At 42.5% G+C, this 65,270-nt stretch overlaps 1 protein-coding gene across 1 annotated transcript; it reads left to right on the top strand.

Annotated features, from left to right (window-relative positions):
- Positions 1 to 32,982: 32,982 nt before the first annotated feature.
- On the top strand, positions 32,983 to 53,983 carry LOC308268083 (cytochrome P450 2B4-like; the record flags this gene model as incomplete). Its single annotated transcript, XM_080703130.1, has 9 exons — positions 32,983 to 33,153; positions 39,685 to 39,847; positions 39,979 to 40,128; positions 43,999 to 44,159; positions 44,650 to 44,826; positions 45,289 to 45,430; positions 46,704 to 46,891; positions 47,084 to 47,225; positions 53,802 to 53,983. The coding sequence occupies 9 exons, from the start codon at positions 32,983 to 32,985 to the stop codon at positions 53,981 to 53,983; spliced, it is 1,476 nt and encodes a 491-aa protein (XP_080559256.1).
- Between the last annotated feature and the right edge of the window lie 11,287 nt (positions 53,984 to 65,270).

A 65,270-nucleotide genomic window follows, 5' to 3' on the forward strand; every position in this document is an offset into this window, starting at 1 on the left:
GAAGGAAGATTTATTTGCTCACAGATTTTGGAGATTTGGAGGCTCACTCCATGTGAGGCCAGGTCTGCAGAGCTCAGGGCTCGGCAGCATGAGGAGAAAGAGAGAAAGAAGACAGGTCTCTGCTCTCACATTATGGAGGCCCAACCCAGAAAGAGACCAAGGGGCAGGTAGACCTTATATAATCCCAAAGGCCACACCCCCAGGAACCTCTCCTTAGCGTCCAAGCCCAACTTTCAACATTGCTACTTGGCTTCCTTGAGGCCTAGGAGGACATTCTAAGTCCAAACTGTTCCAATGACATAATGCAATGTGATGATACTAACGTTAATGGGACAGAGAACACTAGTTACTTGCAGCTTTCATAGGGAGGGCAGGTGGCTTGCTCCCAGGGACAGGGTCATAGTGAGCTAGAGCCCAAGGACAATGGACATAGAATATGTATTTTTGTAAGTTTTTTCACCACTATGATGAAAATACCTGACGCAAACAATAATTTTACCTCTGAACACTGTTGCATCAGGGACCTGCAACAATACCTGAGACTTTGGGGGGACGGTTCAAACTCAAACGATAGCACTCTGCCCCTGACCCCAATCGTTCATGCCCATTTTACAAGGCAGAGTTTATTCAGTGCATCTGCAAGAGGTTCTGTAGTCTTAGCAGTTCCAGCCTTGCTCAAAAGTCTAAAATCTCCTCTGAGACTCAAGTGAAATGTATGAGCCCCTGTAAAAAATATAAAGCTGCTGGGCATGGTGGCTCACACTTGTAATCCTAGGACTCGAGAGGCTGAGACAGGAGGGTCTGGGTTCATGGCCAGCCTCAGCTACTTAAGGAGGCCCTTCGCAACTTAGTGAGACCTTGTTTCAAAAATTAAAAATTAAAAAAATGGGGCAGGGGGTGTAGATTGGAGGTAGAATGCCCCTGGGTTCGATCCCCAGCACTGGCTGCCTGGGGCTCCACCTGGCACAAGTTGGCTTGCTCCATGTTAAGACCAAACAGTGGCCCCACCAAGCCAGGTCCAGGTAGAGAGGAGGGCAGGGAGAATGGCGGGCGGGGCGGAGGTGGGCTACAGGGCCACTGAGCTCAGGGTCTCAGCCTGCATGATTGCCTGCCTCAGGGAAAGATGGACTGTACTTTGAGCAGCCAGGTCCATGGGCTGCAGTCTGGGCTGTCCTCACCATCCGGGTACAGGTCCTCTCCTCCCTGGGAAGGAAGAGTCCTGGCCCAGAACCAGGGCCTGCCCCACTGCTCCTGTGGGGGGCTCACCTCTGCTCCTCCCATTTACAGGAGGTGCCTGGGTCTGCCCCTCCAGAACCTGCCCTGCCAAAACTGCTTTCCCACTGGACCCCTCCTGCCCCGACCTCCACTCACACCCTATACCTGACTCCAAATAAACAGCTTCAGCAGCTGCTCTGGCCTGGCCTGGCCATCAGGGGCTGGTGTTGGCCCTGAGAGCTGCGCTGACAGGGAGCCCTTGGGGAACTGGGTTTGCAGAGGTCTGAGGCCCCTGCAGGGACCCTGTGAGTCCCCGTGTTGAGCAGCTTGGGCTCAGTGAGGGTGGGAAGTGGGGCCCAGCACCTGCCTCATGGCCTCTTAAGTTAGACAGAGCCAGGCGTGGCCTCCACAGTCCTCATCCCCATCCCGTCCTCCACGGGGTTTGTCCAAGGCGGGTGGGTCCGTGTGAATGCCAGGTCTACAGACCAGGGGCGAACAATTGTAATCCCAGCATTTGAAGGCGGAGACTAGAGAATTGTGGTATGTGGACAGCCTCAGCTACTTAGTGAGGTCCTTCACTACTCAGTGATACCCCGTTTCAAAAATTAAAAAAAAGGGTTGGGGTGTCACTCAGAGATCAAATGCCCCCAGGTTCCATCCCCAGTCTCTCAAAAATAAAAAAATATTGAAGTGGTCCCATTCAACAATAGCTTGATCTGGGGATTATATGGTATACCAGTAATGTGTTTAATTTTTCATTTAGCACAAACTCAGGAGAGTTTGTAAACCCCGTAAGCAGGACCATTGTCTGTCTCAATAGTGGCTAAAATGCCCATAACCACGGAAGTTTGAATTAAAGTTGAATATACTTCAGCAGCTAAGTTTGAAGCCTGAGGTACTGCCCAAATAAAATTAGAGAAGGTATCAATACATACATGCAAATATGAGAATTTTGAGCCCAGAGGATAATGTGTGACATCCTTTTGCCATAGTTTGTTGGTTGATACCCCACGAGGGTTGGCTCCTGATATGTGTGAGGAACAATGTAGAGGTGCACAGATAGGGCGTTGCTGCCTAATAGCTCGGGCATTTTGTAGTAGACTATGATACTTAACATGCAGCCTGTTGGTGCTTGTATGTAAATGTCGATGCTCACCAGAAGAACTGAAAATACATTTTCCTGTAGGGGATCCATCTATAAAATAAACAGGAGTACCTGGAAGAGGAGGAGATTCTATTATCTTTGTAATTACAAATTATGTCTTTTACAGAAAACCTCAAAATTTTTTATCTAGATAATGATTTTCTATATTCCCATGCAATCAGCAAAAGCAATCTGAAAATCAAGATACTGTGACACAAGATCTTTGAATTGCTGATAGTTAGGGGTAAAAATGACACTATCTGGATTATACCCATATATTTGTTGAGTTCTAATGTGACCTTGAGTGATCAATTTAGCTATTAGGACTAAATAGTATGTAACTACTCTGCTACCCTTATGATGCAGATCGACCCATTCCAGTGGCTTGTCTTCCCGTGCTAAGATATCTGTGAGAGACATGAGAGTAGGAAAAAGAGAAAACTAATAGGCCTAGTGGCATCTACATTGGGTGAGAAAGGCATCTCAAAGAAGGCTCTCAAATAACTGTATTTCTTTAGCAGCAGCAGTAGACAGGATCCTTGGACTATCCAATGCTGAATCTCCTTTTAGGGTTTTAAACAAATGTGTTAATACATGACTGGGAACTTTTAAGGTGGGCCGCAGCCAATTAATATCTCTGAAAATTTTATAAAAGTCGTTAAGAGTATGCAAGGCATCCTTTAAGATGGCCATTTTTGTGGTTGCCCCATCATGTGACTATGTGTCCCAAGAAAGAAGCTGGATCACTCCTCTGAACCCTGCTTTGCTTTATTTTTTGTTGTGTTGTTTCTTTGTTTTTGAGCTATGACCTATGACTAGTTTATGTTGCTGTAGTTGCTGCTAAGTATTTTTATAAAGTAACTGTAACTCTAACTTATTTAGGACAAACAGAAGAATATCATCCATGTAATGAATGATATTTGTCATTTCTTTTGGTAGAAAAATCCACTGTTGATAGCATTGTTGAGGTTCTTTGTTATTAATAGAAGGCACTGAGAAGGCAAAATGCTTTTTGTTTTGGGGATGTATGTATATAGTATAAGGACAATCTTTTACATCTAATGCCACTAAAGGCCAATCTCAAAGTATAGCTGTGGGAAATTATAGAAATTATAGAAATTTTTTTATTTCTCTCCTTATTTTCTCTTTGATTCGGTCCCCATTCGAAAGTGTATTATTCAAACTCCAAGCATTTATGCAATTTCTTTGGCTCTTTCTGTTGCTAATTCCTAATTTCATTCCATTATTTTCTGAAAGGATACAAGAAATTGTATTACTTTTTAAAATTTTTCTGGGACTTATTTTGTGGCCAAGAATATGGTCTATTTTGGAGAAACTTTCATGAGCAGCTGAGAATGTGTATTGAATTTTTTTAGTTAGAATATTCTGTATGTGTATATTTAATTTATTTTGTTTATAGCCTTCTTTAGATCTGAAAAGTTTTTATTGATTGTTTGTCTGTGCTTGTACTTCCCTGTGCTTAACTCTTTCCATCTATAAAATGGGTAAGAACACAATACCTCTCCTAAAGTAAGAACTTAGAAATTTCTATGTATGAAGCCATTTATGCCTCCCTATCAGTGCTTTCTGGGACTGGAATGAGGATTCAGGCTCAGTGCCAGGTGACTCAAGATAGCAGGAGCAAAGTCCTTGTATCAAAAAAGTTCATGGTGGCAGCTTTCCAAGGTGAGGAATGAACAGGGTGAGCTTTGTTGATCTCATACTCTTTCCTATCAGAGGAGTATGAGATAAGGCCGAGTCTTGCAGGTTTAACTCTCAGACTCAGATTAAACATGGCCTTCGGTTCACCCTCAGGCACACAGAGCAACTCAGTCTCCAATATCTCCTGTATCAGAATCTTTGGTAGTGGCAAGTATCTTGTTTGACTTTGCAACCAAAATGCTGGCAGTGGAGGAGAAGAGAGAGAGAGTGAGTGAGTGTGTGTTATGGACACATTCACTGACATATTGGATGATTAATGCTGTGGGTATGGAAGTTTCAAGCTCACAGTGATGATGAGGATAAATCCAACCCTGATGGACATTAATCACGCTGAACTCAAATCTTTGCTCCTGTAACGCAGATACTAGAAAAGAAATATACAGAGAAAGAGGATAATGAGAAAGAGAGAGAGATCAAGAGAGAGGGGGGAGTAGGAGAGAGAAAGACTAAAGGAAGTAAAAAATATCACAGGGGAGAGAGAAACACAGACATAAAAAGGGAGACACATGTCCAGCTCAGAGAGGCACAGGAGCTCATGAGATAGGGCTCTCCACAGCTGTGTTCTAATGTCACAGTCTCACTGCTTTTCTTAACCTCTGCCTCTGAGTCTCACCAATTATGTCTTTTTCATCCTTCCTGTGTCTCTCATGTTGTCTGTTTCTATGGCTGTCACTGAAGAGGGGAAATGAAGGAGAAAGACACTAAACATCTGCAGGCTACACAAAGAGACCAAGACACACATGCATGTGCATACACACACACACCTATAAGCACACAAACACAAGCAGACACATACCACAACACAAATACAAACGCAACACATGACATCTCCACCCAAGGTAAACTCACAGTGACAAGACCAACCCTCCCATAGGAGCTACCACAAAATAAAGAACCTAGATGGAAAAACTACTTTCAAAGCCAAAGCATTAGGCAATGAAGAAAACAATCCCTAAAAGACAGAAAACAAAAGACAAGAGCCCTGCAATGGTCTCAGTTAGTGGCCTCAGGAGGGTTCTACACCTCAATGCAAGAAGAAGAAACCCAGCAGCCCAATGTCCTCCTTTAGTTGGGAGAAAAAAAATGAGTCTTCAGGGACCAAAACAGCTGAAGTTCACAAGACAGAGTGTCTCATGTGTTCACATGACAGGTTCAGAGCTGCACAATTGGGAATTTGCGAGACCTTTAGAGGGTCACTTAGGGCATGCTAAGAGATACTGCCTAGCACATGTGTGTGAGGCAATCACCTGAAGCCTGGGAAAGAACCATCTAAACAGATTGGAGGAAACAGGTAGTCATATAGGGCCAAGAATATTGCCTGCTGCCTTCAGCCAGACTAAACAAAATTTATAATTCATGAGGCACTGGGACTCAGGAATGTCTTGCCTGGTGATGGGGAATAGTTAAGCATAGACTAAACACCTCAAATCTCACTAAACACATCTTAAAAGTAACCCCTGAAAGGATCAATGTTTTCCAAATAACTCATCCATGTCCCAGAACAAAGCTCAATATATTTATCATAAAATTTACCTTGTTAGGTGGGGAATGTTTGTATTTACATAAGTAAATTATCATTCATGTAAAGAAGCAGAAATACATGACCCAGACAAAGAAGAAAAGTTAATTAAAATCAATGTAAATGTTAGATACTATAAGGCCTATTATAACTATTTCATATATTCAAGTATCAAGTAGAGATATGTGATATGATTAAGACTCAAATCAAACTTCTAGAGATGAAAAACAGCAATACATGGGCTGGAAAATATACTAGATAGGATTTATGGCAGATTAAACATTCATGAAGAGATGTTTTGTGAACATGATGTCAAAGCAACAGAAACCACTCAAAGCACCAACAAAATGTGGCATATATATAAAGAAGAATTTGACTCAGTCATAAAGAACACAAAGAGAAAGAGTGAGAGGTGGGAAGAGAAAAGTTTTGAAGATGTAAAGGTTGAAAATATTTCCAAAATTTGGTGAACAGTAGGAGCAAACAGATCCAAACATATTAAGGAACCTTAAGCACAAGAAACAAAAAGCACTAAAACACATCATAATAAAGCTGCTCAAAATTGAGGTAAAAAATCTTAAAAGATACATTATATAAATAGCAATAAATACAAGAATGATAGTAGATTTCTCTTCAGAAATAGGGCAAGGAAGAAAACTATAGGGTGACATTTTAAAAGTACTGAAGTAACCAATCTTTCAAACTAGAATTTCATATTCAGGAAAATATCTTCCAACAGTGAAGATAAAATAAAGATACCTTCAGATAACATAAGTTGAAGAATTATTCACCAGCAGACCTTCACCACAAGAAATATTAATAGAAGTCCTCAGACAGAAAGAAAATGATACCACATGTAAAAATCAATAAAGAGCACTGAAATTGGTAACTGTATGGGTAAATATGTAAATTTTCCTCTACTATTTAAAAATTTTCAAAGATAATTGATTATTTATACCCAATAGGAACAATGTTGTGTGGGGTTTATAACATATGTAGAGATAAAATAGATGACAACAGTAGCCCAAAGGTTCAGAATATTCCATATTAAGGTCATTGTGCTTCATGAGAAGTGGCAGAATATTATTTGAAAGCAGATTGTGATTTTAAGATGTATGAGCACTAAAGCAACCTAAAAAAAAACCAACATAGCAAAGATGTATAGCAATTAAGCCAGCAGATGAAGTAAAATGCAAGAACCAGAAGAATATGTGAGAAAATATTGCCATATCTTTTCTTTTTCCATAACCGTCTTTGAAATTGTGTATGGTTTTGTGCCTATATCACAAATTTTAACAGATTTTGATTGGTGCATTGTAATTATACATCATAATAAGTTTAAGAGTGATGGAAACATACATGCATGCTGCACCTGGGGTGTTTCTCTCCAGATACCAACCAGCTCCCTTCTCCTTCCAGCACATATTATGAGACTGGTACTAATAATTTAGTATATATACAAAGCCTTATTTGGACTTCTTTCTTCATCAAGTCTCTTTCTTTTTCATCTTCCTCTCAAGTCCCCTCCCACTATTCCACTGGTATCTCCTCATTTATCTGAAGGTCTTTTTCTTTTCCAGTTTCTCTCTAGTATGTTCATGTGAGAGAAAGCATACTACCCTTCACTTCTGAAACTTCACTTAGCATAATGTTCTTTAGTTACACCCATTTTCCTGAAAATGACATAATTTTTTTCTTTGTGGCTGAGTAAAATTCCATTGTGTGCATATACCAGTTTCATAGTCTGTTCATGTGTTCATGGACATAGGCTGGTTCCATAACTTGGGTTTTGTGAAGCAGGCTGCTATATGGGTGGATATGTATATATCACTAGCATGAAAACTCAGTGAATTTCTATGTGTAAAACACTTCCTGCCTTCCTACCAGGACATCCTAGGCTGGAAAGGTGACCCAAGCCCAATGCTAAATTAAATCAGAAACTCAGGAGCAAAGTTCTGAAGTGAGGAAAGTTTATGGTGGCACCTCTCCAATGTCAGAAGAGTACAGTTTCCACCCCTAGCAGAGTCCTGTTTCTCAGCCCCTCCTCATGGAGCAAAGGAGTAAGACTCAGATGCCAGAGTCAGGGTCCTGGGTTCACCAAGAAATTTTCATAACAGTGTGTGAATGATGCTGCCTCATTAATTTAAAAGTTTCAGCACAGCAAAAGAAATTATTAACTTGGTACAAAGACAGCTTTCAGGATGGGAGAAATTTATCACCAGCTACTTTTCCAACAAAGGATTAATATATAGACTATAAAAAACTCAAAACTCAGTTATCAAAAACAACCCATTCTATAAATGATGACTTTATCCCTTGACTTTCTGAGACTGGCTAATGTCACTTAGCATAATATTTTCTAGTTCCATCCATTTTACTGCAAATAAATTTTGTTCTTTAATCTGAGTAAAATTACATTATATATATATATATATATATATATATATATATATGTCACATATTCTTTATGACCTTCTTCTGGATGGACACACTCAGGTTAGCTCCATCATTTGACTATTGTGAGTTGTGTTGGTATAAACATGGGGTATGCACAGATCACTAAAGTATTACAACTTTAGTTTTTTTGGAATGATACAAAGGTGTGGTATGCTGGGCCATATTGTAGTTCCATTCCTAATCTTTTGAGAAACATCCATATTGGTCACCATAGTGGTTGTACTAATTTATAATCTGTTTTATCTCATATGCAGAAGCTATGAGAATGGATCACTTTGTAAATATATCACTTTGAATCTTGAATCTCACTATGATGTATAATTAAAATGTACTACTGAAAGTATGAAAATGAAAAATAAAAATAAATGGGTATTAACTAACTGGGTATATGTCCATTGAATTATTTGACCCAACCACTCCACCTGCCAAGTCTCAACTCTCTCTCTCTCTCTCTCTCTCTCTCTCTCTCTCTCTCTCTCTCTCTCTCTCTCTTCTCTCTCTCTCTCTCCTATCTATCTATCTTACATCTTTCTCCTCAAGGTCTCACTAGTCCTGCATCTCTTGCTTCTCCATCATGCCCATCTGTGGATGTCACAGAACAGAGAGTGAAGGGGACACATTGGAGCGAATGACATTGAACATCTGCAAACCTTACAAAGACAGTTGCTTGGAGATGCACAGACACACAAGCACAAACATAACCAGCACACACAGACCATGCACAAGAATACACACCACCAGCACCAGACTCAGTGCAAACACAACTTCACATATGCGGACAGATAAACACATAGAAGCCCCCACATGTTCAATGAGAGACACATAAACACATCCAGACCCAGACCCAGAAACACAAACCAACACCTTCACAGAGAAACATCTCTTCACATATCAAAAGCATAAAAGCACACACACAGCTGGAAACAGATAAAACTAAGTTGCCACATGCCTGTTTACTTATACCCACCAAAATAAATATTCACAAATGCATGCACAATCACGCACACCAATGCAACTTGATATCACTTTCACAGTATTGCTGCCAACATCTAGAGAGAGGGTAAAGAGATAAGCAGTGGGAGGGGAGGGATGAAGAGGTCACCAGGCTGCTAAAGCAGGGAATATGGGTGCCCAGTCCCTCTCTCCTAAGTTTACTGTCACGCACAGTGAAGAGAAGGAGGTGTGATTAATGAAGTTGCCTAAATGGGTGGGAAGTGAACTCAGAATAAAAGGGTCAGCTGGAGGCTACAGCAGGGTAGATCACCATTAGATGAGGACCATGGAGCTCAGCACTCTCCTCTTCCTTGCCCTCCTCACAGGCCTCTTGTTTCTCCTGGTCAGGGGGCACCCAAAAAATCAAAGCTACCTCCCTCCCGGTCCCCATCCTCTGCCCTTCTTGGGAAACCTTCTGCAACTAGACAAAGAAAGCCTACTCAATTCCCTCCTGCGCGCAAGATACTGATTGATGGGCCCCAGGGTGGGCTGCTCTCTGTCTTGAAAATTATGGATTACTTGACAAAAACAGGGAAGCCTCCATCCAGATCAAGGTTTGGGTAGGAAGGTTGGTGAGAAAAGAGTTGAGGCTGAGTCATGATGAACGGTGGCCACATTGTCAGAAGCATCCTTGCTCATTTAGAATTCTGTGGGCATTGTAAATTGGGAGATCAAAGGTGTGTGGGTACAAGCTTCGGGTGTGGAATTTTACTCTGCCACTCTCTGCTATGCCCTTGGGTGCCTGCCTACTGCCTGGAGAAGAGACAAAAGGGTGGCAATACTAATCAAACATATTTTTCTTCTGCCATTAAGGGAGATAAAAGTCTGTCCTGAGCTTGTTCTGGGAAAAAGGAGAGGGAAGGGCAGGAAAAGTGGCAGGCAGGGAGAGCTAATTAATAATAAACATCAGGCACCACAGCAGCAGCTGACACCCCTACCATTATTTTTCAGGTTTTGTGTCTCTGCCTTGATGCATCATTTTATGCTTAATTATCCACCTATTTATTAATAATTAATCATTATCCATGACCCTACTTCTAAATAGAAGAGCTGACTGGAATTTGACAGCAAATTCCAGCTCCTATGTCCCCTTCCTTCTTCCATGGAAACCACACCTCAGGATATTAGGTTTGTTATCCATTACCTTTAAGATATTTTTTTCTGATCAATAGTCTATCAACTGATAACATTGTTTGGGAGTGGAATGGGTATCAAACCCAGGGCCTTATATGGGCTAGGCAAGCACTTTACCACTGAGCTACAAACTCAACCCATATGACATTGTCTGTTAACAACAACAAAAAAAATAAATACAAGGTATATATTGCAATATCACTTTTAAATTATTTTATTAGGTACTATATAAATGATGAATGATTATAATACATGTGTATGCAATTTTTCATAGATAGTGAAGTCAACCATATTTGGTCTTTTGTTATTAGTTAGACACTGTACACTTTGCCTGAGAGATGCAAACTTACTGGGTCAAAAACTCCCAAATAATGGAACATTTTTGCTTATTCAGTGGAGTTACCAAAAAAGCTAAAGAATCTCATGATTAGATAAGATGTTGGAGGACTTCTGGTAAGATGGTGACCGAGAAAAGTGGAGTTTAAGAGTCCCGCTAACAATCAATCTCTATTACCACAAAATCAGCACCTTTTATGGCTAGAAACACCATCAGCAGGGAAATAAAAACTGTAAATACAAGGGATGGAGAAAAAGAAGACTAGAAGGAAAACCAGACACCAGAAATAAAAACCAACCCGCACTGCCACAGTGAAGCTGCGCTGGTGCCATCATCCCTCGCAACACCAGGCTCCAGAGAGGAGGAAGACTCAGAACGGAGCTAAAAACCAGAGAGGAGATACGCCGGCCTCATGGTCGAGGGCGCAGCAGCAGCGCCATACTGCTGGCGGCAGCGAAGAATTCACCAGATAGCTCCAGTTCTGTGCACTCAACAACCCACAAGGCTCCAGAGAGGAGGGGTGGACAGGGAGTTGAGGTGAGCAGCTGCAGAACAACCGGGTGTGATTCAGCAGTTTTTTTCCACACAAGGAGCGTCTAAAGCTCCCAGGGGCCAGGCTCAGCACACCCTCCAGGTACTCAGAGCAGAGCTCAAAAACAGAAAAGAAATACACCAGCCTCATGGCTAAGGGCATGGCAGCAGCCTCATATTGCCAGCGGTGGCGGCAGTGAGTTCACCAAGTCAGTGACAGCTCCAGATCAGGACACTCAACAATGATGAGTCAAAGTGCGGCCCCTAAAGAAGAAATCCCAGTACTGCACCCCCAGAGACTTGCGCTGCTTTGATAATCTCCCTGGGTCTGAGATTTCGCAGTCCAACCCAGTGAAGGAGTAGTGGTGGCACAGATACCACACCCTACTTGCAGCTCCCTGTGGGAAAACACCCAGCCTGGCACCCCCACTGTCTCCTGCAGCCTCGATTGCCTCCCTGGGTCTGAGAACTTGAGATACAACCCAGTAAAGGAGTAGTGGTGAATAAGATTACCACAGACTTGAAATCCAGAGCACCATAAGTGAAGTCGTAGTGACCCAGGGAAGAACCCAGAAAAGGCACAAACTTCTGAAATTGTGGAAAAGAGGAATAACAATGGAGCAATGAATGCCCACAACATCAGAACCTGATAATGAAGAAATTCAAAGATTTCTAGAAGATCAAATCAGGAATATAACTGAAGAAATAATAGAGACCTTCAAAAAGAATTCAGAGAGAGTCTAAAAGAGATAAAGGATACAATCATTGAAGTAAAGGCCTAAATTCAAAGTATAAACAATTGATTAGACCAAATGGAGAATAGAATCTTGCTCCTAGAAGATGATCATTCCAAAAATGAATGCATAGCTTATAATTTAGAAAAAACAATCTGACAGCAGGAATTTGACCTTGAATAAATATGGGCAAATTTTAAGAAAGCTAACCTAAGAATAATTGGAATAGAGGAAGGAAAAGAAGGTGAAACCGAACAGATCAACAATCTCTTCAAGGAAGTAATAGAAAATTTTCCAAACATAGGGCAAGAGGTCGATACACAGGTCCAGGAAACTTATAGATCTCCCTTTAGACAGGATCAGAGAAGAAGTTACCTATGCCACATATTGTCAAAATGAATAATGTGGAAGCCAAGCAGAGAATCTTTTTTTTTTACCGATTTTTTTAATTTATTTTTTTTATTATTATTATTTTTATTTTTTTATTGGTGCACTGTATTCATACATCATAGTGGGATACAAAGTATTGTAGACATACATGCACACATCACCCAGTCAGCCCCCACCCGATCCCCACCCCATTCTCTCCCCATCCGTCCTTCCTATGCTTGCCTTAGTGGTTGACATCTAGTATTATAGCAATTTATCCAAAATTAAAAATGATAATCTCACATAACAGTTTCATTTGTCTGATACCAAGCTTTTGATGACTTAAAGATAACATTTCAATATTTCTTTTTGCTTTCTTTCTTACCAGAGAATATTTTTTCTATTTTTTAGATGAAACTATCATATATTTATATATTTATTTTTCAGAAAAAAATCTATCCTAATATGGAATATGGATTCTAGATACCCAAAACGATCTTGAAAAAGAACAAAGCTAGAAGATATATATTTTCTGATTATAAACCATATAAAGCTACAATAATTGAAACAGTGTGGTACTATTCTAAAGGCAGATATATAAACCATTGGAGTTAAATAAAAGCCTAGAGCTAAATTCTTCCCTATATTGTCAAGTTATTTTTGACAAGGTTTCCACGAACATTTGGTGGTGGAAATAATAATCTTTTAACTAAATATAGTTGAATAATAATAATTACATGGAAAAGAATAAAATTGGACCCTTACCTAATCCCATATACAAATATTAAGTCAAAATAGATAAAAGACCTAAATATAAATCTTAAGACTATAAACTTTTAGAAGAGAATCTGGGTCATAAAACCTCACAACATTGAAATTAGCAGTGATATCTTGGATATGATTTCAATGGCACAGGCAACAGAAGAATATACAAACTCCCTAAAAAATAAAAAAGATATTGTATATCCAAAGACAATGTAAACAGAGTTAACAGTTACTAATAGAATGGGATAAAATATTTCCAAATGCTATATCTGAAGGTATATTAATATTCCAACTAGAAATCCTAAAAATTAACAACAATAAAGGCAAACAATACCCTTTAGAGATAGGTAAAAGACTAACATAAATAATGAATCTCCAAAGATAACCAATCTTAGTTGTCTGTTGGATGGAAAATCTTGTTTCTCTGGTTCTGGTGTGTGTTACCTATTTCTTCTTTGTAGTTAATCTCTTTGAGTATTTTCTCTAGCGCTGGTTTTGAAGACATAAATTCCTTCAGTTTCTGTTTGTCATGGAAGCTTCTTATTTCTCCATCTAATTTGATAGAAAGTTTTGCTGGGTAGAAAATTTTTGGCTGGAAGTTGTTTTCTTTCAGAGTTTGGAATATGTTACTCCAAGCCCTTCTGGCTCTCATGACTTGGTTTGGGAAGTCTGGAGTGATTCTAATTGGTTTGCCTCTGAATGTCACTTGGCCCTTTGTTTTTGTTGCCTTTAAGATTCTCTGCTTGGCTTCCACACTGGTCATTTTGACAATTATGTGGCATGAGGATCCTCTTCTCCGATCCTGTCTAAAGGGAGTTCTATAAGTTTCCTGGACCTGTGTATCAACCTTTTGCTCTATGTTTGGAAAATTTTCTGCTATTACTTCCTTGAAGAGATTGTTGATCCCTTTGGTTTCACTTTCTTTTCCCTCCTCTATTCCAATTATTCTTAGGTTAGCTCTCTTAAAATGGGCCCATATTTCTTCAATGTCAGATTCCTGCTGTCAGATATTTTTTTCTAGATTAGAAACTATGCGTTCATTTTTGGAATGATCATCTTCTAAGAGCGAGATTCTGTTCTCCATGTGGTCTAATCGGTTGTTTGTGCTTTGAATTGAGGCCTTTACTTCATTAATTGCATCCTTTATCTCTTTTTGGCTCTCTCTGAATTCTTTTCGAAGCACCTCTATTATTTCTACAGTTATTTTCCTGATTTGATCTTCTAGAAATCTCTGATTTTCTGTTTTATCGGGTTCTGATGTTGTGGGGTTGTGGGCATTCATTGCTCCAGTGTTATTCCTCTTTCCCATGATTTCGGAAGTTTGTGCCTTCTCTGGGTTCTTCCCTTGGGTCACTATGACTTCACTTAAGGTGCTCTGGATCTTGAGTCTGTAGTATCTCAGACCCCACTACTCCTTTACTGGGTTGTATCACAGAGTCTCCGACCCAGGGAGTCGATAGAGGCTGCTTTAAAGTATGGGGGGTGCCAGGTTGCATGTTCTCCTATGGTGTGATATCTCTGCCACTGCCCCTCCCCCACTGGGTCAAGTCCCAGGGAGTACAGTACTGGGATTTCTCCTCTGTGGCCTGCAATTTGACTCACTGTTCTTGAGTTCGCAGATGTAACTGTACTGGACTTGGTGAATTCGCTGCTGCTGCTGCCGGTGGCAATATGGCGCCGCTGCTATGCCCTTGGCCGTAAGGCTGGCTTATTTCTTCTTGATTTTGAGTTCCACTCTGAATCCCTGCAGCGTATGCTGAGCTCAGCCACTGGGAGCTTTAGATGCTCCCTGCACTGAAAAATCCAACCTGGCTGTTCCGCAGTGGCTCACCTCGGCTTGCTGTAGCCGTCCAGTGAACTTGCCGCTGCCGCTGGCAGTATGGCGCTGCTGCCGCGTCCTAGGGCGTGAGGCCGGTGTATCTCCTCTGTGGCTCTGAGCTCTGTTTTCAGTCCGCTTTCTCTCTGGAGCCTGGTGATTTTTTTGTTTCTCTGGTGATGGTGTTTTCTGGCTATGAAAGGTACTGATTTTGTGGTAATGGAGATTGGTTGTTAGCGGGGCTCTTAAGCCCTGCTTTTCTCAGTCGCCATCTTCCCAGAAGTCTGATACCCCAAGCAGAGAATCTTAAAGGCAACAAAAACAAAAGGCCAAGTGACATTCAGAGGCAAACCAATTAGAATCACTCCAGAATTTCCAAACCAAGTCATGAAAGCCAGAAGGGCATGGAGTAATATATTCCAGACGCTGAAAGAGAACAAGTTTCAGCCAAAAATTTTCTACCCAGCAAAACTATCTATCAAATTAGATGGGGAAATAAGAAGCTTCCATGACAAAGAGACACTGAAAGAATTTATGTCTTCAAAACCAGCGCTAGAGAAAATACTCAAGGAGATTAACTGCAAAGAAGAAATAGGTAATACACACCAGAACCAGAGAAACAAGATTTTCCACCCAGAAGATAACTAAGCAAAGAAGAATGACCAGTATTTCAAACAGAAATAAGATCTTAACATGGTAGGAATTAAAAATTATCTCTCCATAATCACACTTAATGTAAATAGCCTCAACTCCCCAATAAAAAGACATAAAGTGGCAAAATGGATTAAAAACCAGAGTCCATCCATCTGCTGCTTACAAAAAACACACCTGATGAGTAAAGATAGTAACAAACTAAGGTAAAGGACTGGAGCAAGGTAATCCATGCTAACGTGCAGACACCAGCTACACTCTCTCGGCATCTGCATGAAAACCACTCATGCAGCCAATAGGCAAAATCTAAACATGAGAAATAAGCCCCGAGAGAAGGTGTGGTCTCTGGCCAAAAGTACTCCCCACTTTTAGATATTCTCTCATAACTATTATTCTTTTGGTAATGATTCTTTTAACTCTCCACACGAATTGCTCTGGTGGTGTAAGATCAGGACTGTGAGAGAAACTGAGTCCGCAGAAAATAAAGTTTCTGGTAATTTGTCTAAGCCTCTAAACGTCCTCGGCTTTGTTCAAATGGTAATAAAATCTAGTTAGAATTTAGATGCAGTGGCAGCATTCCAGTCAGTAATTACAAATGCAGATCTCCCCTCTATCTCTGGCCTTCAACCTAATCACTAACTTAAACAAAAGGCCCTAGAAGGGGGAGGCAACCTGATGCCTCTATTTACCCCTCTCGTTGTGATCCTGCCCAAATACAGGAAGACAAATGTTGGGTGTAACATCAAAGCAACCTAGTTTATGAGCAACTAATACTGCCCAATACAATAGAGCTGAAGGCTAGGAAGATTCTTGACCTTTACACCCAGCATGAGCCTGCCCGAGACAGGGAGGCGCCATGTGGCTAAGAAATGAATACGTCTGAACAAAGGAAAGATATAATAAATGTGTAAAAGAAAGGAAATATGGTGAGAATAAGAAAGGATTCTTGTATGAAGAAGAGTGAAGAAGAGCTTATCATAAGATTGTCCCAAATGGGAAAGAAAGGAATTAGAAAGATTAAAAGCAGGTTGCAGAAAGATTGTGGTGTGGAAATCGAGTATTAAAAAAGGAATAGGTTTCTAATAAGCCTATCGTTTGAGGAAAAGTGTTCTGCGGCTAAGGAAGTATATCTGACAACTAAATCTAAAAACTACATGGTATTTTTGGTGTTTGTCTGCCAAACTGTGTTGTGAGTTTGCTTAAGCTTTCAGATTTTAGAAGGCAAGACGAGCGAGACCTGGGAGAATTTTATCACATCCACCTGAATCGCCACATCTCCCCATGCCTGCCATATGGACTGAGCCCTAAAGATGGAAAGTTCCAAAAAAGTTAAAGAAGATTCCCTGAGAGGCCTCCAAGCCCTGGGCGTGCCCGTTTCTTCTGGAAGTTGCCCTTTGGAACTGCCTGTCTGCAAGAGCCGGAGATGGCGTAAGAGACCCTGTTTCAGAAATATAAAGTGGGTCTGGGAGTGTAGCCCGGAGGAAGAAGGGCTTCCAGGAACCCCAGTACCACCAAATAAATAAATAAATAAATAAATAAATAAATAAATATAATCAAAAAATAAAAATGTTACATACTGAAAATGGCGACTGAGGGACACAGCACTTCTCAGTAGCTGAAGCAAATAAAGTATAAATACTTAGAAAGCAGTGTCTTAATCAACAAAATAAATACATACCAGGAACCAAAATACATCCAGGTACCTCGGCGGAACCCTGAACTTGAAGAAGAAGAACAAAGATCGGACACCGGACCTGCTGCAGATACAATCGGAACGCTGATCAGAACGCCGATCAGCGGGCTGCTTTTGCAGCTGCCCGAGGAGCTGCCTGCCCGATATTACCGCGGCAAGATAATCCGGGACTAAAAACGGACTTAGGACCGCAACTTAAGCAGCGAGCGGCACCACATCAGAATTCTGTGTGCTCACCAGCGACCAGATCACAACTGCATAGAGATTCCCACGGATTCCTGCACCAAGTCAGGTACCTGAGGGCGCCCTGGTAAGTTGGGGTCCTAGCGTGTGAGCAGCCCAACTCCCCAGCATGGGCCCAAGCCTCAGAACCGAGCACTCTCCTCGCACACCTTGCCTGCGCCACGGTCCCCTGCTAGTAGTCAGTGCCTGTACCACTGCCACCCCTAAATTGGAGCCTGCTTGTGTGTCTAACCCCTGCCACCTTGCCAGAGCCTGCCTTCCAGGCTGCAAAGGCCCTGTGTGACCCGGAAATCTCCTTGGGGCACCCCCAGCTTCTACGTCCAGCGGGAGGCAGAGACCATTGCTGGACACCGCGCACTGGACCCTTGAGCACCTACCCTGCACCCCTGGCCCACCGCTGGGTGTTCCCACCCTCCTGGTAGCCAAATGCTTAGTTCTAAGCGAGAACACAGCTCAATACACCTTGGAAGAGCATACCAGCAGCAATAGACAGCTGCATCCACTCTCACTTGGGTCCAGTATTAGCAGCACATCCAGCCTGCACTCTTGGAATAGGCAGAGCTCTGGCAGTAAGTGTGGGCATCCAGGAACCAGCCTCCATTTGCCCAGGGTACATCTTGGGACCACACCGGCTAGCCCAGCTGGAATTTCCAGAGACACAAGAAAATCCATCGGGCCACAATATCTGCACAGGACCTCAGGGGGAGGTTCCAATTATACTTTGGTCATCTTCCACCCCTGCTGTAGGGAAGCACAGGCTGGAGGCTAGGGTGGTGAGTGCAGAGGTGCTGACCACAGGTTAGAATTTCGCAGAACCTGTGAATTGTACAGAATCAAATAACAGTGAAACCAGACATCCGGACACATAAACCTAAAGCAGCTAAAGGAGAGAAAGGTGTCCAAACACCCAGAGTGACCTAAGAAGATAAAAATAGAGTACAAAGAAAACTAAGAGACATTGGATGGTATTTTGAAAGTTACCAAAGCAATCAGATATGCACATATTATATGGACCTAACCCCATATGCGTAAATAAGGAGGACTGTTTGTTTTACTTTTAATGTGGATGTTTTGTTTTATTTTGCTTTTATAGTGCTTTTGTTTTGGTATGGTTGTTGCTGTTTTATTTTTTTTCTTTTAACCCACACTTCTTTTACTTTATCTTGTTGATATATATATATATATATATATATATATATATATATATATATACATACATACATACATACATTGGATAGTTTGCCTTATTTTTTTATTTCTCACAGCTGCTAGTTCCTTTTATTTTATTTTTGTTCTTTTTTCCTCTTTCTTCCTCTTTCCTTCCTTTTTTTCATTCTCCTCCTTTGATTGGTTTTCCTTCCTTTTTATTGGATTACATAATAGTCTTGGTATCTTGTGTGGATTCTTTTTTTTTATGTCTGTCTGCTCCTTCCATCATCCCTATTTAAAAACCTTCCCACACTAACCTACATACTTTTCTTCCCCAAAACTTTTCCCCATAATATACCTCCTGGTTTAATACTCAAAGTATTTCTTATATCCATAATTACTCTACTAACGACAAGAGTCCTAGTAGTTAACTCTCTCTCATTCCTAGCAAGTTATTACCTTATCATACTTAAAGTCTTTCTCAACCTAACATATCCTCTACCTAATCCAACTCCTTTACCAATCACCCCAGCTCCTCACACATCACCTGCCCTCAACACTGGAAAGGCTCTGCTGACTAGCCAATACCCCTAAACTCCTAATATTAAGATTTTACTAAGCACATTACTCACGAACAATGGGTAGAAATCAGAAAAACAGGACAGAGAACGCTATAAATATGAGAACCAGGAATTATGAAGAGACAGCAGAAATCACGAATACTGACCTACTAGAAATGCAAGAAGGGGAGTTCAGAATCTTGATGTTCAATATGATGAAAGGATTTAAAACAAGTATAGAGGAGGTTAAAGGTGAATTAGAAACACTAAAAAAGAATCAGAAAGAGGTCTGGAATGAAATGAAAGAGGCAATTGAGGAAGGGATAGAGGTACAGACCAAGGGCATCTGTAATATCTTCAAGGAAATAATCTCAGAGAATTTTCCAAATATGGAAAGAGACTTGAACCTTCAAGTCCAGGAGGCATACAGAACTCCACCAAGACAGGACCAAAGAAAAACCACTCCACGCCACATAATAACCAAATTGACCAACATAGAGGCTAAGGAAGGAATCTTAAAAGCAGTGAGAACAAAAGGACGGGTGACATATAGAGGCAAAACAATAAGAATCACCCCAGACTATAAAACCCAGGTCATTAATGCTAGGAGAGACTGGTATGACATGATTCAGACCCTGGAAGAAAATAACTTCCAACCAAGGCTCATCTATCCAGCAAAACTACTATTCAAGATCAATGGGGAAACCAAAGTCTTTCAGGATAAACAGAATCTCAAAAAATTCATGAATTCAAAGCCAACACTAGAGAAAATTCTTAAAGAAATAAACCATAAGGAAGAAAAAAGAAGCAGACTTCAGAATCAGAGAAGAGAGGAAGTTAATAAGTGGGCCATTTAAGTAAAGAAGAAAGACCAAACCACCCAAGAGTAGACAGAACACAAAATGGCAGAAAACAAAAATCATATTTCAATAATATCTCTTAATGTCAAAGGACTTAACTCACCAATCAAAAGACATAGACTGGCAATGTGGATTAGGAAACATAATCCAAATATATGCTGTCTGCAAGAAACTCACCTCTCAGCCAAAGACATTCACAGGCTGAAGGTGAAAGGATGGAAAAAGATATACCATGCCACCAGTGACCAAAAAAGAGCAGGGGTAGCAACCCTGATATCCAACAAAACAGACTTTAAACTAAAACACATCAAAAGAGACAAATCAGGGCACTTCCTTTTATTAAAAGGAACAATACACCAAGAAGATATAATGATAGTAAATATTTATGCCCCAAATGTGGGGGCAACTACATTTGTAACACAAACCCTTCTGGACATAAGATCCCAAGTAGACCCAAATACAATAATTCTGGGAGACTTTAATACGCCTCTCACACCACTGGATCAATCTTCAAGGCAAAAGATGAGTAAAGATGCTCTAGAACTAAAGGAAACCATAAACCAAATGGACCTAATAGACATTTTCAGATTATTTCAACCAGGAACTACAGAATACACTTTCTTCTCAGCAGCCCATGGAACCTTCTCCAAAATAGATCACATCCTGGGACACAAAGAAAATACCAGCAAATTCAAAAAATGTAATATAATTCCTTGCATCTTTTCAGACCACAACGGAATAAAAGTAGAAATCAACAACAGGAAACTCAAAAGAAAGTATTCAAATTCATGGAGAATGAATGATACACTATTGAATGATGAATGGGTAAGAGCAGAAATTAGGGAAGAAATAAATAAATTTATGGAATCAAACGAAAACAGAGACAATACCTACCAAAATCTATGGGACACCATGAAGGCAGTACTAAGAGGAAAGTTTATTGCATTGAGTGCCCACATAAAAAGGATGAAGAACCACCAAGTAAAGAACCTAATGACACAACTTAAGGATCTAGAAATTCTGCAACAGTCTATTCCCAAACCCAGCAGAAGGCAAGAAATCATCAAAATTAGAGCAGAAATAAATGAAATAGAGAACAAAAAAAAATTCAAAGAATCAATAAAACAAAAAGTTGGTTCTTTGAAAAGATTAATAGAATTGATAAACCCCTGGCCAACCTAACCAAAAGAAAAAGAGAATCAACTCAAATTATCAAAATTAGAAATGAAAAAGGAGATATCACCACAGATAGTGAAGAAATTCAAAAGATTATCAGAAACTACTTTAAAAATTTATACTCCAATAGACTTGAAAACCTGGAAGAAATTGATAGATTTCTAAACACAGTTAACCTTCCTACACTCAGCCAAGATGACATAGCAAGCCTAAACCAACCAATAACAGCCAAAGAAAAGCCCAGGCCCAGATGGGTTCCCAGAAGAATTCTACAAAACCTTCAGTGAGCAACTAATACCAATACTTCACAACATATTCCGGGAAATTGAAAGAGATGGAACTCTTCCAAATTCCTTCTATGAGGCCAGTATCACATTAATCCCCAATCCAAACAAAGACACCTCAAGAAAGGAAAACTATAGACCAATATCCTTAATGAACAAAGATGCAAAAATTCTAAACAAAATACTAGCTATACGCATTTAAAACTATATCAAGAGAATAATACATCACGACCAAGTCGGTTTCATCCCAGAAAAACAAGGCTGGTTCAACATACGCAAATCAATACATGTTATTCACCACATAAATAGAACCAAGAACAAAAACCACATCATCATAGCAATAGATGCTGAAAAAGCATTCGACAAAATCCAACACCCATTTATGTTAAAAACACTGCAAAAAATTGGGATAGAAGGAAAGTACTTCAACATCATTAAGGCAATATACTGCAAACCCAAAGCAAACATTATATTGAATGGGGAAAAACTGCAAGAATTTCCGCTACAGTCAGGAACAAGACAAGGATGCCCAGTATCACCACTCCTTTTCAATATAGTCCTTGAGACTCTCGCTGCAGCAATCAGACAAGAGAAGGAAATCAAAGGAATTCACATAGGAAGAGAGGAATTAAAATTATCCTTATTTGCAGATGACATGATTCTTTATCTGGAAGACCCAAAGCACTCAACCAAAAGACTTCTGGAACTGATTGACAAATTCAGCAAAGTCACAGGTTACAAAATCAACCTAAAGAAATCAGTGGCTTTTCTTTATGCCAACAACGAATCCACAATGAAAGAAACAAAAACAATTCCATTCACTATAACCTCAAAATCAATAAAATAACTAGGAATAAACCTAATCCAAGATGTAAAAGACCTCTACAACAAAAACTAAAAACATTAAAGAAAGAAATTGAAGAAGACCTTGGAAGATGGAAAGATCTCCCGTGCTCATGGATAGGCAGAATAAATATCATCAAAATGGCCATTCTGCCAAAACTGATCTATAGGTTCAATGCAATTCCCATTAAAATACCAATGACATTCTTCAGAGACCTAGAAAAATCAATCATGAACTTCATATGGAGAAAGAAAAGACCTAGAATAGCCAAAGCAATTCTCAATAATAAGAAACACGCAGGAGGCATTACAATCCCAGACTTCAAACTATACTATAGAGCAATAGTAGTAAAAACAGCATGGTACTGGCACAAAAACAGATATACTGACCAGTGGATTAGAATAGAAGATACAGAAACAAACCCACACATCTTTAGTCAATTAATCTTTGACAAAGGGGCCAAACACATACGATGGAGAAAAGACAGCCTTTTCAACAAGTAGTGCTGGGAGAATTGGCTATCCATTTGTAAAAAGATGAATCTAAACCCCTATATCTCACCTAACACAGGAATCAACTCAAGATGGATCAAAGACTTAGAAATTAGACCTGAGACTGTGAAGTTAGTAGAGGAGAACATAGGTTCAACACTACAACATATTGGCACAGGCAGTAACTTTCTCAACAAAACCTCCAAAGCTCAGGAAATTAAAGCAAGAATAAACAAGTGGGATAACATCAAACTAAAAAGTTTCTTCTCACCAAAGGAAACTATCAATAACCTAAAGAGGAAGCCTACAGAATGGGAAAGGATCTTTACCAGCCGCCATTCTGATAGGGGGCTAATATCCAGAGTATACAAAGAGCTCAAAAGACTCTACACTAGCAAAACAAACAACCCAATCAAGAAATGGGCAACTGAACTAAATAGACACTTCACAAAAGAAGAGATACAAAGGTCTAATAGATACCTGAAAAGATGTTCTTCATCACTGGCCATCAGGGAGATGCAAACCAAAACTACACTGAGATTCCATCTAACCCCAGTCAGAGTAGCAAGCATAAAGAAATCAAACAACAACAAATGCTGGCGAGGATGTTGAGAAAGAGGAACTCTTTTACACTGTTGGAGTGCAAACTAGTTCAGCCACTATGGAGATCTGTGTGGAGATTCCTAAGAAAGGTGGGAATAGATCCACCATATGATCCAGCTATACCACTCCTGGGTATCTTTCCAAAGGGGTTGAATTCAGAGAAATACAGCAATATATGCATACCTATGTTCATAGCAGCACAATTTGTAATAGCCAAAATATGGAACCAACCCAGATCACCATCAACAGATGAATGGATAGCAAAACTGTGGGAAATACACACAATGGAATTCTATTCAGCCATAAAGAAGAACAAAATTATATCATTTGCAAGAAGATGGAAAGCCCTGGAGAGCATCATGTTAAGTGAGATCAGCCAAGCACAGAAGGAGAAGATACACATGTTTCCTCTAATATGCCCAAACTAGAAAACACAAAGGATACCAGTGGGACTCCAGATATTAGAGGGGAAATACTAGTTAAGTTTTAATGGAAAGATAGGAGAGGAGAAAGGCCAATCTTGATTAATGAGGGTCTACACCTGAACATGTGTAAAATTATAAATAAGACATGGTTAACCTGGACAACCATTGGTGGGAGGGGGGAAGAGAAAACGGGGGCAGGGGAGGGAGAGGGCACCAAAAATAGTGTAAATGTATACTATTTATGTTCAATAAAATATTGTTAAAAAATAAATAAAACTCGGAAAATAAAAAATAAAAAAAATTAAAAAATAAAAATGTTACATACTTCCCTGTGTCATTTCAGACCATAATGGAATGAAACTAGAAATCAACTATAAGAAGACCCAGAGAAACAACATAAACATGTGGAGACTGAACACCACACTTCTGAGTGAAGAATGGGTCATACAAGATGTAAGAGGTGAAATCAAGAAATTTCTAGAAACAAATGAAAATAAAGAAACAACATATCAAAACCTCTGGGACACTTTGAAGGCAGTATTAGGAGGAAAATTTATAGCACTGAGTGCTCACATAAGAAAAACAGAAAATCTTCAAATAAATGACCTAACGACATACCTCAAAGCCCTTGAAAAGCAGAAATAATTGAACCCCAAAGCCAGGAGAAGACAGGAAATTATTAAAATCAGAGCAGAAATTTTAAAAAAGAGAAAAAAATATACAGGAAATCAACAAAACCAAAAGCTGATTTCTTGGAAAAAAATTTACAAAATAAATAAAACACTAGCCAACCTAACTAAAAAGAAGAATCAACCCAAATTATGACGATAAGGGATGAAAAAGGCGACATTACTACTGACAGTGTAGAAATCCAGAGGATTATCAGAAACTACTTTGAAAAACTATACTCCAACAAAATGGAAAATCTGGAGGAAATTGACAATTTCCTAGATAAATACAACCTTCCTAAACTGAGTCAAGAAGAAATACAACACTTAAACAAACCAATAACAATGAAAGAGACTGCAACAGCAACAAAGAACTTACCATCAAAGAAAAGCCCAGGACCAGTTGGTTTCCCAAGTGAATTCTATAAAACCTTTATAGAAGAGCTAACCCCAAAACTCCTCAAACTATTTTGCAAAATAGAAAATATCGGGACTCTCCCAAATACATTCTATGAAGTCAATATCACACTAATACCCAAACCGAATAAAGACAGTTCAAGGAAGGAAAACTACAGGCCTATATCTCTGATGAACTTGGATGCAAAACTATTAAACAAAATACTAGCAACACGCACTCAAAACCACATCAAGAAAATCATACACCATGACCAGGTCGGGTTCATCCCAGAGATGCAAGGCTGGTTCAATATACGAAAATCAATCCATGTAATTAAGTATATAAATAGAATCAAAGACAAAAATCACATGATAATTTCAATAGATGCTGAAAAAGCATTTGATAAAATCCAACATCCATTTATGATTAAAAAAAAACACTGCAGAGAATTGGAATAGAAGAAACATATCTCAACATCATAAAGGCAATCTACAATAAGCCTACTGCCAACATCATATTAAATGGGGAAAAACTTCAAGAATTCCTCCTAAAAACAGGAATGAAACAGAGATATCCATTATCACCACTTCTCTTCAATATAGTACTAGAGACTCTAGCCAGAGTAATAAAGCAAGAAAAGGAAATCAAAGGAATATAAATAGGAAAAGAAGAACTCAAACTTTCACTGTTTGCAGATGACATTATACTATATTTAGAAAACCCAAAAAACTCAATCAAAAGGGTTATAGAACTGATCAACAAATTTAGCAATGTATCTGGATACAAAATAAATCTTAAAAAATCAGAAGCTTTCCTGGACACCAACCATAAATCCACTGAAAAATAAATTCAGAAAAAAACTTCTGCTGAGGATCTCCCACAAAAAAAAAAAATACTTAGGAATAAATTTAACCAAGGAGGTAAAGAACTCTACAAAGAAAATTATAAACACTGAAAAAGAAATCAAAGACGATCTGGGATGATGGAGAGATCCGCCATGTTCATGGATTGCAGAATAAATATCATTAAAATGGTCATCCTCCCAAAAGTGATCTACAGATTTAACGCAATGACCATTAAACTACCAAGATCATTCTTCACGGACATAGAAAAATCAGTCCTTAAATGTATCTGGAATAACAAAAAGCCCAGAATATCCAAAGTAGTTCTCAGCAACAAAAACCATGCAGGAGGAATCACAATACCTGACTTTAAACTATACTACAAAGTCATTATAATAAAAACAGCATGGTACTGGCAAAAAAAAACAGATTCATAGACCAATGGAGCAGAATAGAAGACCCAGAAACAAGTCCACACACTTTCAGCCAATTGATTTTTGACAAAGGGGCCAAAAATATACACTGGAAAAATGATAGCCTCTTCAACAAATGGTGTGGCAAAACTGGTTAACCATATGCAGAAAATTGGAAATTAATCCCACTTTCTCACCCTGCACAAGAGTCATTTCAAGATGGATCAAAGACTTGGAAATCAAACCAGAGACCTGAGGCTCCTTGAAGAGGGCATAGGTTCAATACTGCAACACATATACACAGAAAAACACTTTCTCAACAAGACCCCAAAGGCACAACAAATTAAAAGGTGAATCAATATGTCAGATTGCATGAAACTGAAGAGCTTCTGTTTAGCAAAGGAAACTATCAAGAACCTCAACTGAGAGCCAACAGAATGGGAGATTTTTGCCCCCTACCACTCCAATAGAGGACCAATATCTAGACTATACAGAGAACTCAAGAAACTCAACACTAAGAAAACGAATTATCAATCAAAAATGGGCAAGCAAACTAAATAGACAATTCACGAAAGAAGAAATTCAAATGGCCAATAAATGCATGAAAAAATGCTCAATATCATTGGCAATCAGAGAGATGAAAATCAAAACTACCCTGAGATTTCACCTAACTCCAACTAGAATGGCAACCATTCAAAACATAAACAACAACAAATTTTGGCGAGGATGTGGAGAAGTGGGAACTCTAAAACATTGTTGGTGGGGTGGCAATTTGGTGCAACCACTTTGGAAATCAGTATGGAGAATCCTCAGAAGAATCCTCAGAAGAATGGGAACAAATCTACCCTTTGATTCAGCAATACCACTTCTGGGTATCTACCCAAAAGAAAGGAAAACAAACTAGCAAACTAATGCATGTGTATCTATGTTCATAGCTGCACAATTCACCATAGCCAAACTATGGAACTATCCAGATGTCCATCAACAGATGAATGGATTGCAAAACTGGCATAGGTACACAATGGAATTTTACTCAGCCATTTAAAAAGAACTCAATTACATCATTTTCATGGAAATGTATGGAACTGGAGGACATATGCTAAGTGAGATTAGTCAGTCACAAAAAAATAAGAAATCAGATGCTTTTCCTAATATGTGAGAGCTAAAGAGAAATGGGTCATAGGAGGAATGCTAGATGAAATAGGAAATCCTATAGAGGAGCAAACAAGACACCTAAAAGAGGGGATGGGAGGGGGAGAAGAAGGAAATTCTCTAAAACAACAATGTACATAAACATATCAAAGTCAACCACTAAGCCAAGCAAGGGAACGAGGGATGGGGAGGGAATAGGGTGGGAATTGGGTAGAGGTTAAATCTGTGATGTGTACATGTATGTACAGACAAGTATTTTACCCCAATAGAATGTAAGAATATAATGCCCCAATAAAAATAATAAATAATAAATAATAAAAATTAAAAGACTTGAAGAAAATATAAATCTAATTTTAAAAAAAGAAAACACCTGGAGATTAAACCGTACCTTTTGAATAATCACTGTGCCATTAGATAATTAGGGAACAGTGTTTTTTTATTTTCCAAACATTCTTAAAAGATTTCCAATGCTGAATTTCATGTAAACTTTTAAAATTAAAATAATTAGAAATTTGGTGTGCCACAACATGTTTCAAGTATTTAATGGTTATATACAGAAAAGGCCTATTATTTTGGACGATATAGTTCTAACACACTGTGTGAATTTTGTGTAGACTCTCAACTTCTCTTTACTTTGATACCTCCCTCTATAAATGGGAAGGACAATAATACTTTCCTCCAAAAGTGATGATTCTGTGCATTGCTCTGTGAAAAGTCCCCTATGCTTCCCCATCAATGCATCCTACAACAAGGACTAAGGCTCAGTGTCATATGACCCAGTAAAGCCGGAGCAAGGTACTGACTCAGGAAAGTTTATAGTGGAACCTCTCCAAGGTCAGAAGCAAACAGGGTGTGCTTTCTTGCTTGTTTCTCTTGGATCAAAGGAGTCTGTGGAGAGGCTGAGCCTCAAAGCCTTGGCTTTGAGACTTAGGTAAATCACTGCATTCACCCCACCTTCAAGGATGTCGAGTGGCTCAGCTGCCCCATCCTCTAGGTCAGTATCTATGGTGGTTGCTGCTGCTGCTGTTGTTGTTGTTGAGCTTTGCAAGCAAGATGCTGACTCCCTAATTTTAAACAAAAGAGAAAACATCAGCCAGATGTGGACATATTCACTCACATATTGGGTAATTATGGCCTGAACCACATAGGGGACAAAGAAGGTGCAGCATCACAGTGATGGTGGAGACAGACGGCACCTTGGTGAATGTGAAACACATGGAACCTAACTCTGCTCCTGGAGCTCAGAGACTAGAGAACAGTGAGAGGGAAGAAGACAGAGAGAGACAGAAGGAAGAGGAGAGCCAGGGGTAACAGGGGGCATAAAAAAAGCACTCAGGTATTAAGAGACATAGAAGAAGACAGGGAAAGACGTGTACAGTTCAGACAGATAAAAGAATTCACAAGCCACAGGACTCTCCACAGCTGTGTCCTGATGTCCCCAGATCTGTCTCACTGCCTTTTTCCACTTGTTCCACCCCTGCCTCTCAGTCTCACCAATTATGACTTTCTCATTCTGTTCCTCTCATATTTTTTGTGTCTCTGGCTGTCCATGGAGAGAAGTAAAAGAAAAATATACTGAACATCTGCAGGTCACAAAAACACAGAGACCAGGACACACAGACACATACACACACACACACACACACACACACACACACACACACACTCACTCACTTACTCACACCCACACACACCTATAAACAGGACAAGTACAAGCAAACACACACAGGAACCCACACCACAATGCCACACATGACATTTACACAACCTTTCAAGCCAAGATGAAGTTACAGATATAGATAAAAAGTAGATGATAGATAAATAAATTATTGATAGATGATAGATAGATAGATAGATAGATAGATAGATTATAGAGTTTTCAAGGGGCAGAACATAAGGCAATGAAGGACAGCAATCCCTGAGAGATGAGAAGTAAAAGACAGAAGCTCTGCAATGTCCTGCCAGTGGCCTCAGGAGGGTTTCCAGACTGCAGTGTAGGAAGGTGAAACCCATTGGAGCCCAATGTCCTCCCTGAATTGAGAGAAAATTGAAGACCCCTCAGGAAACAAGACATTAGAGTTCTCAGGATGGAGGCAGGTTTGGAGCTGCACAAGAGAAAATTTGTGAGCTCTTTAGAGGACCTCTTGGAATCGACAGCTCGATACTGTCAGTGTGGGTGTGTAAGGAAATCACCTAAGGCCTGGGAAAAACTCACCTTAAAGGATTAGAATAAACAGCATCAGTTTGTCACATCAGGTCAAAAATAATGCCTGTTGCCATCGTCCACACTGCACAAAGTTGACAATTCATGGGGCACTGGAACTCAGAGAGTTTTACCCAGTACAGGGGATACATAGCTATAGAATAACCACCTCTCGAAACTCACTGAACAAATCCTAAAAACAAGAAGTGAAAAGAGGTTTCCCAAATAAATTTCCTGTGTCCCAGTACAAAGTTTAAGAATATTTATATGAATTTTACTTGACAAAGTAAAATTCTTCATGTCTGAGATTCCACAAAATGATCATGTGTGCAAATAAACTGAAAAATATGACCCAGAATGAGGAGGAAAAATAATAAAACACCCATGCAAGTGTTAGACAAGGACATTAGAGAAGAGATATTATAACTGTATTCCATATATTCGGAGTGAAACAGAACCTTGAATGTTATTTAAAAAAGAGAGCTAATCCCTTTAGAGAACCCCTCCCCTGTGCAGGAGGTAGTCTTTCTATTTTTATCTTTCCTTGGCTTACGAATAAACTTTCATATTCCTACACCCTTCATTAGTCCCTGTTATTCACTCATTGTGATTTATTGGGCAAGAATGCAATAAGAAGAGATACCCCTTATCATTTTTGGCACCCTAGATGGGATAGAATGGAAGGGTGAAAGAAATACAACATTTTTCTCTAAGTCCTCTTGCTACTTAGCCCTAAGTCCTCTTTATAGGTATGAATCAGGCAGTTATCCCACGTTGGTTACCATTAGAATTAGTCCTTCCATACCCCAAACCCTCTTTTGCAAATGGAAACCAGCTAGGGCTAGGTGACTGGGGTACACACATGGGTAGGAGGAGAGGAAGCCCAGCTGAGACCGCTTGCCAACACCATTTCCACTGTGCAGCTGCAACAACAGCAAAGGCGGTGTTGTAAAGGTAGGTTGCATATGGGTCTGAGTTGGCCCCTGGCAGCAGCCCAGCAGGTCACTCCAGAAGGGATCCGGTCATACAGATCAGGTCTATGTATCAAGCAATCTCCTGGTCCCCCCTTCTGTTCCCTATGTTCAGTACAGTCAGGGGCCTTTGGGAAGGGACTTTGGTAACTGTGGTTTGAACAGCACCCAGGGTAAAGATAGACATAGATAGATGATAAATAGATAGATAGATAGATAGATAGATAGATGATAGATTATATAGATAGATGATGATTAAGATGATTAGATAGATAGATAGATAGATAGATAGATAGATAGATAGATAGACAGATGATAGAAAGCCATTCTCACTTAGCTAACATCCATATAAATGAATGCCTGTACTAGCTAAGCTCTCCCTGCTACAACCTTGCTTAGATAACTAGTGAAAACTGGGGGAAAGAACAGATGCCATGGACACTCTAAAACTTGGGACAGAGCCAGGCGTAGTGTCGCACACTTGTAATCCCCGTGCTTGGAAGGCAGATACAGGAGGATCACGCAGGTTTGAAGCCAGCATCGCTGGCTTAAGAGACCCTGTTTCCAAATAAAATATAAAATAGATCTGAGAGTGTAGCCCAGAGGTAGAAGAGTTCCATCACATGTACCACCAAAAACCAACAACAAAAAACCTTCGGACAGATACCAGGATGCCATTGGTTGTATAACACACACACATACACATACACACACACACATACACACACACACAAACACACCACACATACCTGGTATGGCAAGGAAAGGAAAGAAACAAAAGCTCTCCACTGCCCCAATTTAATAATATGCATGAGAAAGTAGGCGTCTGCTATAACACTGCCCCATTTGCCCCACTGATGCACTGACTCTGGGAGGAGCAAACTGCCCCTTCTAAGGGAGATGTCTCTTGAAGAGGTCTGATATACTGAGCCATTTCTGACTCCTTGAGATATCTCTGGCATACATGTCTTTTACTAGTGTAACTACAGCCATTTCAGGTTTTGAACTTAGTTTTTCTAAATTCACCTGAGTTTGACCATATATATATTGTCAAATGGATTCAATCACTTTATGCCTTCCTTTCCATCTCATATGAGACAAAACAGGCTTCCCTTCTTCCTTTTTCAGACCAGGTTTTATCTCTAGGGTAAGTCCCCTCCCTCTATGGATGTGTGATGCATACCCTTGGGGAGCTCCCTTGTTTTTCATTTGCTCTAAACTTAACAAATATAAAAGTGTACCTCCTACATCTAAGACCCTCCCCAGAGCCTCCTCTATCTTAGCAGGTAAATGCACAAACACTTTAAAGCCAGCTTGCCATTTTGTCAAACAGCACTAATTCTATTCATCACAAAAATGTCTCACTTAAATTGTGATTCTAATCCAAGGGCAGGGACATTTCACAGGTTCTCACTTTAACTAAAGTGGTAATCCAAGGGCAGACATATCGCACAAGCTCTCAGTCCCCTGGAATGCATTCTGGTTATTGGATTTGTATTGCAGGAGGAAAATCAATAAATAATCAATAAATAATAATCATGGAAATGCATTAAGGTGGGAAGGGATTTTATATGGAGAGATCTTTGTTCTAAATGACTGAGTTGTCCAGTAGGAGGAAAGAAAGAAGAGAACAAAACTCAGAATGTTAAGCAAGTCACAGTGGGTTTGAGAAAGTTGCAAATGGTAAACTTATGAAAGAAATGAAGGCAATTTTGTCTGTGATGAAGCTGATTAGAATTAAAAGAAATTATTTAAAGTCAGGGAGAGATAGCAAGAGTCAAAAAATTCCCTGCACTGTGAAGAAGCAAGGATCAAAGAATAAACTTCCCAGCGTAGGTCACAGTGATCAGAAACCAAGAGGGTGCAAACACTCTACCCACCAGGTATCAGCTTCTTTCTCTTTCTCCACCTGATGCCTCCTCCTCAGGGTCTCACCAGTCCTGCATCTCTTGCTTCTCCTTCTGAATCTGTGTGGCTGGCACAGAACAGAGAGTGAAGGGGGCACATGAGAGAGAACAGCACTGAACATCCACCGGCCTTACAAAGTCAGGGGCTTGGAGATGCACAGACACACAGCACAGATGTAAGCAACACACACAAACCACACACAGAAACACACCTCACCAACACCTCCACAGCTCAGTGCAAACACAGCTTCACATATGCAGACAGATAAGTGCAGAGAAGCCCTCATGCACTCAAGGAGAAAAACACACCAACACCTACACAGAGAAAACATCTCTTCGCATACCAAAAGCATGCAAGCAGGCATGGAAAAATGAACGCCAGCATAAACAAAGAGACAACACTAAGTAGCCACATACCTATACCCACAAAAATAAACATGCACAATCACCCTCCACTGCACCTCAGTGTCGATTTCACAGCATTGCTTCCGGCATGTAAGGCAGAGGTGAAGGAATAAGCAACTGGGGGTGGGGGAGGTCACCAGGTTGCCCAAGCAGGAAGAATGGGTATCCAGCCTCTCTCTCCTAAGTTCAGTCTCCTGCACAGTGATGAGGAGGTGGGGCATGACTGAATTTAAATAACATGGGAGGCAGGCTAAGGATAAAACGTCCCGCTGGAAGCTACAGCAGGGTGGACGGTGTTCAGACCTGGACATGGAGATCAGCGTCCTCCTCTTCATTGCTGTCCTCATAGGCTTCTTGTTTCTTCAGGTCAGGGGGCACCCAAAGGCCCATGGCCACCTCCCGCCAGGTCCCCGTCCTCTGCCCTTCTTAGGGAATCTTCTGCAACTAGACAGAGGAGGCCTACTCAAGTTCTTCCTACGGGTGAGTTGCAGATGGATGGGGCTTCAGGGTGGTCCTGCCTTGGGACTTGAGAAACACTCAACATAAAGAATCAGTCCTCCTTCCTCTCTCAGTGGTTGGGAGAAGAGTTTGGTGAGGAAAGGGTGTAAGACTGAGTCATGATGGACGATGGTTACATTGTCAGAGCATCTCACCCAGTTGAATCATGTGGGCAACGTCCTCCTCAGAGGGTGCAAGTGAGCACTCAGAGAGGTCTGTGTGTGAGCCTTGGGTGTGGGATTTCACTCTCCTTTGCCCCCTTTGGTGCCTACTTCCCTGGGGAAGAAACTACAGGGCAGCAGCAGCACCCATCAAACAGGTTTTGCTTCTGCCAACAAGAGAAAGCAAGAGTCAGCACTGGGACAAAGGAGAGGAGGGGAGGGCAGGAAGAGACAGGTGGGGAGAGCTGATCAGTAATAAACCTTATGCACCACAGCAGCAACTGACACTCAGGCCATGTCTCTGCTTTGATGCAGGATTTTATCCTTAATTATCCATTTACTTATTAATAATTAATCAACACTCATGGCCCAAATTATCAGTGGAGAACTAGAACACCCACAGCAAATTCCAGCTCCTCTAACCTTAACTCTGCCATGAAGATCACACTGCTAACTGAATCATGGGCTTATTATCCCTTCCCTTTTAATAGATGTTTTTTAATCAGTGGTCTGTTTATTAATATCATGGTCTTTTTTGTTGTTGCTTTTTGTGCTGGGCATCAGACCCAGGGCCTCAACATGCAAGGCAAGTGCTCTATTACTGAGCTCCACCCTCTATTCTTGTACCATTGTCTTTGACCAAACAACAATTTCAAAGTACAGGTTTGTATGCCAATAACGCTTTGAAATTATTCTGAACATGATGGCACATGCCTGAAATCCCAGTACTTGGTGGCTGAGACAAAAGGATCCCAAGTTCAAGGCCAGACTCAGGAACTTAGCAAGGTCCTGTTTCAAGTTAAAACATAAAATAGACGGTATAGCCCCTGACTTCAATTCCCAGTACCACAAAAAATAGAATATGATAGATAGATGGTAGATAGATAGATAGATGATAGAAATAGATAGATAGATGATAATGATGATGAAGATAGATAGATTAGATAGATAGATAGATAGATAGATAGATGATAGATAGATGATAGAAAAATATAGATGAATGCTTCTGGGTATAAACTCAGTACAAAAAATAAATTAATATCTATTTGCTTAAGAAATATATAAATGATAAATGGCCATAATATATGTGTCTGTTATAAATAGTAAAGTCAAATATATTTGCTTTTTTGTTATTAATTAGACATTTCCCACTTCACTTGAGAGATGCAATGTATCTGGGTCACACACTCCCAAATTCTGGAACACTTTATTTTTCAGAGGAGTTACAGGGAAGGAGCTGATAAGTCTCATGATTAGATACAATGTTGTTTGAGTTGTTTCATCACTAGGCAGCACTCATAATGTACAGTGTGAGCAGTGATGAGCTTTGCTAAAGTTGGAATAACCTAAGTGGGTTTACATTCTGGACAAAGACATCCTTATCTACAGTATTCACTGACCGCCCCCTTTAAGGTAATCTCCCAAGCCCTGAAGAGCTAACCAGCACCAACCATGCCTCCACCAACAGAATTTGCTGCCCCCTCAGATCCTGGGGTCTTCCTTCCTTCTCTCTCCATGAGAGGTGGGGAGTTAATCACAACACTTTACAAATTCTGAAACAAGTGCAACTAACCATGAAAATTCCGGTATGCCTAAAAGATATTTTTTTTTGTACTGAGGATTGAACCTAGGAGCATTTTACCTTCAAGCTACACCTCCTAGCCCTTTTTAATTTTAATTTTTGTTTTTTGAAACAAAGTCTCACTAAGTTTCTGAGGCTGGTCTCAAACCTACTATCTTCCTGTTTCAGCCTTCCAAGGACTGGGATTACAAGTGTGCACCACCACACCCAGCCTAAAAAGTCCTTTCTAAAAGGACTTGGTGGTCATGATGCTCGATTGTACAAGCCTGATATTACTAGAAAGGGAATTGAAAAATATTTTTATTAAGTGGGAAAAAATCGGACACTAACCAATCTCTAAATCCCCTTTTCATAATATGCGCCTATGATTCCAAGCATCCTGAATATTTAATTAAAGAAGTCCAGAACATCTAGCAGTGTTTTCACCTGTGCTTGTCATTTGTCAGAAAGGCCAAGTTAGCATCCCATCATAATAACACAAGGATTTTACTTCTTGCTCCTGTAGTAACCGCAGTCATTAGGTATTGAGTGAAGGAGATTACTAGAAGTTAGAGAACATGGAGTGGCCAGGATATTACTGCCAGTACTGCTCTAAGGAGATGGTCTGGTTGGCCTTCTATCTATAACTGCTTCCAAACAAAAAGTTATTCAATCATGACTTTACTAAGTATTAGGAACAGTGGCAGGTTCAGGGAAGTAAACTGCAGGCTCCCTAGAGGAGCCAACAGTCTTGTTGGAGACACAGAACAAACACACAGAAATTAATTAGATAAAGTTAAGCACTTACCTGGGTGGTTCTGAACACAAGTAAAGAAAAAGGAGTTTTCAGATCATTCAAGAATTCAGAAAGGGTTTATTTAAGAAGCTGGACTTGAAAAAAGACTAAATGAAGTGCCAATATGTGGGGAGAAGTCACTTCTGAGGGTGTTGGGGAGGTGAGGAAGGATCAGTACAGGTGAATGAGACAGCATGACAGGTGTGGTAGAGAGGGGCTGGTGTGGAATTATGGCAGCATAGCAAGAGACGGGTTGACTGAAGTCTAGAGAAATATGAAAGGAAGTGGTCCAAGGAAATGGTCCAAGATGTCTCAGTCTGTTTCCTGTTGCTATAACAAAATACCTGAGACAGGTACTTTATAGAGTAAAGATGTTTATTCCACTCATGGGTTGTTTTTGTGGTGGTGGTACATTCTACCTTTGAGCTACATCCCCAGCCTGATTTTGTTTATTGGAAACAGGGTCTCACTAGGTTGATGTGAGTCTTACTACTTGCTGAGGCTGGCCTCGAATCTGCATCCTCCTGCTTCAGCCTACCAAGTACAGGGATCACAGGTGTGCCCCACCATGCCCCGCATCAGCTCACAGTCTTTGAGGCCAACAGTCCAAGATCAAGAAGCTCCATCTTTTCAGCCTCTAGTAAGGGTCCACTTAGCTGGGTCACTACATGGTAGAGAACAGGAGAGAGAACCTGTTATGTACAGAAGAGGCAAAGCATGTAGGAACCTCACTTTATAAAACCTACTCTCTCAAGACTTGCTTACTCTGCAAGATCAGCACTAATGCCTTCTCAGAGTAGCAACCTCATGACCTCCCACAATGCTCCTCAAGGCTCTACCAACTCTCAACTCTGTCACAGGGGGAATCAAGCTCCTCCTGACTCCATGGGCTCTTGTGCTCTCAGAACAAGCAGATAACAGCACAGCTGAGATGGGAACAGGCTCTTTATGCCTGTACTTGAGCACAGGCAGCAATAAGGAAGAGAAATCCTAGACTGACTCAGCAAAGGACAAAAGTGTGAGCCAGGCAAGGTGGAGCACGTTTGTAATTTTTTTTAATTTTTTTTATTGGTGCACTGTATTCATACATCATATTGGGATAAAAAAAAAACTTTTGTAAACATACATGCACACATCACCCAGTTAGCCCCTACCCGATCCCCACCCCATTCACTCTCCATCCCTCCTTCCCATGCTTGGCTTAGTGGTTGACATCTAGTATTATAGCAATTTATCCAAAATTAACAATGATAATATTACATAACAGTTTCATTTGTCTGATACCAAGCTTTTGATGACTTAAAGATAACTTTTCAATATTTCTTTTTGCTTTCTGTTTTACCAGAGAATTTTAAAATTTTTTTTTAGGTGAAACTATCATACATTTATTTATTTTTCAGAAAAATTATATCCTAATATGAAATATAGACTCTAGATACCCAAAATGATCTCAAAAAAGAACAAAGCTAAAAGATGTATATTTTCTGATTTCAAACCTTATAAAGCTACAATAATTGGAACAGTGTAGTACTGTTATAAAGGCAGATATATAAACCATTGGAATTAAATAAAAGCCTACAGATACATTCTTCCATATATTGTCAAGTTATTTTTGACAAGGTTTCCATGAACATTTGGTGGAGGAAATAATAATCTTTTAACTAAATATTGTTGAAAATAATAATTACGCCAGGTGTGGTGGCGCACGCTTGTAATCCCCGCGCTTGGGAGGCAGAGACAGGAGGATCGCGCAGGTTCGAAGCAAGCCGCATGCGCTGGCTTAGGAGACCCTGTTTCCAAACAAAAATGTAAAAATAGGTCTGGGAGTGTAGCCTGGAGGTAGAAGGGCTTCCAGGAACCCCAGTACAACAACAACAAAAAAAATAATGATAATAATAATAATAATAATAATAATAATATGAAAAAGAATAAAATTGGACCCTTACCTAATACCATATACAAATATTAACTCAAAATAGATAAAAGACCTAAATATAAATCTTAAGACTATAAACTTTTAGAAGACAATCTGGGTCATAAAACCACACAACATTAAAATTGGCAGTGATTTATTGAATATGATTTCAATGGCACAGGCAACAAAAGGGTAAACAAACTTCCTAAAAAATAAAAACATATTGTATATCCAAAGACAATGTAAACAGAGTTCAAAGTTACTGATAGAATGGCATAAAATATTTTCAAATGCTATATCTGAAGGTATATTAATATTCCAACTAGAAATCCTAAAAATTAGCAACAATAAAGGCAAACAATACAATTTAGAGATAGGTAAAAGACTAACATAAATAATGAATCTCCAAAGATAACCAATCTTAGTTGTCTGTTGGATGGAAAATCTTGTTTCTCCGGTTCTGGTGTATGTTACCTAATTCTTCTTTGTAGTTAATCTCTTTGAGTATTTTCTCTAGCACTGGATTTGAAGACATCAATTCCTTCAGTTTCTGTTTGTCATGGAAGCTTCTTATTTCTCCATCTAATTTGATAGAAAGTTTTGCTGGGTAGGAAATTTTTGGCTGGAAGTTGTTTTCTTTCAGAGTTTGGAATATGTTACTCCAAGCCCTTCTGGCTCTCATGACTTGGTTTGGGAAGTCTGGTGTGATTCTAATTCGTTTGCCTCTGAATGTCACTTGGCCTTTTGTTTTTGTTGCCTTTAAGATTCTCTCCTTGGCTTCCACATTGGTCATTTTGACAATTATGTGGCGTGGGGATCCTCTTCTCTGATCCTCTCTAAAGGGAGTTCTATAAATTTCCTGGACCTGTGTATCAACCTCTTGCTCTATGTTTGGAAAATTTTCTGCTATTACTTCCTTGAAGAGATTGTTGATCCCTTTGGTTTCACCTTCTTTTCCCTCCTCTATTCCAATTATTCTTAGGTTAGCTCTCTTAAAATGGGCCCATATTTCTTCAATGTCAGATTCCTGCTGTCGGGTTTTTTTTTCTAAATTAGAAACTATGCGTTCATTTTTGGAGTGATCATCTTCTAAGAGCGAGATTCTATTCTCCATGTGGTCTAATCGGGTTGTTTATACTTTGAATTGAGGCCTTTACTTCATTGATTGCATCCTTTATCTCTTTTTGGCTCTCTCTGAATTCTTTTTGAAACACCTCTATTATTTCTAGTTATTTTCCTGATTTTATCTTCTAGAAATCTCTGAATTTCTGTGTTATCAGGTTCTGATGTTGTGGGGTTGTGGGCATTCATTGCTCCATTGTTATTCCTCTTTCCCATGATTTCGGAAGTTTGTGCCTTCTCTGGGTTCTTCCCTGGGTCACTACGACTTCACTTAAGGTGCTCTGGATCTCGAGTCTGTGGTATCTCAGTCACCACTACTCCTTTACTGGGTTGTATCGCAAAGTCTCAATCCCAGGGAGTCAATCGAGGCTGCTTTAGACCATTGGGGGGTGCCAGGTTGGGCGTTCTTTGCGGGGATTTGTGACTATGGTGTGATATCTCTGCCACCGCCACTCCCCCACTGGGTAAAGTCCCTTGGAGTGCAGTACTGGGATTTCTCCTCTAGAGGCCGCAAAGTGAAAGATGATATGATCATCTTTCACTTTTTATGGTCACTTCTAGAAAGCCATCACTGTCCCCTCATGTCTACCAAGTTAGTTGGTCAGAGTCCTCTCAGGAAAGGGTCAGGAGGCTGAGAGCAGACTGAATTTGGGTCACAGGTAGGATACTTTGATTGAGATGCCAGGAAGATGTGGTCAGACAGAAGGGTACAGGCCAGGACAATATTAAAAGTGTGTGACCATCTATACTGTTTATGATCCAGCCAATCAGGACAGATCCTGGCTGGCCCATAGGTTAACCCTTCAGTTGCTGGGTCCTGGGAAGGGGAACAGGAAACCTAGGGAGGAGAGTCTTGTGGGAGGCACCTAATTACCAGCCTTCATTTAAGCATTCTAATGGTTTAACAACTGAGGTTTTCACTGACTAATATCAACCCTGGCATGGGTGTGCTTGACAGCTCCGAGAGGAATATGGGGATGTGTTCACTGTGTACCTGGGACCAAGGCCTGCAGTCATGCTGTGTGGAACAGAAGCCATTCAGGAGGCCCTGGTGGACCAAGCCGATGTTTTCTCTGGACGGGGGAAAATTGCCATCGTTGACTCATTCGTCCAGGGATATGGTAAGGGCCTCAAAGGTGCTGGGCCAGGCAGGATGGAGGGTAGGACCTGGGGAAGATAAATCTGAGAAGGGAGGACAAGCACTGGGAAGGGACCCAGCCTCCTTCAAACAGGCCCTCTCCTACACCCTCAGGCGTGGTCTTTGCCAATGGAGAACGCTGGAAGGCCCTTCGCAGATTCACCATGACCACCATGAGGGACTTCGGGATGGGCAAGCGAAGTGTGGAGGAGCGGATTCAGGAGGAGGCTCAGTTCCTGGTGGAGGAACTGAGGAAATCCCAGGGTAAGCTCTGGAAATAAGAAGGAAAAAAGACACTGAAACACAGATATATGCAGCCTACACAGCAATAGAAAGACGGAGGTGTGTACATGGACAGAGAAAGAGAAGTGTAGATAAAAATAAACCCAGAAATCCAGGGACACATAAAAGGGAATAGAAACCAACAGAGATGGGTAGAGGAGAAACATGGAGAGCCAAGGAAAGAGGTGCATGCTTTATAGTTGTTATGGTTTTGATATAAAATGACCCCAATTACGCATGTTGAAGTCTTGTTCCCCAAAGCAGCAATACTCAGAGATGAGGATTTGGGGAAGTGGTTGTGTCTTGGGGGCTCTCAACTCATCCACGGATTGGTGCTTTGAGATATTCATATTTGGTGGCATTATTGGTAATTGGTAGAAACTATACTTAGTGGAGTCTAGTTTGAAGGATATGTTTTTCCCTGCCCCTTTCACTCTCTCTTTTTCTGCTTTCCGGTCACCGTAAGTTGAGCACCTTTCTGCCACCACATCTTCCAACAGCAACATTCTGTCTCACCTCAGGCCAAAGCACTGGAGCCAGCCAACCCTGGACTGAAACCTCTGAAACTGCAAATCAAAATTAATCTCTTTTCCTAAGTTGTTTTACTCAGGTATTTTGTCCCACTGACTATAACCTAACTATACAACAGAACTGTGTAGGGTCTCCCAAATGGCCTTGTCCCACACAGCATGACCACAGGCTTTGGTCCCACATAAGCCATACCAAGCACACCCACACCAGCATACCCACAACCATAGCTCAGAAAAAGACCTAGGAATTCCTGCACTATTTACTTGTGTTCAGGGAAATTGATCCGCAGACCAATTGTACACATCAGAGGCAAAAACAGGACTTACATAAAAGAAAGCAAAGGGAAAAGGAAGGATGGCAGGTATTTTGAAAACAGCAAACTCAGCCTTGGCATGGTGGTGCATTCCCATCATCTCAGTACTTGGAAAACTGAGATAGAAGAATCACGGGTTCAACGCCAACCTCTGCAACTTACAAAGACCCTCAGCAACTTAGGAAGATCAGTTTCAAAACAAAATAGGGCTCGGGTGTTGCTGAGGAGAAAAATGACCCTCAGTTCAATTCCTATCTCCCTAAAAGAAAAGAGCAAACTGTTTTTTCCTTTTCTTGGGGAAAGTGCTGATGAACAATGATCAAAGAGGTAGATGCAAGCCCAGTGCAGTGATGCATACTTGTAATCCCAATACTTAGGAGGCTGACACCAGAGAGTCATAGGTTCGAGACCAGCCTCAGCAACTTACCGAGACTCTCAGCAATTTAGCAAGACCCTGTTTCAAAAAATAAAAAGCTAAAAAGAGTTGGGGATATAGCTCAGAGGTAGAATGCCCATGGAATCAGTTTCTAGCATCACACACACACACATGTGCATGCACACACACACACACACACACTCATGCATGCACATACACACATACAAACACACACATGCATGCACAGACACATACAAACACACACAAACACACACACACACACACACACACACACACACACACACACACACACACAGAGGCAGGTGAGATATTCTGTTCTAATATGGCCAGAGACCTTGGAATAACCAAGGATAACAAAATAACTTTCAGTTACTTTAGATTCTCAGTGAGAGAGACATACAGGAGACGGTTGTTAGTATGTCCATCTCATTGAGCCAGGCCTTCACCATGTCTCTAGTTAATATTTCCCAATAAATGTTGAAGTAGAAACTGGGAGGAAGTGATAGGAAAAGAAAGGTGGAAAAGAAGCACAAGAGGAAGAAGAGTCACACAAAGAGAAATAAAAGAAGGAAGAGGCAGAGATGCAGCCATCATGATGGTACACACTGTAATCCCAGTACTTGGGAGGCTGAGGTAGGAGGATCGCAGATTTAAAGCCAGCCTCAGGAACTTAGTGAGACCATCTTTCAAAATAAAAAATAAGTCGGGTGTGGTAGCGCACGCTTGTAATCCCTGCGCTTGGGAGGCGGAGACAGGAAGATCGCGCTGGCTTAAGAGACCCTGTATCCAAATAAAAAATATAAAATAGGTCTGGGAGTATAGCCCAGAGGTAGAAGGGTTTCCAGGAACCCCAGTGCCACCAAAAATAAATAAATAAAAATTTAAAATTAAAAAATAAAATAAAATGGAACTCCAGGTTTAGTTCAGAGATAGAATGCCCCCGAGTTCAATCCACAGTACAAAAACAAGAAAGAAGAAAGAAATAAAAGAAGGAAGAAAAGACGGAAGGAAGAATAAAATAGAGTTGAAAAGAACAAGAAAGAAAGACAAAGACAGAGAACGATAAATGATACTCAGAAGAAACAAAGAGAAAAAATTAAACAGAAAATTAGAGAGACAGACTAGGCTCAGCTAAAAGTCTGCAGAGGTTTGAGAGAAGACAGACAAATGAGTCCCAGAGAGGAAGACGGCACCCACCAAATGTCCTTTGACTCACAGCTTCTTCCCATACTCCCTTAGAGTCCAGGACTGAATCTCTCAAACTCAGGCAGAAACTAATAAAGAAGGATTTGTGGGGACCAAAGAGCCCTAGAAGTAGAGAGGAGAGATGTAGGGGGAGTGATATATGGAAATGGAGCCATCAAGACTTTCTAATGTTTTTTATTTTTGGAAACACAGGGAATTAAAGCCAGAAACGTGTGCATCCTGGGCAAGGGGGGATCCAGGCTTTTAACTTTGCACAAGCAATTTATTAAAGGCTTGTCTGCACCACCCCTGCCCCAGGAAATTAATCTACCACTACACAGACTCAAAGCTGAGGCCTGAGAGGAGACATCAGGTAGTGTTCAATGGCACCAGCTCCATCTCTGGGCTGCCGGGGCATGCCTCAGTTATGAGATACTGTGTAATCTTGGCCAAGTTATTTAACATGTCTCTCTGCACATTTATAAAAGGGGGAGTAATTGTCAGGTGTGGTGGTGCAGTACTTGAGAGGTTGAGACTAGTGGATCGCAGGTTGGAGGCCAGCCTCAGCAACTTAGTAAGCCCTCAGCAACTTAGCCTGACCCTGTTTCAAACTAAAAGGGCCAGGGATGTAGCTCAGTGGTTCAATGCCCCTACTAGGGTTCGATTCCTAGTAGATAGATGATAGATAGATTGATAAATAAATAGATAACAGATAGATAAATAGATTGATAATAGATGACTAGATAGATGTAATAATAGAACTGTATCTTCCTTATAATGTTGTGGTGAAAATTAAATGAAATAATATGGAGCCAGGCGTGGTGGGCTCATGCTAGTAATCTCAGCATTTGGGAGGCTGAGGCAGGAGGATCCGGGTTCACAGCCAGCCTCAGCTACTTAGTGAGACCCTTTGCAACACAGTGAGACTCTGTTTCAAATTAAGAATTTAAAAAAAGGGTTAGGGATGTAGCTTGGAGGTAGAATGCCACTGGGTTCCATCACCAGTACTACAAAAAAAAAGAATAAAAATAAGAGAAATAATATGTAAAGTGCTCGGAATAGGGCCTGGCACATTATATGTGCTAGCAAGTGTTAGCTGTCATTGCTGTTCTTATTTCTGGTTACTAAAAGGAGGTGGACAGCCGGGCGTGGTGGCGCACGCTTATAATCCCTACACTTGGTAGACAGAGACAGGAGGATCGCGCTGGTTCGAAGCCAGCCTTGCTGGCTTAAGAGACCCTGTTTCCAAATAAAAATATAAAATAGGTCTGGGAGTGTAGCCCGGAGGTAGAAGGGTTTCCGGGAACCCCAGTACCATCAAAAAAAAAAAAAAAGGAGGTGGACAGTCACACAGAGATGGGGCAGCATCCAAAGGTCTCCCAGGCTCCTGAATCTGTGCCCAGGATCTGCTGCCTTCTCTTCCCAGGAGCCCTCCTGGACCCCACCTTCCTCTTCCAGTCCATCACTGCCAACATCATCTGCTCCATTGTCTTTGGAAAACGCTTCGACTACAAAGATCAGCAGTTCTTGAGGCTGTTGGACGTGTTCTATGAAAGCTTGGCACTCATCAGCTCTTTCTCCAGCCAGGTAAGGGGGGGTGCGGTGAAGGCAGTGGGAAAGTGGTTAGCTTTGGGGAAACAGGAATGCACTCAGGGCTGGAAGAGGTAAGAAACCACATGGAAAGACAGGAGTGTCAAGACCTGGAGGAAGAGAGAGATGGTGAACAGGAAACAGACTGAGAGAAAGAAAGAGGAGTTAAAGGGAAAGTCTGGAGTCAGAGAAACAGTGAAAATATGGGCTTGGGAGAGAAGAGAGGAAAAGAGAGAAGATAGAGAAAACAAGACAAAAGAGAGAGATAAATTCTGGTAGACAAGAGAGAGGAAGGAAGGAGGGATGGAGGGAGGGAGGGAGAGGGGGAGAAGGAAGGAAGGGAGGGAAGGGAAGGGAAGGGAAGGGAAGGGAAGGGAAGGGAAGGGAAGGGAAGGGAAGGATATTCCCCCATGGAAGTACTGGGTCTGTGCCTTATCTGTGACTTATAGCTCAGCCAAAGGATCATTTCATATCTTCTTTCTTGCAGGTGTTTGAGTTCTTCTCTAGCTTCCTGAAGCACTTTCCTGGCACACACAGGCAAATCCACAAAAATGCACAGGAAATCATCACCTTCATCGAACACAGTGTGGAGAAGCACCGGGAAACCCTGGACCCCAGCGCCCCCAGGGACTATATTGATACCTATCTGCTGCGCATGGAAAAAGTGTGATGTGGGAGAAGAAGGGCAGGAGGGGACACAGGGGACACAAGGGGGAGGAAACAGAGGGAGAAGAAAGGGTATGAGGGGAGGGGAGGGAAGAACAAATGGGGAGGGAAAAGAGAACAGGAAAGGGGATGGGAGAAGATGAAGAAGGGAAAAAATGAAGTAAAATGAAATGAAGGAGAAAGGCGGAAAGAGGAACCAAAATGGGGAGAGAGAGAGTAGGGCAGATAGCCGAGGAAGAAATAGAGGGCAGGGACAAAAGGCAGCCACGAACCACAGAGGCAGAAAGGGATTTGGAGACAAAATGCCAGAAAGGAGAGAGAGAGAGAGAGAGAGAGAGAGAGAGAGAGAGAGAGAGAGAGAGAGAGAGAGAGAGAGATATGGAGAGAGGGATGGCCAAGAAATGGTGAGACCCAAAAGCAGAGAGAGGTGGCTCCTCTGACCCCCCTCCCCCCTGACCAGGAGAAGTCCAACCCGCACAGCGAGTTCCACCACAAGAACCTCATCATGACTTTGCTCACACTCTTCTTCGCTGGCACCGAGACCACCAGCACCACCCTCCGCTATGGCTTCCTGCTCATGCTCAAATATCCCTATGTCACTGGTGAGCCAGAGGCTGACAGTAAGGAGGATCTTCAGATCCCTGTATGGGCTGCAGATAAGGGGTTGGAGTCTGGTGTGGAGGAGACAGGCAACACTGGCCTCGTATTCCAGGAGCTCTGCAGCTTTGCACTAGCTCCCCACTAAGCCATCGCTCTTGGTGGATGGTGAGTGAAGGGACTGACCACCTGGAATTCCAGTTTTCTCCCCTCCCTCCACCTGCCTGTTTATCCCTTTACTGGTTAACTCACCTGCGCACTCCCTGGTTCTTTCGTCTCTGACTCATCCAAGGACATATATTTATTCACTTGGATTAATTCATAAGTTGATCCTTTGAACAGTGATAGTTGAATGAACTCTGTGATTGATTCATTGGTTCAGTTATTTGTCCATTCATGCATCCATCCCTCTATACACTTGGTTTCACTTCTTAAGTCTATCGAACAGTCTTTCAATTCTTCCTTCCTTCATTCATTCAGTACTTCATTTACCCATGTAAAATGCAATCACTTATTCGTCCCTAATTTATATATCAATTTTCCCATTCATTTATTCCCTTATTTACTCTGTCTTCAATAATATAGTCATTGTATATTCCCAAATAAATCTAACATTCATATGATTATGATTAAATGAATTTATTGATCTCTTTGTCTAACAACCTTTTATTGACTAATTCATTAGTTGATCTATTGATTGATAAATTAATACATCATGCATGTGTATGTGTATGTCTATTTCATTCATTCATCAACCTTTCCATTCATGAATTATCAATTGATTGGTTTATGTATTAATTTCTTTATTCCATTCTTCATGAATTAATCTAATGATCTATTATGATATTCTTGAGGACCTAGCACAGTGTCTCATGATATTTATGTATTATGCATAATATATATTATCTACTCACCTTAAAAGAACAGTTTTAATGGGTTCTTAACTCAAGGTGTTTAAAATCCTATGCAAGATTATAAGTGTGTGTGTGTGTGTGTGTGTGTGTGTGTGTGTGTATGTGTGTGTGTGTATGTGTCTGTGTTTCTCTGTGCCCGTGGACTACCTATGCATGTAAGAGATAATTAATCACATTCATTGGATTTCAAAGGGTAGAATTCTCATTGCCTTCTCCCACCTTTCCTCATCACAAGCTGATTGCTCATATCAATAATCTCACCCTTAGGCATGGGTCTTCACTGGTTCATTGACCTATGGAAAACAGTGTTGCTGATGAAATGCCTCTGGGAAGTGGGGCTCATGGGTCCCCTTTTTCTGTGCAGAGAGAGTCCAAAAGGAGATTGAGCAGGTGATTGGCTCACACCGCCCACCAGCCCTTGAGGACCGCACCAAAATGCCATACACTGATGCAGTCATCCACGAGATTCAGAGATTTTCGGACCTTATCCCCGTTGGTTTGCCCCACATGGTCACCAAAGACACTCACTTCCGAGGATACATTATCCCCAAGGTGAGACCAGCTGGACTTCCACATCTCCTCTGTACGGGCATCCTCAGTTCTCCTAACCCCCAACCTCAACCTCTCACTGGTTTCTCATAGAGACCCCTTATTTTTAGTTTTGTGTTATTTTATCTACTTACTTATTTTTGCATGTGGGTCCAGGGAATGGCCATATCTTTTGATCATGTAAACTTTTCTCAGAACACTGAAGTATACCCGCTCCTGGGCTCCGCCCTCTGTGACCCACGATACTTTGAGAAACCAGAAGCCTTCAATCCTGACCACTTTCTGGATGCCAATGGAGCACTGAAGAAGAATGAAGCTTTTATCCCCTTCTCCATAGGTAATCCCTCCCCAGACATCCGAGGGCAGGTCCTGTCCTCCCCTGGGCAAACACAATGATAGGTCTTTGTTTCTTAAGCGTTTAGTATATTTCAGTTACCCTGATCTATCTTTTCCATCTTCACTACAACGCTGTTAGAGGACAAGAGAAGCAAGATTGCCTTCTAAGGCATATCTCAGCAAGCAGGTTCTGAGGAAGGGGTTTAAAATTTCTGGATCTAGTTAGCAAAGGTGGCACGCACCTATAATCCCAGTACTTGGGAGGCTGAGACAAGATAATTAAAGATTCAAGACCAGCCTCAGCAATGTAGTGAGACTCTCAGCAACCTAACTTCTTTTTCAAAACAAAGCAAAATAAATAAAATGGGCTGGAATATAACTCAGTGGTAGAATGTCTCTCTGAGTTCAATCTCTACTACAACAAGAAAATTTCTTTCTAGATCTGAGCAAACCCATCTTCTGAAATCAGAACAAAATAACCAAAAACAATCTATTGGTACTACTCTGAGCCCAGTTCTCTGTTGAAAGCTAAAGAAAATGCATTTTAAAAACCCCATAGAGAATGAGTCGCTGCCTCAGGAAACTTTTATTCCATAAAGCCAGGTAGACATTCATCAAATAGTCACAAAACTGTGATGTAATTAGTTGCATGCTTTCATGTCTGTCATGGATTTAGGACTTGCCTGGAGCAAAGTAAGAACTCACAGGGGAAATTATGATTACTAATCAGGCTTTTGGGGCACAAAATAGGAAATACTAATTTGGGTGGGCAGGTGAGGAAAAGCTTACCTGAGAAACTGACTTCCCAGCTGAGGTCTGAGCAAGTGTTGATCATCCACTGGAGAGAGTATTCCAGGCAGAGGAAACAGCAAGGGAAAGTTTGAAGTGGGAGATCACACAGCCTGCTTGAGAACCTATAAAGAGCTGTGGGGTGCAGATGAAGTGAGGGGATTAGGTGAAGAGCTGAGATGGGCAGTATCTTGAAGGAGGATTGTAGGTTGATCCCTGGTGCAGGAAGTTGGGGAAGATCTCTTTTTTTGGTGGTATTGGGATTCCTGGAAACCCTTCTACCTCTGGGTTACACTCCCAGACCTATTTTTATTTGGAAACAGGGTATCTTAAGCCAACAAGGCTGGCATTGAACCAGCACGATCCTCCTGTCTCCTCCTCCCAAGGGCGGGGATTACAAGTGTGTGCCACCACACCCAGCCCTGGGGAAGATCTTTGACACACTATCATGTCCCTGTTTCCATTTTCCACTCTGGCTTGTTAGAAGGAAAATGTTAGACAATATAATGAAATAGGGTTTGTTTGTGCAAAGAAAGGAACTGTGAATTAAACAACTGGTTATCCTGGACTGGTAGGTTCAGAGAGTTCCACCCAGCCACATGTACAGGCAGCATTTATAGACAGAGAAAAGAACGGACGTACACAAACAAGTGAGTGGGTCGCTGGTGGCTTTTGCCCTCCTCTGACATAGCTAAGCAGTTGGCATCCAGAGGCTGGCCAGAGCTCAGCAACTGTGACTGGCTGAGACTTGCTGGATTGTTCCAAGATATCTTCTCAGGAGAGCTTGCAGTTTGTTTACATACTACATTAAGTTACAGTTTTCTATGTACAGAGACAGCTTTAGGCTGAAAGACCCCCGCTGAGGGGAGACCCTCAATCAGCCTCGGGACACGCGACTTCAAGAACACACGAGAGACTTTATATTCCTTGATGAAATGAGCAAAAGGTAAAATTTTATTAGGGAGCCAGTGCACTGGGGCCGACTCGTATCTCACTTAAGAGCAGAGGAGTTCGGCCCCGAGCAACTGAAAGTGTGGATATTTATAGGGAAAAGACCACCAGTTAGGGGGGGTTGGGCCAAGTTACATGCGTTTACAAAATATTACAGAATCATCTGAAAAAGTATATTCTGTAGTCAAGTGTTAGATAAGATACCAGGTGTAGTCAGCAGGTTCCCGGCACAGGGCGCGCTGACCCGGTCAGTATAGATAAGATGCTAGGTACGTTCCTGGAACAGGGTGGGCTTATTGTATATTTCTCATTCTTAAGCTATGCTTCTTAAGCTGCAAGCTGCAGTAATATATACTTTTCTTTTTAACTATTAGCTGGCTGTTTTAACTATTAGCTGGCTGCTAGGGCTTGTAATTTTTCTTCTAAATGGGGCCTTTCAAGGCCAAATATAATTTAACAGGCTCCACCCAAGGAAAAGCCCAATATCCAGGTTTCTTTATCATTTGGAGGGAAGGCCCCCACAGAAGTCCCTAGTCGTGAATCTCATCAGGAACGTCAGTATCACAGAGCTGTGCCCCAGGCCCTGGCTCTGTCCACAGTGATCCTCTGTGTCCTTCGTTTCCTCTTCATTAACAGCTGGGAACACAAGAAGTAGTGGAATGAAGGTCAGTCCCTCCATCCAGTAGTCCTATCCCCCCAAGTTTAAAGAGAGACACTGGTATAGAGAAATTAGAGACAGACAGGTAAGCCATAAAGAGATGATGATAATGAGATAGAGGGGCAAAGAGAGACACAGAGAGAGAGACAGCTTCTCAAAGATAGGCAGTGAAATGAGACAATAGAGAAGAGAAAGAGAAGTATAAGCATACAGAAGAGAAGCAGAATAAGATAGTAACCCAAGTAGAGAGGGAGACAGAATGCACAAGTGTCAAGATATCCACAGAGGGAGATTAAAATATAGGGGGGAGAGACAGAGAGAGAAAGGAGGAGAGAATTATGATAAAATAACTTGGAAAAGAAATTTAAAATGTCCAAAAAACAGGGCTTCTCAGGTATAGACAAAGACAGAAGCAAACTGCCTAGGGCAGAAAAATAATTAGCCAAAGACTATTAGAGCAAAGGAAATATCAAAGGGTGTCCAGATAGACAGCTCCAGGTATGGAAAGGAGGGCTAAAAGGGAAGTAACAGGCATCATCCTGTTCTGCAAAAATCTAGGTCACAGAACCAGTTATAGAACTGACCTAGAGACCTGCCCTGAGCAATTCAAGGCCATGTCTCCTAACAGCTAGATATGCCAGGTGGACCTGGATCCCTCCCCAAATATGTCTGCATGCACACAGATTTCACAGCTACCTTTCAGCAGCCTGAAACGTGAAGGAGCTGCCTGGACACATACCCTGGACATGGCCTCCCCAGGTTCTCAGTTTGCAGATGAGGAAGCACTGAAGTAGAGGCTAGGCTCTCTGTGTCTCTGCCTGAGGTCTAGGCTGGTCTTTGTTCTCATTCTTCTCCAAGCCTATGTTTTTTAAGTTACTGTGGGTTCCATATACCTCTGAGAAACCAGTAGAAACCATGGACCCTCTGCTCATGGGCATTGACCCCATTCAAAATTTTATGAAAAATTCCTGAGGAGCAATTCTTGAACCTGATGAACCTCAGGGTGCCACAGAGGTGCCAGAAACACACATCACACAGCAGAAATGAATGCAAACAAGTAACTGTACCTGTGGAATTCTTAATATAAACCAGGTCTTAGAACAAGAGATTCTACAGATAATAACTTTACCTTCACAATAGCCATGTATGATAAGTACTATTATCCTCACATGAGAAAGGAAGAACACTAAAAATGTTAAGTCAAAACAGTGCACATACTTACCTACACATACTGTCACGCCAAGCACACGTAGGTCTTTAGCTCTTCTGTGGCCACTGAACCCTTTGAAGATCTAACAAAAGCTATGAACTCTCTCCTAAAAACTGACCATAGGACACTATGTACCCAAAGATCTGCACCCATTTTCAGAGGGTTTGGGAACTCCTTAATTGTCGGTCGCAGTGACGACTCTTACACGATCTTCCTCAAGCAGTTTTATTACCCCAGGTTCTTGTACAGTTCCCGTAAAACTTCTTCCCGTAGATCTTCTCCCGTCGATCTTCTCCATCTTCACCCGTAGATTCTCCCGTAGAATCCCTCCCCCCAGAAATCTTCCCCTTATATAGAGCCTAACAGCCAATCAGCAGACTGTTCACGTGCACAACTCATGGCAACAGCCAGTCCATTGGCTGTTGCCCTATGGCATGCGGTGTTCCCGTGTATCTCATGCTCTTGTCGTCACTTCCTGAAAGCTATTTACCACCTAAGTGCTCTGGGGAATTACCGCTCAGCGCCATCTTAGCTCTCGGACTTATTGGCTGATGGGCGGGGCCCGTCACAGTTCCCCCTTTTTTGTTTTTTCAGACAGGAGAGGACAGAGGACTCAACCCCTGTATGTTTGGAAGGGGCTTCTAGGCCCACCACCTTTTGCCAGGGACGGGACAAGAATCAGTGGCAACCCGTATGCAGTTGAGCATGCCCTCCTCGGGATGCACCCTCCCGGGGTCCCGAGTGCAGTCCTAGCTGGCATCCTGTCATTAAGACTTTCCCATCGCCGCAAGCCATATTTGAGGGGATTGTCCCAACTCCATGGCTGCAAATGCCTGAGCTATGAGCACTTTATCTGTAGCGCGCTGACGGATTAGTTTTCTAAGACAATAGAGACATAAGATACACAGTAAGACCAGACAGAGGCCAAGAGCACCCAGTCCAGCCCACTCTTTTAAATGACGAGCTGCTTGTTGGATCCAGGACATAAATGACGAGCTGCTTGTGGGATCCAGGACATCAAGGTGCGGGCCATCACCGGGTCAACTCGAGTAGTATTGGTTTTGATGATCTCCAACCGCAACTGTTTTGTCAAATTGTCAAATTTCGATGACCAGTTATCTGTAGGATATGCAGAAAGCTCGCAAGAAAGATTAGCGGCAATAGACGCGTTATCATTAATCATGACAAGGGGAGCTAAATCCGTGCAACTGCCATTTATCCCACAAAGAAGCCACAGATCAAATGGGTTAGAATGAAAGGCCATGGTCGGGCTCTGATAAGTAAAATTATAACCTGCAAAAGTAGAATTTGCTCCTGTGCCAATTTTAGGGGAAAAGGTAAAAGGATTAAGCGGGGAAAAACTTGAGCAGAATGACTCAAAGGCAATGGAAAAGGAAAAGCAGTCAGAAGCCCCCATTGTGGATCAATCCAAGTATTGGCCAGGATTTAAGGTGGCCCTAACTAAATTTTGCCAGTCTCCTGGGGTCATGGCATAACGATGTAAACTCTCTATTATTGCTATATTGAAAGCAGCTGACGACCCAATTCCCGCATCTCTCCACATCTGACTACTAAAAAAGACACCTTCTCCTGCTCCGGGCGCAGAAGGGTTATACGGAGGAGGCGAAATTTCCTCTTTAATCAGTTCAAAAGCTTTCACTTGTTTACCAATGGCCTCTAATTCCTCCTCAGAGTCATCTTCCCCCTCTGACTCTGAATCCTCCTCACTGGCCACTTTAGAGGAAGTTGAACGCTCCTCTTTTACACCGTCTAAAGCTGCCTGGCCCTCCTGCACAAATTTTCTAAAGCGCCTTTCTTCCAAACAGGCACGAATCAGCCGAAAAAGCGGCCGAGTCCCTCCTGTAACAATACCTTGTTCTTCGGCGCGTTCTACGTCTCTTCCCAATTTATCCCAGCTTGCTAAAGAAAGATTCCCTGATACTGTAAACCATGGCGCTACCCTATCTATTTGCTCGAGAAAATCAAATCAGGACCAGCCCGATTCTCTAACTTGCTTACATTAAAAAATATCCTCCTTAATGGAGCCCCCTTTGATCGGGGAAAATATCCTCCTTAATGGAGCCCCCTTTGATCGGGGAAATAACTTGCTTACACTAAAAAATATCCTCCTTAATGGAGCCCCCTTTGATCGGGGAAATAACTTGCTTACACTAAAAAATATCCTCCTTAATGGAGCCCCCTTTGATCGGGGAAAATAACCCTCCGTAAACGGAGCCTCCTCCTCCCTTTTCGGAGTCAAGGAGTACTTACCAGCCAGCTGCCCTCCTTAATGGAGCCCCCTTTGATCGGGGAAAATAACCCTCCGTAAACGGAGCCTCCTCCTCCCTTTTCGGAGTCAAGGAGTACTTACCAGCCGGCTGCCCTGGACTGCCGAGGTTCTGATCAAAGCGAAGGTCCCCGTACGGGCCACCACTTGTCGGGCGCAGTGACGACTCTTACACGATCTTCCTCAAGCAGTTTTATTACCCCAGGTTCTTGTACAGTTCCCGTAAAACTTCTTCCCGTAGATCTTCTCCCGTCGATCTTCTCCATCTTCACCCGTAGATTCTCCCGTAGAATCCCTCCCCCCAGAAATCTTCCCCTTATATAGAGCCTAACAGCCAATCAGCAGACTGTTCACGTGCACAACTCATGGCAACAGCCAGTCCATTGGCTGTTGCCCTATGGCATGCGGTGTTCCCGTGTATCTCATGCTCTTGTCGTCACTTCCTGAAAGCTGTTTACCACCTAAGTGCTCTGGGGAATTACCGCTCAGCGCCATCTTAGCTCTCGGACTTATTGGCTGATGGGCGGGGCCCGTCACACTTAATGGTCCGCTCTGAATTGCAGGCTAAAAGTCAAGCCATGCAAATCTGTTGCAGTGGGTGCAGGTGCCTGGCATAGGGCTGTGGCAGGGCAGAACAAGTGCCCTGGCCCAGAGCCCACACGGTCATCGTCTGTGCCCACAGGGAAGCGCATTTGTCTTGGAGAAAGCATCGCCCGCAACGAACTGTTCCTCTTCTTCACCACCGTCCTCCAGAACTTCTCCGTGGCCAGCCCTGTGGATCCTGCGGACATCGACCTCACGCCCAAGGAGAATGGTGTGGGCAAAGTAGCCCCAACTTATCAGATCCGCTTCTTGCCCCGCTGAATGGGCTGAAGGAAGAGGTCAGAGGAGCCCGGGCCATTAAGTGCCCCCACCTCTGTAGGGAATGGCCCCTGGCTTCGTTCCCCTCTTCCTGCCTCAGAGAAACTTGCTGGAAACTCCGTCCTTCCCACTCTTTCTTGCTGCTCCATGGGAAAGTCCTTCCAGTAGCCTCACGCCTTCCATCAAGTGACATCAAGCTCTTCCAAAGCTCTCAGACACATCCTTTTCCTTTATTAATAGACTTGCAGGAGTTAGAAGTGAATATATATTCACTATATTTTTAGTGAATATACAGAGGCTAAAGGGAAACTTGGCTCGAGATCCTGCAGTTCTGTCTCCCAGGCCACAGCTCACGCTGAGTGACTCGATTGCTCAGAACAGCCACAGTCCCCGTGAATCAGCTCATGTTATGTGCATAGGATCTGCCTGAATCCTCCCCAGTTGCCCCTGGAGTGGGTGTGGCAATCATCCCGTTTCACAGATGAGTGGCAGGGACCAGGAGATGGCATCAGCTGCCTGAGGCCGCAGAGCCAGTGAGTGCAGGAGCAGGACCACACTGGTGCTAGAACCCAGACTCCCCGTGGCACCTCCTGCCCCTAGGGATTCATATTCAGAGGAATTCACCTAACAACTCTGTGCCAATAGTTCTTCCACCATGTTGTACAACTATCAGTGCCTTGTTCCAGACATATGGAGACACCCAAAAATACTTGTACCTGTGCAGTCACTGCCCAGCCTCCTTTCCCCCTGCACACAACCAGTCTGATTGCTGTCTCTATGGGTTTGTTTATTCTGCAAGTTGATATAAATGGAATCACACACTTTTGTGATCATTGTGTCTGGTTCTTTTATTTCACGCAATATTTCTCACGGACTTAGGTTGTTCACATTTTTTTGCTTTTGTGAATAGTGATGTAATAAACATGGGAATGTCAGCATCTCCTCAACATAGATATCCTTTCCTTTATATATACCCAGGAATGAGATTTACTGGATCATATAGCTATTCTATCTCTAACTTTTAAGGCACCTCCAAACCATTATCCAGAATGACTGTACTAAATTACATTCCCATCAACAGTATGCAAGGGGTCCTTTTCTTCACATTCGTTCCCCTGCCATTACCTGTAATCTTTATTCGTGTGTGTGTGTGTGTGTGTGTGTGTGTGTGTGTTGCAGGTCTGGGGATAGATCCCAGACCCATTCGACCTCTGAGCTAAACTTTCTGTCCTATTTTTTATTCTTTATTTTGAAACAGGGTCTCAGTAAGTTGTGGAGGGCCTATGTAGCTGAGGCTATCTGCAAACTACGATCCTCTGGTCTCAGCCCCCCAAATGCCAGGATTACAAGTATGTGCCACCACGTCCAGTTTACCTATAATGTTTTGTCTTTCTTTAGTGGGGAGGTACTGGTTATTTAAACACTGGGCATTCTTTTTTTTTTCTTTCTTTGTGGTGGTACTGGGGTTCCTGGAAACACTTCTACCTCTGGGCTACACTCCCAGACCTATTTTATAATTTTTATTTGGAAACAGGGTCTCCTAAGCCAGCAAGGCTGGCTTCAAAGCTGCGCTATCCTCCTGTCTCTGCCCCCCAAGCATGAGGATTACAAGTATGTGCCTGCACACCTGGCTCTTTTTTTTAATATATTTTTATTGGTGCATTGTACTCAAACATCTCAATGGCATACAAGACTTGTGAGGACATACAAGCACACATCATTCAATTAGCCCTTATCAAATCCCCATCCCATTCCCTCCCCCTCCCTAGATCCCATGCTTGATTTATAGTGATTGACTTTGATATATTTGTTTAAGTACATCATGTGCTTTAAGGAGATTTTATCTTCCCCCATTCCATCCTCTCTGATAGGTCGCCTTAATTGCTCCTCCATAGGGCCCTTTCTTCAACTAGATTTCCTCCTATTACCCATTTCTTCCTAGTTTATGCATATTAGGGAAAGCATCTGCTTTTTTATTTTCTGTGATATTTCTCTGTCGATGCCACAGTGCAGGCTCCGATCCCACTCTCAGAAGCCCCGGCACCAGCCTTGCCGCTCACCAGGCTCCAATCCCAGCCTTGCTGGCCCCAGCACCAGCCTCACCACCTGGCAGACTCTGATCCCGTCCTTGCCTCATGGCAGACTCCAATTCTGGCCTTGGAGGCCCCAGAACCTGCCTTGTCTTAAGGCAAGCTCCTATCCCAACCTCGATAGCTCCACCAACGGCCTCAACACATGACAGGCTCTGATCCCAGCCTCGATAACCCCAACACCGGCCTTGCTGCATATCCGTCTCTGATCCCAGCCTCGGAGGCCCCAGCACCAGCCTTCCCTCATGGCAGGCTCCGTTCCCGGCCTTGCTGGCCCCAGCACTGGCCTCACCACCCAGCAGACTCTGATCCTGGACTTGCTGGCTCCAGCACTGGCCTTGCCTTAAGGCAAGCTCCTATCCCAGCCTCAGTAGCTCCAGCAATGACCTCACCGCATGGCAGACTCCGATCCCAGCCTCGCTGGCCCAGGCACTGTCCAAACCCCTCAGCAGGCTCCAATCCCAGCCTCAGAGTCCCCAGCATTGGCCTTGCCTCATGACAGGCTCTGATCCTGGCCTTGCTGGTCCCAGTACCAGCCTCACCACTCTGAGGCTCTGATTGCGGTCTCAGAGGCCCCAGCACCGGCCTTGTCTCACTGCAGGCTCTGATCCCAGCCTCACTGACCCCAGCACCAGCCTCACCCCTCATCAGGCTCCGATCCCAGCCTTGGAGACCCCAGCACTGGCCTTGCTTCACGGCAGGCTCCGATCCCAGCCTTGCTGGCACCAGCACCGGATTCACCCCTCGGCAGGCTCTGATCCCGGCCTTGGAGGCCCCAGCACAGGCCTTGCCTCAGGGCAGGCGCCAATCCTGGCCTCAGAGTTCCCAGCACTGGCCTTGCCTCACAGCAGGCTCCGATCCTGGCCTCGCTGGCTTCAGCATAGGCCTCGCCTCAATGCAGGCTCCGATCCTGGCCTCACTAGCACCAGCACAGGTCTTGCCTCGTGGCAGCCTCTGGCCCTTGCCTCACTGGCCCCAGCACCAGCCAAACCCTTTTGCAGGTTCTAATCCCGGCCTCAGAGGCCATGGCACTGACCTTGCCTTAAGGGAAGCTCCTATCCCGGCCTCACTAGCTCCACCAAGGACCTCAACACATGGCTGACTCTGGGCCCCAGCACCAGCAAAACCCAATCCCAGGCTCCAATCCCAGCCTCAGAGGCCCCAAACTAGCCTTGCCTCATGGTAGGCTCTGGCCCCAGCACCAGCCTTGCCACCTGGCAGGTTCAGATCCCAGCCTCAGAGGCACCAGAACTGGCCTTGCCTCACTGCAGGCTTCGATTCCATCCTCACTGGCCCTGGCACCAGGCTCACCCCTTGGCAGGCTCCGATCCTGGCCTTGGAGGCCCCAGCAGAGGCCTTGCCTCATGGCAGGCTTCAATCCCATTCTTGGAGGCCCCAGCATTGGCCTTGCCTCATGTCAGGCTCCAATCCCAGCCTCGCTGGCCCCGGCACTGGCCTCATCCCTTGGCAGGCTCCGGTCCAGCCTCAGAAGCCCCAGCGCAGGCCTTGCCTCATGGCAGGCTTCAATCCAGACCTTGGAAGCCTGAGCACCAGCCTTGCCTCACGGCAGGCTCTGATCCCTCCCTCAGATGCCCTGGCACTGGCCAAACCCCTCAGCAGGCTCCAATCCCGGCCTCAAAGGCTCCATCACCGGCCTTGCCTCATGACATGCTCTGATTCCAGCCTTGCTGGCCCTGGCACCGGCCTCAACCCTTGGCAGGCTCCAATTCCAACCACAGAGGCCCCAGCACTGGCCTTGCCTCACTGCAGGCTCCGATCCCAGCCTCACTGGCCCTGGCACTGGCCTCACCCCTCAGCAGGGTTTGATCCCAGCCTTGGAGGCCCCAGCACACACCTTGCGTCACGGAAGTCTCTGATCCCAGCCTCACTGGATCCGGCACTGGCCTCACTCCTCAGCATGCTCCAATCCCAGCCTCGGAGGCCCCAGCACAGGCCTTGCCTCATGGCAGGCTTCAATCCCAGCCTTGGAAGACCCAGCACCCGCCTTGCCACACAGCAGGCTCTGATACCAGACTTGCTGGCCCCAGCAATAGCCAAACCCCTTGGCAGGCTCTGATCCTGGCCTCAGAGGCCCCAGCACCAGCCTTGCTGTGCAGTGGGCTCTGGCCTCTGTCACTGTGAGCAGGTCATCTACAGATGTTCCCTTTCTTCTTCCTTTTTTTTTGGTGATACTGGAGTTCCTTCTACCTCCTGGCTACACTCCCAGGGACTATATATATATATATATATATATATATATATATATATATATATATAATTTTTTTTGAAACAAGGTCTTTTAAGCCAGCGAGCCTGGCTTCGAACCTGCATGGATCCTCCTGTCTCTTCCTCCCAAGCATGGGGATTACAAGCATGCACCACCATGCCTGGCATTCTTCCATTTTTTTAATATGAGAAATGAATACATGTCTTTTGCAAAAGCTGGGAACCCAAATACCTAGTGGCAATGAATTTTGTCTTCCCTCCAAAGGCAGAAGTCCACAGCTTCACTTAAGAGAGCAGGCTTTGCTGCTCCACATGCACCCTGGCCTCCAGAACTGCACAGAGGAGCACGGTGGCCCTGAGGACTGATGTCTCCCAGAACACGCAGTGTGGCAGTCCAACCCAGCTATGCGGGGCTCCCTCTGATACACCCCAAACCCTTTTACCACTTAGCATGTTGTCCAGAATTCCCAGGCATGTGTGGCAGGTAAAGACCACTTTGGGGGAGATTTCCTCAAAAGTTCAAGGTCAATTGGACTGGATCTGTCTGCCCCTCCAAATACTGATCACCACCGCTGCCACTGCTGCCACCACCATCTCAGTTCTCTCCTGAACACCTTTCCCACATGGCATGCTTTCCAGAATTCCCGAGCATGTGCATCAGTAACAGTCTACTTTTGGGGAGATTTCTTTAAAATTTTAAGGTAGATTGGATTGGATCTCTGCCTCTCCCAAATACTGGCCACCGCCATCTCAGTTCTCTTCCAAGCACCTTTTTCACTCAGCATGTTATCCCAAATTCCCAAGCTTGTGCGGCGGTAGCATTCTACCTTTGGGGAGATTTCTTGAAAAGATACAGGTGGCCGGGTGGGGTGGTGCACGCTTGTAATCCCCGCGCTTGGGAGGTGGAGACAGGAGGATCGTGCAGGTTCATAGCCAGCCACGCTGGTTTAAGAGACCCTGTTTCAAAAAATATATAAAATAGGTCTGGGAGTGTGGCCTGGAGGTAGAAGGGCTTCCAGGAACCTCAGTACCACCAAAAAACAAAAAAAAAAAGATCCAGGTGGATTGGATCAGAACTCTGCCTCTGCCAAATACTGGCCTCCGTTGCCACCACCGCTGCTGCTACCACCATCTCAGTTCTTTCCCAAACACTTTTCCCACATAGCAAGTTTTCCAGAATTCCTGAGCATGTGCAGCCGTAGCAGCCTACCTTTGGGGCGATTTCTTTGAAAGTTCAAGGTGGATTGGATTGGATCTCTGCCTCTCCCAAATACTGGCTGCTGCCACCCCCACAACCACCTCCTTCCTCCTGGTTCTCCACTGAGCACCTTCCTTACATGGTATGATGTCCAGAATTCCTAAGCATGTGCAGCAGGAGCAGTCCCCCTTCGCAGAGATTTTTTTTCAAAAGTTCAAAGTGGATTGCATAGGATTTGTCTGCATCTCCTGAATCCTGGCTGCCACCGCCACCATCTTGGCCCCTCTCCAATATTTTTTAATAAGAGAAGACAGTATGTGTGTCTTGAAGAGGTGTGATCGAGTACTCAGCAGCAATGAATTTTATCTTCCCTCCATGAGTGGAGGCCCACAGCCTCACTCCGTAGAGCAGGATCTGCTGTTCCAAGCACATCATGGCCCCCAGCGCAGCATAGAGGAGCGTGGTGGCCAGGTGCACTGAGTTCCCCGGGACATGCGGCTGGGCTTCCCGACCGGCACTGCTGGGCTCCCTCAACTACATCCGGATCATTTTTCTTACGAGGTATCTTGTTAAGAGTTCCCCAGCATGCATGGCTAAAGTGGTCTATTCTCACCTCTTCTGGGATGTTCTTCCAAAAATCACTTTTCTGGGGACTTCCGGGAAGATAGCAACAGAGAAAAGCGGCATTTATGAGTCCCACTAACAATTGATCTCTTTTACCACAAAAACATCACCTTTCATAGCCAGAACACAACATCAGCAGAGAAATAAAAACTGTAAATAAAGGAACAGAGGAAAAGAGGGTTGCAAGAACAACCAGACACCAGAAAAGAAATCAGCCTGCAGTGCCGCGGCTGGAGCTGTGGTGCGGAGCCACAGTGGTGCCATCTTCCCTCCCAGCACCAAGCTCCAGAGAGGAGGAGGACTCAGAACTGAGCTCAAAACCAGGGAGGAGATACGCCGGCCTCAAGGCTGAGGATGCAGCAGCAGCACCATACTGCCTGCGGCAGTGGCAAATTCACCGGACGACTCCAGATCAGCGCACTCAACAAGCCACCAGGTTCCAGAGAGGAGGAGTGGACAGCGAGCTGAGATGAGCAGCTGTGGAACAGCCAGGTGTAACTCAGCAGTTTTTTCAGCACAAGGAGCATGTAAAGCTCCCAGGGGCCGGGCTCAGCACACCCTGCAGAGACTCAGAGCAGAGGTCAAAAGCAGCGGCAGCAACGAGTTAACCAAGTCTACTACAGCTCCATCAGTGCACTCAACAAATGTGAGTCAAATTGCGGCCCCTAGAGGAGAAATACCAGTACTGAATCCCCAGGTATTTGGGCAGATATTCTCCCTGGGTCGGAGAATTTTGCAGTCCAACACAGTGGGGGAGTGGCAGCAGCAGAGATATCACACCATAGTTGCAGCTCCCCGCGGAAGAATGCTCAGCCTGGCACCCCCATGGTTGAAAGCAGCATCGATTGACTCCCTGGGTCTGAAACTTTGTGATAAAACCAAGTAAAGGACTAGTGGTGACTGAGATACCACAGACTTGAGATCCAGAGCACTGTAAGTGAAGTCGTAGTGACCCAGGGAAGAACCCAGAGAAGGCACAAACATCCAAATTCATGGGAAAGAGAAATAACAAAGGAGCAATGAATGCCCACAACCCCACAACATCAGAACCTGATAACACAGAAATTCAGAGATCTCTAGAAGGTCAAATCAGGAAAATAACTGTAGAAATAATAGAGGACTTTCTAAAAGAATCCAGAGAGAGTCAAAAAGAGATAAAGGATGCAATCATTGAAGTAAAGGCATCAATTCAAAGTATAAACAAAAGATTAGACCATATGGAGAATAGAATCTCTCTCCTAGAAGATGACACTCCAAAAATGAATGCATAGTCTCTAATTTAGAAAAAAAAAAAATCCGGCAGTAGGAATCTGACATTGAAGAAATATGGGCCCATTTTAAGAGAGCTTACATAAGAATAATTGGAATAGAGGAGGGAAAAGAAGGTGAAACCAAATGGATCAACAATTTCTTCAAGGAAGTAATAGGAGAAAATTTTCCAAACATAAGGCAAGAGGTCGATACACAGGTCCAGGAAACTTATAGAACTCCCTTTAGACAGGAACAGAGAAGAAGTTACCGATGCCACATATTGTCAAAATGACTAATGTGGAAGCCAAGCAGAGAATCTTAAAGGCAACAAAAAAAAAAGGCCAAGTGACATTCAGAGGCAAACCAATTAGAATCACTCCAGACGTTCCAAAACAAGTCATGAAAGCCGGAAGGGCATGGAGTAACATATTCCAAACTCTGAAAGAAAACAACTTCCAGTCAAAAATTTCCTACCCAGCAAAATTATCTATCAAATTAGATGGAGAAATAAGAAGCTTCCATGACAAACAGAAACTGAAGGAATTTATGTCTTCAAAAGCAGCACTAGAGGCAGCAGCGCCATACTGCCCACGGCAGCGGCGAATTCACTGGATGGCTACAGCAAGCCAAGGTGAGCCACTGCGGAACAGCCAGGCAGGATTTCTCGGCGCAGGGAGCATCTAAACCTCCCAGTGGCTGAGCTCAGCACACGCTGCAGGAATTCAGAGTGGAATTCAAAACCAAGAAGAAATAAGCCAGCCTCACGGCCGAGGGCGTGACAGCAGCTCCATATTGCCACCGGCGGCAGCAGCAGCGAATTCACCGAGTACAGTACAGCTACATCTGCGTACTCAAGAACAGTGAGTCAAATTGCGGGCCACAGAGGAGATATCCCAGTACTGTACTCACTGGGACTTGACCCAGTGGGGGAGGGGCGGTGGCAGAGATATCACACCATAGGAGAACGTGCAACCTGGCACCCCCCACAGTCTAAAGCAGCCTCTATTGACTCTCTGGGTCGGAGATTCTGTGATACAACCCAGTAAAGGAGTAGTGGGGTCTGAGATACTACTGACTCGAGATCCAGAACACCTTAAGTGAAGTCATAGTGACCCAAGGGAAGAACCCAGAGAAGGCACAAACTTCCGAAATCATGGGAAAGAGGAATAATACTGGAGCAATGAATGCCCACAACCCCACAATATCAGAACCCAATAAAACAGAAAATCAGAGACTTCTAGAAGACCAAATCAGGAAAATAACTGTAGAAATAATAGAGGTGCTTCGAAAAGAACTCAGAGAGAGCCAAAAAGAGATAAAGGATGCAATTGATGAAGTAAAGGCCTCAATTCAAAGCAAAAACAACCCATTAGACCACATGGAGAACAGAATCTCGCTCTTAGAAGATGAGCATTCAAAAAATGAACGCTTTGTATCTAATTTAGAAAAAAAAATCCGACAGCAGGAATCTGACATTGAAGAACTATGGCCCATTTTAAGAGAGCTAACCTAAGAATAATTGGAATAGAAGAGGGAAAAGAAGGTGAAACGAAAGGGATCAACAATCTCTTCAAGGAAGTAAGAGCAGAAAATTTTCCAAACATAGAACAAGAGGTCGATACACAGGTCCAGGAAATTTATTTTTTTTTTTATTTTTTTATTTTTTTAATTTTTAATTGGTGCACTGTATTCATACCTCATAGTGGGATACATACTTTTGTAGACATACATGCACACATTGCCCAGACAGCCCCCACCCGATCCCCACCCCATTCTCTCCCTATCCCTCCCTCCCATGCTTGGCTTAGTGGTTGACATCTAGTATTATAGCAATTTATCAAAAATTAAAAATGTTAACCTCACATAACAGTTTCATTTGTCTGATACCAAGCTTTTGATGACTTAAAGATAACATTTCAATATTTCTTTTTGCTTTCTTTCTTACCAAAGAATCTATTTTTTCTATTTTTTAGGTGAAACTATCATATATTTATATATTTATTTTTCAGAAAAAAAATCTATCCTAATATGGAATATGGACTCTAGGTACCCACAACGGTCTTGAAAAAGAACAAAGCTAGAAGATGTATATTTTCTGATTTCAAACCATATAAAGCTACAATAATTGAAACAGTGTAGTACTATTCTAAAGGCAGTATTAAACCATTGGAGTTAAATAAAAGCCTAGAGCTAAATTCTTCCCTATATTGTCAAGTTATTTTTGACAAGGTTTCCACCAACATTTGGTGGTGGAAATAATAATCTTTTAACTAAATATTGTTGAAAAATAATAATTACATGGAAAAGAATAAAATTGGACACTTACCCAATCCCATATACAAGTATTAACTCAAAATAGATAAAAGACCTAAATATAAATCTTAAGACTATAAACTTTTAGGGGAAAATCTGGGTCATAAAACCTCACAACATTGAAATTGGCAGTGATTTCTTGGTTATGATTTCAACAGCACAGGCAACAGAAGAGTATACAAACTCCCTAAAAAATAAAAAACATATTGTATATCCAAAGACAATGTAAACAGAGTTAACAGTTACTAATAGAATGGGATAAAATATTTCCAAATGCTATATCTGAAGGTATATTAATATTCCAATTAGAAATCCTAAAAATTAACAACAATAAAGGCAAACAATACCCTTTAGAGATAGGTAAAAGACTAACATAAATAATGAATCTCCACAGATAACCAATCTTAGTTGTCTGTTGGATGGAAAGTCATGTTTCTCTAGTTCTGATGTGTGTTACCTATTTCTTCTTTGTAGTTAATCTCTTTGAGTATTTTCTCTAGCGCTGGTTTTGAAGACATAAATTCCTTCAGTTTCTGTTTGTCATGGAAGCTTCTTATTTCTCCATCTAATTTGATAGAAAGTTTTGCTGGGTAGGAAATTTTTGGCTGGAAGTTGTTTTCTTTCAAAATTAGGAATATGTTACTCCAAGTCCTTCTGGCTCTCATAACTTGGTTTGGGAAGTCTGGAGTGATTCTAATTGGTTTGCCTCTGAATGTCACTTGGCCCTTTGTTTTTGTTGCCTTTAAGATTCTCTGCTTGGCTTCCACATTGGTCATTTTGACAATTATGTGGCGTGGGGATCCTCTTCTCCGATCCTGTCTAAAGGGAGTTCTATACGTTTCCTGGACCTGCGTATCGACCTCTTGCTCTATGTCTGGAAAATTTTCTGTTATTACTTCCTTGAAGAGATTGTTGATCCCTTTGGTTTCACTTTCTTTTCCCTCCTCTATTCCAATTATTCTTAGATTAGCTCTCTTTAAATGGGCCCATATTTCTTCAATATCAGATTCCTGCTGTTGGATATTTTTTTCTAGATTAGAAACTATGCGTTCATTTTTGGAATGATCATCTTCTAAGAGCGAGATTCTGTTCTCCATGTGTTCTAATCGGTTGTTTGTGCTTTGAATTGAGGCCTTTACTTCATTAATTGCATCCTTTATCTCTTTTTGGCTATCTCTGAGTTCTTTTCGAAGCACCTCTATTATTTCTACAGTTATTTTCCTGATTTGATCTTCTAGAAATCTCTGATTTTCTGTTTTATCGGGTTCTGATGTTGTGAGCATTCATTGCTCCAGTATTATTCCTCTTTCCCATGATTTCAGAAGTTTGTGCCTTCTCTGGGTTCTTCCCTTGGGTCACTATGACTTCACTTAAGGTGCTTTGGATCTCGAGTCAGTAGTATCACAGACCCACTACTCCTTTACTGGGTTGTATCACAGAGTCTCCGACCCAGGGAGTCGATAGAGGCTGCTTTAGACTGTGGGGTGTGCCAGGTTGCACGTTCTCCTATGGTGTGATATCACTACCACCGCCCCTCTCCCACTGGGTCAAGTCCCAGTGAGTACAGTACTGGGATTTCTCCACTGTG

This window comes from Muscardinus avellanarius, assembly GCF_963383645.1.
Source record: "Muscardinus avellanarius genome assembly, chromosome: 10".
Classification (NCBI taxonomy): domain Eukaryota; kingdom Metazoa; phylum Chordata; class Mammalia; order Rodentia; family Gliridae; genus Muscardinus; species Muscardinus avellanarius.